Consider the following 72089-nt stretch of genomic DNA (forward strand, 5'->3'; position numbering starts at 1 on the left):
TTCGTTGGTGGACATCGCCCGAAAAGGCTGGCGAACCATCTGCTTATCATTAGACAAGGAGAAAAAGAGACCCTGAGGTCGTGCGTGAAGTGTTTCACTCGAAAAACTTTAGAGATGGATAAAGTAGATGACAAAGTACAGTTGATGACTTTTAAAGCTGGATTGAAGTCTAGGGAGTTCGTGGTCTCACTCGCGAAAAATCCCCCTCAAACGATGGTGGAAATGCTCTTAAAGGGGTAGAAGTATATGAACGCAGAAGATGCCCTGGTAGTAATAGAAGAGGTAGAGAAGCCCAAGGAGAGGGAAATAAAGGAAGACGCCCGAAGAGGATGAAAAAGAGAATGGATAGGTCATCAAAATACTGAAGGGAACAAACGGAAAGATGATAAAAACCCTTGGACGGTAAAATTCACTCCTTTAGTCATGCTTGTTATCAAATTTTGGCACAAATTAAAGATGAGCACTATGTCAAACGGTCTAGGCCATTACACTCGTCACCTAACGTGCGTGACAAGAAAAAATTCCATAAGGATCACAACCATTACACAGAAGATTGCAGAGACCTGGAGGAGTAGATAGAGGACTCATACGAAAAAGGAAGTAGCAGAAATTTGTAAATAAGGAAGACTCCAACAAGTCCAGGGACGGTAACATGGACAAGCACAAAGTCTCTCAGAGGGACGAAGACCACATGTCCCTTCTTCCATAAAGCACAATAGGGGAGATAAAGACAATCACAGGAGGATCGTCCACAGGAGGATCGTCCACAGGAGGATCATTTAGATCTCTCAAGAAGTCATACCAGAGGTAGGTGAACAGCATCCATAGGATAACACCCCTAAAGCAAAGACAGTAGGACAGGGATATCCTGTTCTCGAAAGTGGATGCCAAAAGAGTGAAACAACCCCATGACAATCTGTTGGTTATTATGCTCATGATTGAAGGATTCAATACCAGGAAGATTTTGGTAGACAATGGGAGCTCAGTGGATATCATTTACATTTCTACTTTCCAGCAGTTAAAGGTTGATGCAAAAAGACGTCGTCCATTCGAATCCCCCCTCGTCATTTTTAGCAAAGACAAGGTGTATCCAAAGGAAATAGTAACACTGACAGTCATGGTTGGCTCATACCCCCTCCAGGTAACCAATCAACACAACTTCTTATTAGTGGACTCACCTTCATCCTACAATGTAATCATAGGAAGGCCAATCCTTAATTGTTGGAAAGCGGCCACTTCCACGTATTGCCTAAAAGTGAAGTTCCCAACGGAAAGAGGGATTGGGGAGATAAGGGAAGACCAAGTGTTGGCGCGTGAATGCTACCAAGCAGTGCTGGCTTCAAAGGAGAACCATACATGGATATTTGAAGAGAAGATGCAAGAAATCGTGGAAAAAATGGAAATGGTTGAATTGGTAGAAGGAGATCCTGCAAAGACGACCCAAGTAGGGACGAGCTTGAACCTCCAGACGATCATTAGCTTTCTGAAAGATAACTTGGACATGTTACCTGGAGTCATAAAAATATGCCTGGCATACCAGCTAACATCATTCAACATCGTCGAAACATGGATTCTGAGAAGAAGCCCATCCAACAGAGAAGAAGAGTCTTCGCCCCTGAATGAAACAAAGCATTCATGGACGAGATGGACAAACTACTCACCGCTAAGTTCATCAAGGAAGTCTATTATCCTGAGTGGCTGGCCAATGTCGTCATGGTCAAAAAGGCAAACGGGAAATGAAGAATGTGCATCAACTTCACAAATCTAAATAGCGCCTGCCCGAAGGACAGCTTCCCGCTACCCAGAATCGACCAGCTTGTAGACTCAACAGCTGGATATAAGTTCCTCACCTTTATGAACGCCTTCTTCGGATACAACCAAATACAGATGGCTGAGGAAGATCAAGAGAAGACTACCTTCATCACCGGTCAGGGGCTCTACTGCTATAGGGTCATGCCCTTCGGTTTGAAGAACGCAGGAGCCACATACCAGAGGCTGGTAAACCAGATGTTCAGTAAGCAAATTGGGAGGAACGTGAAAGTGTATGTGGATGACATGCTCGTCAAGAGAAAGGAAGAAGATAATCATTTGAACGATTTTAAGGAGACATTCAACACGCTCAGGCAATACAATACGAAGCTAAACCCGGCTAAATGCTCATTTGCGGTATCCTTTGGGAAATTCCTCGGCTTCATGGTGTCACAAAGAGGAACAGAGGAAAATCCAGAGAAGGTAAGAGCCATCCTCGAGATTTTCTCACCAAAGACAATCAAAGAAGTGCAGTCCCTCATGGGAAGGGTGGCAACCCTCAACAGGTTCGTCTCTAAAGCAACGGACAAGTGCCTCTCTTTCTTGAAGTAGGCTTTCGTCTGGATAGATGAGTGCGAAGTGGCATTCTAAGAGCTAAAGCATTATTTGAGCAATCCTCCACTCTTGAGTCCGTCCAAAGAAAGCAAAGACTTTTTCCTGTACTTAGCAGTGTCCGCGACCACGGTGAGTGCAGCCTTGATAAAAAAAGAATAAAGGGTGCAACGCTTGGTGTGCTACAACAGCCAGACCTTCCAAGGAGTTGAAGCTCGGTACTTGTGAATAGAGAAGATCACCTTCGCCCTGATAGTGGCCTTCAGAAAGCTTCGTCCGTACTTTCAGGCAAACCTGATTATTGTAATGACGGATTAGCCTATTAAGAAAGTGATGAATAAACCCAAGGCTACAAGATGAATGATACAGTTGGCCATAAAAGCCCAAGCACTAGCAGACTTCATAGCAGAATTCACCTCCCCCGAACTCAAAGATAACTCGAAAGAACTAGCTCTTTGGACAATCCATACAGATGAGTCATCCACTCAGAAGAGAGGAGGAGAAGGTGTCGTCATCACCTCCCTTGAGGAGGACACTTTGAAGTACGGAGTTCAGCTTAACTTCCCTGTAACCAACAATGAAGCGGAGTACAAGACTATACTGATAGGGCTGAAGATCGCTCAGGCACTTGGAGCAAAAACTATCTTGCTAAAAAGTGATTCACAGCTCGTCATAAGACAAGTCAATGGAGATTTCGAAGTAAAGGAGTCAAGGATGCAGAGATATCTGAAGTTGAAAAATCAATTACTTAGCAAGTTTGATTGGGTAAAGTTTGCTTAAATCCCACTAGATCAAAATGCAAAAGCTGATGAAGTAGCCAAGAGTGCTCATCAGATGATCAGGTGAAGGTGATTGATTGGAGATTAGAAGAGCAGAAATCTCCCAACATCAAGGAATTCCAAACATTTCCAGTGCACACCCATTCTAGCTGGACAAGTCCAATCCTATCCTATCTCAAGGATGGATGATTATCTTCTAGTCATGACAAAGCCAAAAAAGATCAAGAAACAAGCGGTCAGGTTCACTGTGCTAAATGACGAGCTCTACAAAAGGGGTTTCTCGCAGCCCTACCTGAGATGCGTTGAAGAAGAAGGAGCTAAGTACATTTTAGAAGAGGTTCATAAAGGCATTTGTGGCGACCCCATGAGGGCAAAGTCTCTTGTAAGGAAAATCATAAGAACAAGCTATTTCTGGCCAATGATGCAACAAGACGCAACAGATTTCGTTAAGAAGTGTGATAGTTGCCAAAGGTATAGGAACATCCAACAAGTCCCAGGGGAGAAGATGACGGCCATCACTTCGCTCTGGCCATTTGCACAATGGAGGATTGACATCATGGGACCCTTGCGACAAGGAAAGAAGCAAGTAAAGTTCTTACTCGTCGCTATCAACTACTTTAAAGAGTGTGCAGAGGTAGAAGCACTAGCCACTATCATAGAAGCAAAGGTATGAAATTTTGTGTGGAAAAATATTGTATGCAAGTTTAGGACACCACAAACGATCATCTCGGATAGTGGTCGTCAGTTCGACAGTCAGGGATTCTAGTCATTTTGCTCAAGCCTTGGCATCAGAAACAAATACTCCTCCCCAGGACATCCTCAAGCCAATGGACAGACTGAGGTAACAAATCAAACATTGTTGAAAATCATCAAGGTCCGATTAGTGGGGGCAAAAGGAGCATAGCCTAAGGAGTTACTAAGTGTTTTATGGGCTTATAGAACCACAACAAGAACCCCAACAGGTGAGACATCTTCCAACCTTACATATGGCACATAAACAGTCATCCCCGTCGAAATAGGACTGACCAGCCTTAGGAAAGAGTTCTTCAACGAACACAGCAATGACGACCAATTGAAATTGAACCTAGATTGTTTAGACAAAGTCAGAGACCAAGCTTCTCAAAGAATGGTCAAGTACTAGCAAAAGATGGCTGAATACTACAACTAGAAGGTGAAGCTCAAAAGATTCGACATCAGAGACCTTGTCCTATAAAAAGTGACACCTGCAACAAAGGATTCAGCATAGGGCAAGTTAAGGCCAACATGGGAAGGACCATACAGAGTCGTCTACTACTCTCGACGAGGAAGCTATCACCTAGAAAATTTGGACTGGAACAAATTACCTTGTCCTTAGAACATTAAACATCTAAAGAGGTATTACAAGTAGGAACTGCAGCCTATTTGTAAGCAATCGGTGATGTCTTATGATTTTTAAAGCAGATTAATTAACGTATTATTCAGTTTTATGTATTCTTTCTATCTTTTTCCTCACATTTGAACTAAATTACTGATTGGACCCAAACTATCTAACCAAGTTAAAATGATAAGATTCCTTAAGTGGATGTAAATCGTTTTAACCAGAAAAGAAAAGAAGATAAGATTCCTTAAACGGAAGTACATCGTCCCAACCAAGTTGAAATGATAAGATCCCCAAGTGGATGTAAATCATTTTAACCAAAAATAAAAGGACGATAGGATTCCTTAAACGGATGTACATCATCCTAACCAAGTTAAGACGATAAGATTCTTTAAATGGATGTACATCGTCCCCACCAAGTAAAGGCGATAAGATTCCTTATAAGGATGTACATCGTCCTAGCAAAAGCTAAGACAATAAGATTCCTTAAAATGATGTATATCGTCCTAACAAAAGCTAAGACAATAAGATTCCTTAAATGGATGTAAGTCATCTAACTAAAAACTAAGGTGACAAGGTTTCTAAAACGAATGAAGGACGTCCACTAAGTTAAAACGGAAAAATTCATAAGTGGGCAAAAATTTTTCTAAGTCCCCAAATGGATGAAAAACTTACCCCAACAAAGCAAAGACGACGAAGCACAAGTCATGGCAAAACAAGGGCAAACAAGAAGTGTTCGCAAGCAACATGAACACAAGGCAAAATAAGAGCATATATATATATATATATATATAAAAGAGTTGTAAATTTTTCAAAAGCCCTAAAACAAGCAAGGCACCAAAATATTAAAAAAAATAAAAAAAAATAAAAAAAGAGGAAAAGCAAGTGATAAAACAAAGAAACTAAGCCTCTGGAGCCTCAGTCCCTCCTTTTTCAGGCACTAGAGGATCCTCGCCAGCAGATGCAACAGCTTGGGCAGCTTGTGCAGCCTGCATTGCCTCATCTCCCTCTATCTCATTGTTAATGGCTTCAAAGTCCAGATCCTTTAAGTCTATCTTTGGACCATGCTTTACCAGATATCTTCTCAACAGCACAAATACCTTGAAATACCAACCGAACAAAATGGCGTTATATTCGTTTATGAGTTGAAAGGCATGGACGACCTTGGCCATGGCGCTTTTCACCTTCTGGTTGGCCCCTGCAAATTGCTCGTCCCTCTGCTTCACCAATAGCTTCTCTGCACTCAACTCCTCATAAAGCCTGGATTTTCTCCTTGGACTTGTTGTTGACATCCATCACCCCTATCAAATCTTTCCTCAAACCAGAAGCTTCAACCTCCAGCGCCTCTGCCTTGGAAGTGGCCATCACAACCTTTTCCTCATTCATCAAGTATTGGGAGGTAATGTGGAGGAATGAAAGAAAGTTACCTATACGAGCTTATGAATGTGGCGGCTCACCATCTCATGGGAAGGCACGCCTGAGATTTTCTTTAGTTCCTCGGGCGTCACAACCTCATTAGCCTAAGCCAGAGTCATCCTAGCATCTGCCCAGACACTAGCTCCTACCTTTTCCTTCCCTTTGTCTCTCGTCTTACTTTTCTTTGCATGAGGAGTAATCTCCTTGAGGGAAACACCCGGGGAAGCAACACACCCTTCGTCTAGGTCAGGAGTGGATGGACCTTTTTCGGTCACTTCTTTCTCTTTTTCCTTCTTGACAAACCTCAACCTCTGCTGATCGATACTGGAAAGGGGCTCGTTCTTCTTCGCCTTGATCCGAGCATACAACTTCTGGTTAAAATTTAGTCATCATTTCTACAAAAAGAGAAACAACAGAGAAGTTAAAAAAAAAATGGAGAGAAAAGGAAGAAAGACAATCCACTTTCATCCTAAGATAACTTACTTTTTTCTTCCTAACAAATGGCATAAAGGACGTAGTGAGAAGGCTCCGGTCCCAAACAGTGACGAGCTAAGGTCTCGGGGTCAACTAGCTCATCAAAATCATCAATAGTGCTCGCGTACCTAACAGCTTCCCAAACACGCTTCTCAAAACTATTCTCAAGCTTGGGATGCTCTTTAACTGCAAAACAGAAAAATACACAAGGTCAGAGGGGACAATCAAAGTAAGTAATAATTCTTTTTTTTTTTAAATGCGTCACATAAGAGGCAAACACACCAAGTTTAGGGGTCTCCTACCGACGCAGCATCTTAGGGACATCCTCCCAAAAATTGTCAAAAAGGGTCTCTTAACCATAACCCGACACAAAGAGATATCTAGACTTCCAATAATGGAAGGACGAAGGTAGATCGACGATGAGTCGGGACCTTCTATCCCAAGGCATGAGCTCATAATACCCAATATCTTTGGATTCTTTCAGATGGTGAAGTTAGATAAACTCATTTAATGTTATCATATCCCTGTCAGCTATGATCGTCCAGATTACCATATAACTAATGACGATTCTCCATAAATTTGGCATAAGCTGTCCTGGAGCTATATTCAAGTAATGAAGAAGTTTCATTATAAATGGGTGGACAGGAAACCTAAGGCCACACAAGAATGCGGCCTCATAGAAACAAACCTCACCATGGGCAAAAGCACAAGACTTCTCGTCTTTTTTAGGAAGACAAACCCTGGTCTCCTCAGGAAACTAGAACCTATCCTTGAATCTACTAAAGGTATCTTCCTTTAATGAGCACTCTTTTGTGAAGGTGTGGAATGATTGGGGTGGGGCAGAAATAGAAGGTAGGGAAGACGAGGGTATGAAAGCAGCTGTGTCCGTCTCAGCCCTAGACGTGCCAACACTAGAGGACAGGCCTGTCTCGAAATCGCTTGATCTAACCTCAGAACCCATACTTTCCCTCCTTAAAGCCTCTCACATAGACCCAAACCAATCCAAGGATTGGCGCAACAGTAGGTACAAACTACCCAACATTAGGCCTAAGCCACTATCACCTAAAACAAAATCCCCAACCCGCAGGCAATGGCTACTAAGGGAACCTAAAGATGCACCCAAGCGAGCAAAAAAGAATGCAACAGAGGGGAAAGTGTGTCTAATGTTAGAGTAATCAACCATTAAGCACTAGGAAAGGGGAAAAAATAAAACTCTAAAAGGAAAAAAGAGCACAAAGAAAGGAGCGTACCTAAGAAAAAGAGGAAACTGAGAAATCAAAGGAGTAAGCGCAAAAGGAAAATGAAGAAGTAAGACAAAGAAGACAAGGCGTTTAAAAAGGGTGCCTCGAAAGACATAGGAAAGCTTAAAGGTCTCATTGGAACCAAAACCCCTCAGCTGATCTGGGTGTGACACATGGCATGACACACGCCATGCTGCCACTGAGCAATTAATGCAGAGGGGTGGAACCCCAAGTGCCATAATCGCAAAAAAAAAAAAAAAAAAAAAAAACACTAGGGGCAACTGATAGACCCGACATAATTTCTTCAAGCAACATCCTCATCCAGAATAGGGGCCATTGGACAAAGGAACCATCAGTCTTCGTCCTTAATCATATCTGTCGAATGGAGAAAAAGCCATTAACTCGCAATTAATGGCAAGGCGTTATGCAATAAGTCTCCTTACCGTTGGAGAGACAAAGATTCTCTCATTAACACCTCAAGGAGGTGTTACAGATACCACATTGAAGCCCCTATTAAAACACCTTTAACGGCTGGGAGAAGGAAGCAAGTGTATATATACAATCACCTTGGGACCTAAGGAAGTACTTAGTTCTAACCTAGATACTCTGATACTTTGATATTAAGCCCTCTTTTCTCTCTCAGTTGTCTGACTTTGCCATCGGAGGCTTTGTGGCAGGCACCAAACCGGTGTTCCTTTCTTTATTCATTCTTGCAGGGCTTTGGACAATCTTGGATGGCTCTCCTTTTGGACGATCATTTCAACTAACAATTTCAGCATCATCAACATATATCAAGGCAGACCAATAGGATAGTGGACAGAGTATTCTTTTGATAGAATTATGCTTTCTTGAAAAAACGAATTTGGGACTTGTCATGACATATGATACCATAGAACTAGAATATAAATATTATCTTGAATCACCAAGAAAAAGAGGAAAGGCATCATTTCAATGATGCTAAAATGAACTATGGCATAATTATCAATAAGCTGAAAATTCAATAGAGACCTTTGTTCTTCTAGACTAAAACACACTACAACATTCATATCCGGACTAGACAACCACCTCATCGAATATTTATTATAATCATGTGTCATGATGATACAACCAAACGAAGAAATGAGGCACAAGATAACAACCACACATTTATAAAGTCTTCACCTTTAAAAAAAAATGGTAAATTAAAGTCTTCACCTTATAGACTTACAAGCGTGAAACATGCAAATCTTTCTTGATAGGCCAAAAAAATGTATTGACCTTTTGTGATGAATTAATTGATTAATTACCCAAGTTTATCAATTAATCAAATTAACATGCAAATGTGTCATAGTATAAACAAATCACCAATTAAACTAAGTATGCAGTGGAAAATAAATTGATACAGTGATTTGTTTACGAATGAAGAAAACCAACACGGCAAAAACCCCACCGGGTGATTTTAAGGTCACCACTCCTGAGAATCCATTATTATCAAAACAAATAGTTACAAGTAAAGGAATTTCAGTACCTTATACCGACCTACAGTTGAACCCTTACCCCAATACTCAATTGGACTTGTTCTGTAGTGACATATCTCCTTATAATGCACGGCTTTCAGTATGTGACTAACCAATTGCGTGGATCCCAATATGCGACTTCAATCACCAACTAGAGAAGGTTGTTGGTTGTAAAATTTTTCAGTTCATCACATGATGAAGATCGAGAAGCTCCTTGGTTACAAAACCCTACGGTGCACAAACACGGTAGCTTCTTCATAAGAATGATGAACTAGAGCAAATTCTCTCTCCGGTCACAATTTGCTTAAACAAACTTTACTCAACACTTGTGCAACTTGTTCCACCTTTAATGGCCGTTAAAATAACCCTTTTATATGTTTAGGGTTGTGAGAAAAGAAAGCCTAAACATACAATCACGGATTGGAATCAAAACAGACCTAAAGCTTTGTTTTTCATAAACCTCGATAGATGCCATATCTGTCGAGATGTTGTTGAGCTACAGGCTAGAAAAGCTATTCAAGGTTCAATAGATGGCTAGCTATCGAGCTTTAATGAACAACACTTTCTGCACTTAAATCTTGGACAGACTTGTATGACTTTAACACTTAAACTTAAAACAATATTTCTTAAAGTATTAAACACATCCTAAATCTACCCAATTACAAGTAAAATGCGTTTTGTCAAAGTATTAGCCAATTACATAAAATAGTAACATATGTTCCTAACAAGTGAATCACAGATGTTCTAACATTTCTCACAATATAATATATGTGTGTCCGTTTGGTATTCCATAGTTTTTGGTAACTTATTTACTAAACATAAGACAAAGGATTCATAAAGATTAATCACATCAAATAAATCCAAAACTGATTTCAATAAATTAATTGCCAAAAATTTCTAAAGTATCAATGAAAAAAAAAAGAAAAAAAGTCCATGTGTATAAAATATTAAAAAACACAAATACTAGATACTAGAAGTGTTATCTTATTCCAAAATTCACAAGTGCCTCTCATGCACACAAATTCCCGAAAAATCCCAAAATTTGTTATTCCTCACAATTTGAAACTAGAACGGACATAAAGGGTGCATACTTGACAACTCAGTAAGTAACCAATTTCCTAAGTGGCAAGATCAAGTATAATACAAGATATAATGGAATTTTCAAAATAGTGTGAATTTGAAAATGGGTGATTTCACACCAAACCTCTTCCAAAATTCTTTCTTCCATTTTCCATCTCCCAATTATCACTCTAACCAAATAAGTCTCAAAAAGAGTACTTTATGACCTGTTTGGTAGTATATTTCAAATTACCTTGTAACTCTATGCATATGTATGGATACACTTAAAAATATACAATAAGATGCATAATATAATTCATATATATATATATATATATAATTTAAATATTATTGATAGTCATTTGTATTTTTTTTAACTCTTAAAAATTTTTTGTTAGGATATTATTAGGTATAAAATGTAAATTGTCTATGTTTTTTTTTTAAAAAATTATTGTGAATCACTTTTTTTTTTATTTTTTTTATTTTTTACGATTCATTTATTCTAGACGCTTTGGTTTTTATATTTAATAACTCACTTGGATGAATATTTATAATGTGGTCTCACATTTTATTTTAAAATTAAGATATAAAACTTTTTAAGAATAAATAATTTAGGACACATGACACAAAATTGGAACTCTAATTTGGAATTCTAATTTGAGTTTCTCTTAGTTTCATATATTATTATATATTGATAACAATTTTCAGTGTTTAACTATGATTAAAAAAATGTATTTGGTAAGGATGTTTTCTTAAGTGTGACCCATTGACAAGATCAAACTCTCTCTCACAAGCTTTAACCTTCTTCTTCTTCTTCTTCCTTCTCTCTCTCTCTCTCTCTCTCCCCTTAAATAAAATAGTATTCTTTTACTATACAAACATTCATCGCTTTTTTATTAAAAAAAACACACGCACATACTAAACATTAGATTATGTTTTTTAACATTTTAAAATATGGTACCAAATACATTTTTTAAATTATGAGTATTTTAAATACATATTTTCATAAAACTTTTTAAATCATAGTATATCATTTTGAATATCAAACCACGCTTAACCTTCCAAAAATAAGGGCTTATACTTTATAAGTGCTCGTGCATTCATCGTATCTTGTACTCATTTCATTCTGCTTAGTTAAGTGGCACATTTTCAACGACAACTTTTGTACTAAATCAGGCATGACTTGTTTCCCCTTATATTGTTTTTCAAAGGGTTGCCTTTTCTGCCTGAGGCTGGGAGGGGTGTACCTGTACTCTGGATTCATAACTATGCAACATTTTTTCAAATCAACGTTACAATAAAGGTCCAACATTCAAAAGCATAATCTAAACATGTGCTAGAAATAACTGATTCAATAGTTGAGATATATTGACCAAGACCTTAATAATTGAATGATTGGCCTGTACAGTGTACCTGTACTATCATTTTTAGCTTGCTCCCCAAGCCATTAAAGATGGTTGAAATGTGATAAAATAAGGAAGTTAATGTTGACTAATGACTCCTAGCAAAAAAAGAAAGCAAAAAAAGATGTTGACTGATGACTCCCTAGGTGTGACTAGTCTAACTCTTTTTGGCATAAAGCCTGTTTTTGAAGATTCTCTCGTTATCTAAATTTATTGTAAATTAATAGTTGTTTTTTATTAATAAAGGATAAAGTTTGGTTACACCTCTATTTAATTACTTTTTATTAGATGTGAATTTTAATAAATTTACTATTGAATTACGTTTTCTTCTTATATCTTTTGTGTTCTCAAATTCTCTAAAATATCAAAGATTAATAATTATCTTATCAATTAAATGTTTAAATTTTTAATTTTTGTACATAAAAGTATGCATGAAAAATAAGTTTATGGATCAAATATTGACACGAAATTTGATATATGTGTTAAGAACATAAAAAACATATAATTTAATATTAAATTTTCAAAATATATAGTCATGTTAATTTTTTAGTGAGATATGTAGCCATTGGCTACAACTAGATTTGTAACTAAATTTTGTCCTTAAAAATAATATTTCTCAATACTCGTATTGACTTTTTTCTTTTCCCTTTTAATTATAACATTATGTTTGAAACATGCAAAGAGAGAGGGAAGGAAAGGAAATGAAGGAAATGGTTACATTTTTTCTCTTTGGATGGCATAAGAGGAAGAAAAAGAAAAAGGTATGATCACTCCAATTTCGGCATAATTGAGAGAAGTTAAAATGAAAAAGTGCACCAACAATTTTTTACTTTTATAGTGTGTTTGGTTGGGGTGATAATTAGGGGAATGGAAAATGGCGGAAACTTTGGCTATGTTTATTTCGGGTGTAAATGGAATTAGGAAAATATTTTACACCTTAGTACGTATTTGGGTGCACATGTAAAATAAAGTCAAATTGAAAATAATAAAATTTGACCGTAAAATAAGCCCTTTGACTCGTAAAATGTTTTACGTTACTCATTTACCTTCAAATCATTTTCCAACTTACACACCCAGAGAGAGAGACACACACAGAGAGAGAGAGAGAGAGAGAGAGCTTGAACCTGGGACAATCTCAACGTTGTCGCCGGATCATAGTTACTGCCTGAAGCTCGTCGTCACTGCCATCTAGATCAGAGCCTTGTCATCTCGTTCTCATCACCACCGCTCTGTAGCTTGTCTCTTCCACCTCTCTCGATCTCGTTGCCACCACCCTCTAGATTGACCCACCCATGACCAATATCGTCATCATCTCCAAAGATCGTCGTCACTACCTCTAGATCGACCCCCCTTGACTTGATCTCTATCTCTTTGTCGATCTATCTTTCTCTTTCCCTCAATCTCTCACTTTTCTTCCTCCTTCTCTCAATTTGACTGAGTTTGAGAGTTAATGAATGGTTTTATTTTGATTTTTGTTTCTTTAAGTTTATATATTGAAATTTTCTATTATAAAATTTGTTTGGAAGTTGAGAAACGGCTGAGAAAATGTGAGAAACTAGTAGAAAAATTGCATTTTTAGAATGTTACGAAGCACCTGAAAATATTTTCTAATACAATTTTCAAAATGCAACCAAACACTAGAAAATATTTTCCTTTCCCAAAAATATTTTCACTTGAAAATATTTTATACTTGGAAAATAATTTACATATTGCCAAACATAGCCAAAATGGTATTTTTGGTTGTATAATTGAGAGGAGAAAATGGAAGGGATTTGGGTGAGCCCAGGTGCTTTCTACTCGTGCCCACCAAAAATCTCTCTCTCTCTTTTTCTCCCCCCCCCCCCCCCCCCCCCCCCCAAAAAAAATTTGAGGAGAAAATATGGGGAGGATAGGGGGTTTAATGGGAAATTATCCATCTATGTACTCTCCTTTCCTCTCTCCACACTATTTAATGTTCTTATATATATATATATATATATATATATATATATATACATACAGGGGCATGATAATAAATTTATAGAAACTACATTTTGTATCCTTTATTTTTTATTATCAACCAAATAAAAGAGTTTTCTATCTTCCCAATTAGACACAAATGAGAGAAGACAAAATCTTTTCTATTCTCCAAAATTTTCTATCTCTCTACTTTTTCTTTCCCCTAACCAAATAAAGCATAATTACTCATAAAACTTCATTGTTTCGGTGTTTCCCATGCACTTTAATCCATCTCTTTACTTTTTAGATTATAAAAGTTTTTTTTTTAAAGACTTATTTTTCTCCATATTTATTTTTTTCTTTGCAAAGCAAACAAATAAAAAATAAGCATATTTTTCTATTTCCTTTTCTCCTTCCTTTCCTATTTCAAAATATATGAGAGAAATTTTTCTCAAATATATATATGAGGAAAATATTTTATTTTCGTTTTTTGTATCATGTCCTTCCCATTACTCTTTTATTTTATTTTTATCTCTCCCCGGTTGTAACCAGACACAATGTAAAATAAAAAATAATCAAATAATTGGCCTGCACCTGTACTATCATTTTTTGCTTGCTCCCCAAGCAATATGATAAAATAAGGAAGTAGTTAATGTTGACTTGTGACTCACAAGGTGCGACTAGTCTAAGTCTTTCAAGGATATGGGAGTAAGTTGTTGCCCAATTAACAATTTGTTAATGTAAATATTCAAAGAATTTCAGGTAAAAATTGACTTTCCTTTGCAAGATTACACCTAGTCCAATAAAAAAAAAATCATCAAAAAAAAAAAAAAAAACACCTTTTTCAACATGGGTTCAAAGCTTGGCTAGAGTTAAATAGCACTTCTTCATAAACACTCTCTGATTAAATAATATATATAAATAATCTTATAAATCATCATGAAATAAGGTAGAAGAGATAGATTTGAATTTTTTTGGCATAAAAGCCTATTTTTGAAGATTCTTTCATTATCTAAATTTATTGTAAATTAATAGTTGTTCTATTAAATAGGGACAATTTTTTGCTACAACTCCATTTAATATATTTTTATTGGATGTGAATTTTAAAAAATCCACTATTGGATTATATTTTCTTCTTATAATATTCATACTCACAAAATTTCTAAAATATGAAAGATTAATAGTTATCCCATCAATCAAATATTTAAATTTCAAGTTTTTATACTCTAAAAGTACGCTTAAAAGAAAGTTTATCAATCAAATAGTAAATAACATCTAATTAGCACGAAATTCAATATGCATGTTAAGAAAAAAAAAAAAAAACATGTAATCTAACATTAAATTTTCAATATATATAGCAAAGTTAATTTTTGTAGTGAGAGATGTAGTCAATGGCTACAACTAGGTTTGTAGCTAAATTTTTTCCTTAAAAATGATATTTTTCAATAGTTCGTATTGGTTTTTTTCTTTTCCCTTTTAATTGTAACACTATGTTTGAAACATGTAAAAAGAGAGGGAATGAAAGAAAATGAAGGAAAGGGTTACATTTCTTCCCTGTGGGTGACATAAGAGAAGGAAAAAAAAGGTACAATCCCTCCAATTTTGAGATAAATTAAGAGAAGTTAAAATGAAAAAGTGCACCAACAATTTTTTTACTTTTATAGTGTGTTTGGTTCGGGTGATAATTGGGGTAATGAAAAATGATATTTTTGCGTGTATAATTGAGAGGAGAAAATGGAAGGGATTTTGGTGAGGCCCAGGTGCTTTCTACCCGAGCCCACTAAAATCTCTCCCTACCCACCTTCCCCTCTCCAACTCCAATTTGAGAAGAAAATATGGGAAGGATAGGAGGTTTGCTGAGAACTTATCCATCTACGTACTCTCATCTCCTCACTCGACACTATCTAATGGTGTGTGTGTGTGTGTGTGTTTTTTTTCCCTCATAATCTATATATATATATATATATATATAATAGGAGGGGGGGGGTTAGGTTCAAGTTACACCTGGTGTAACTTGAATCAATGTTACACCACTTAAATATTTTTTAATTGGATGCGAATATTGACAAATCCACCATTAGATTACATTATCTTTATATATTCTCCATACTTGCAAAATTTCAAGGTAATTAAATATTAATAGTTATGTCATCAATCAATTGTTAAAATATTATATATGCATATATAAGGAATATTTTCTTTTCTTTTTTTGTATCATGTCCTTCCCATTACTCTTTTATTTTTATTTTTATCTCTCCTCGGCTATAACCAAACACAACGTAAAATAAAAAGAATTGTCCCTCTCTTTTTCTTCGCATATTTGTCCTTTCCGCTGCTCCTTAGTGGAAAGTCAAGTCACTCAAAATTTCATTTTTAATTTTATGAATGTTGAATTAGTAAATTATTAGTTATAATATTACTTTGATTTTGACTGACTATAGATATCACTTTTATTTCATACCAATCAATTCAAAAATTAATATATATATATATATATATATATATATATATATTCATATTGTATATCAATCACAAAATACATGTATTGATAAATCAACGTATCGTTCCAATCTAGTCAATTTCCTTTCAAGTTCACACCTTACATGGAACATAAATATAATGAAACAAAATTTTTATAATTTTTTTTCATAACTTTAGAGTTACATGTTATGATTAATAAATAAATAAATATATAAATATATATATAATATTTTTCTTTCTATTTCTTTTCCCTTTCCAAACCAAATTAAAAAAAAAAAAAAGAAGCATTTTTCTCTTTTCTTTTCTCATTTCGTTCCTATTTAGTACTTACAAGCATATATGCTTGAAATATTTACTTTTTCTTTTCTTTTCCATATCATATCCTTCCACTTAATATTTTGTTTTCTCTTTCCGTAGTTGTAATTGTAAGGACGCGATTCATGGTGGACCGTAACAGTGTCGGGTTCGCACGTAAAAAGGCCCCTAACAATATCATTTGTAGAGCGTGGGTTTGGAAGGCTAGGCCTTGGTCAACAGGCGGCGGGTTTTCGCGTTGTTCGTACGAGTTTAAGTTTTCCTTCACCCCTGGAGTCTTTCTCCTGGAGGTGGGCTGGGAGGCTCTGGTTTTTGGCCATTTTTCCCAACCCCCTCTATAGATTACTTATTCTTCTTTTTATACTAGTTTGCGTCCACTGTCTTTCGTCCACGCGTAGGGTTAAACTTTCCAAGATTGATACTTGTCCCATCAGTCCATACTCAAAGTCGTTAGGGATGGTTGTAAAAGCCAAAGAATGTGGCTCTGACAGGTTCAGAGCATTAAATGGCAGTAACAGCAGCTTTCCCTGGATATTTTAGATCTTTCTTCCAAGTTTCAGTCCTATACCGTCTTTACCCTTATTTCTTTTTGGGGGGACTTTGGGTCTGCCGAGGACTGAGCTGTCCTCGGCGATATCCAAAGGCTATTTTGTCGAGCTTGGGCCATAGCCCTCTTCGGCTTGGGCCTCTGGATTCTCCCCGGGTAGATGGGCCTGGTCCATAAATCATTTGGGCCCCACAATAGCCCCTCAAAACCCGGCTGTCCAACCTCTTGGTTGGAAAGGGGGGTTTTGGTGATGTCCAACCTCGTCCTACGGCCCAATCAATTTGGCCTATTAATAATGCTGGCAGCTCTTCATCTGTCCAAGAAATGCACCGGTCTATGAGACGGTTTTTTGATTTCGCGCTTGATGCGTTCTTATCATTTGGGTATCCAAAACGCGCTTTTAATGACCACTATTTACGAAACTACTTTAATTCGGCGGTTTGTTTTGATGGGGTGGAGAAACGGAATCGGCATGTTTGTGTTGGCAGATTCCTTTGGAGATCTGAACCTATTAAATGTCTCCCGCTCCACCCTCTGTATAAGAAGGAAGGGAGGGGGTTATTGTTTTTTGTAAAGAATTCCTTTTCATCCTTCTGAGATTTGAAATACTTGGCCTCCCCTAGGGTTCATTTTTCCCACTGGTTCACAAACTAAATCGTGATATACTTTACCTTAACAACGAGTGATGCAGGAGCCAGACCCCTCCCATAAACGCCATGTTCCAATAAAACTCATTATGGCTCGATCGGGACAGGGATGGCGAAGACTCAAAATCAACCTCATCCTTCTTTCAATCAAAATCCGAAGCAGGGACTCGTCACGTCAAACTTTTGGCGTGACCGAGTCGAAGACACCCATTATCAGTACCAACCGCTCTCCTATGAGCATACTTAGTATGGTTCCAGTGTGTTGGGAGTCAGGATTGAGGCAGGGACTAAGTGTCTCTACTTCTTCCTCTCTTCCTTCACTGGTGCTATCCTCTGTCTCCCTTTCTTAGTCTTCCCAGCATCAGTTCCATCCTGGTGCTTTCAATTCTCCCTCTTTTGCTCCTTTTTCTTTCTTTTCATCTCTTCTCTCTTCTTCTCCTCCTTCTTTACTCATGTCCTCCATCTTCTTCATTGATTTCTTCCTTACTATTTACTTCTCCTTCATTTTTTCCCAAAGAAGGTTCTTATCGTAATATGAGCAGTATTGAGGCAGCGATTGGAGAGACTTTGAAGACGAGTTTAAAAGACGCCTGACAGTTTACTTATCTGTACTACGGATGTAATTTGTTGCTTAGGCAATTCATATTTTGTATAGGCTCGTTTGAGCCCCTCTTTGTACGTTGTAATAATTTTTCGTATTTAATAAAAGTTGTTGTTATTTTATTTCGCATGTTTTGTCTCTATGCCTTTTTTTTTTTTTTTTTTTTTTTAATTTATAAACGCTGCTCGGCACAATAATATAGCATCTAAATCAATGAAGACTAAGACCAAAATACTTGATAATAAAAAGATGTCGCCATAACTTTAATAGAAACGCTTGGCACAATAAGGCCGACCAGTGAAAAGTAATACTTACCCCATGCTAGCCGAGGAGTAAAACGAAGGTTTGATGCCGTGTGAGGAATAACCATTTGAAGATATATCACCCTCCAAATGAACAGCCTTCTTATACGACTAAATGCTGGGGCGTTTCACCACCTTCCTTCCAACTTTATTGGTCTTAACCTTTTAGGGTGTTTAAGCCGTGGATGAAGTGACCTGATACTTTTATCAAGTAACCCATCTTACGAAATTCAAACTTTTTCTTATCCAAGTATTTGGTTTCCCCATTGGCTTGGGTCCGAGGACCATGCAAGGCCTTGGTTCTGTCCAAAACTTGTAATTTTTCCCTTTTTGTACTTGGTTTCCCCATAGGCTTGAGTCCGAGGACCACGCAAGGCCTTGGTTCTGTCCAAAACTTGTAATAATTTTTTTTTTTCTTTTTGTACTTGGTTTCCCCATAGGCTTGAGTCCGAGGACCATGCAAGGCCTTAGTTCTGTCCAAAACTTGTAATTTTTTTTTCCTTTTTGTACTTGGTTTCCCCATAGGCTTGAGTCCGAGGACCATGCAAGGCCTTGGTTCTGTCCCTGGGCCCATATGCCGGACGGGCCTGGGCCGCGAATTTACTGGGCCCAGAGATTAAGAGGTATTTCAGTAGTTTTTGATCACGCGATACTTTTTGGCGTCCCAGTGTTCGAGGTGCGCCTTCTCGAGACTTCTTTAGCCTCAGGGTTGCAGACGACGTTGGAAATCGAGCCAGAGACGTTTTGTCTGTAGCGTTCCTTGGGACGCTGCGTGAATTAAATGCCATTGGTTTACTTCTGGGTATAAATAGGATAGAGGATCACTTCACTTGCACATGACCTCTCCTGTTCCCTTCAGAACTGTATTTCTTCCATATCCGCGATCTCTCTTTCTAGTGCCACTGCCTCAAAGCAAGATGTTTGAGGCGTGGATGGGGATGAAAGGTCTCCACACGCTTCAAAGGCACCGAATCCTCAAGGTGATATGGTATGGACAGGGATGGCACAGATTCAAGCCAGCCCTCCGTCTTGACAGGAGGAAGATGGTATTCCTCCTTCTTTTAGTCAAAATCCGAAGCAGGTTCTGGTCATGCCAGATTTTTGGTAGGTCAGAAAAAGGAATTTCCGCCATCAGCGCCGTCTGCCCTGTAGCAGGCAAATTTTTGCGGGGGCTCCCCAACTTCCAGCTCCCTGCACCTTTTCTGTAGATGGTGTTAGCCTGAGGTCAGGTTCCCTGCACCTTTTCTTCACCGGTGCAGGCCCCAAGTTGGGTTCTTTTGCTGCCTGAGTTATGGGCGTGCAAAAGCGTTGAGGAGGAACAAGGTCTCGAGGCAGTAGCCAACTTCTCCTCTGATCTACCTCCTCGGCTTTATCTTCACTCTCTTGTATTTTTCGTTACGTACGTAGTTAGCTTCAATGTAGGCTTTGTTTCAGTTTTTCATTGTATACTGCACTGTTCCTTTGTCTTAATAAAATATGTGTCTATTTCTCTATACATATCTTTCTTCTCCGTAACAACTACTTTATGCATGAATATTAAATATAAGCTTGCCCTTAATGAAATTCCAGGCAGAAAAACGCCTTAACACAGATTCCTACTAGTTTAAACTTACAAATATTATCAAGCATAACAAGGTTAATCATCAATAAATCAAACTCTTGGAACTAACCGGGATAACCGCTGAGCGCTGCGCGATGCATGCTAGAGCGATGTCCGAGAACGATAAACTCTAAGTAATTCGTCCGAGAGGGTAGCCGAGTAGCGAGAGACTTTGGTTGTGCTTTTGGGTAATACGTTGCGTCGTATCGCATCAACCCCTTTGATACTGGGGATCAGAGGGTAGACCGAGGAATCCGCGCAATCAAGGTATTAACCCATCCGTCAACACGGAGTTCTTTACGGATGGATTTTGAGGTTTATGTGCCATTTTTTTTTTTTTTTTTTTTTTTTATAGTTGGTTCCTCATCCAGGTAGTTGGTTTCCCCATAGGCTTGAGTCCGAGGACTATGCAATGCCTTGATTCTGTCCAAAACCTAGTTTTCTTCATCCAGGTAGTTGGTTTCCCCATAGGCTTGAGTCCGTGGACCATACAATGCCCTGGTTCTGTCCAAAATCTAGTTTTCCATCATCCAGGTAGTTGGTTTCCCCATAGGCTTGAGTCCGAGGACTTTGCAATGCCTTGGTTCTGTCCAAAACCTAGTTTTCCTCATCCAGGTAGTTGGTTTCCCCATAGGCTTGAGTCCGAGGACTTTGCAATGCCTTGGTTCTGTCCAAAACCTAGTTTTCCTCATCCAGTAGTTGGTTTCCCCCAGAGGCTTCCCTTTTTAAGCAAGGTTTCTCTCATCTAGGTAGTTGGTTTCCCCATAGGCTTGAGTCCGTGGACCATACAATGCCCTGGTTCTGTCCAAAACCTAGTTTTCCTCATCCAGGTAGTTGGTTTCCCCATAGGCTTGAGTCCGTGGACCATACAATGCCCTGGTTCTGTCCAAAACCTAGTTTTCTTCTCTGTGTGGGATCCTGGCTTTAGGGGAGTTAACTCCTCAACCAAGCCCCTAGAGTTTATCCATACGATTAACGCTATCAAGTGCCTAGTTTGCTCTTTACGGGAGACCTTGGCTTTAAGGGAGTTAGCTCCTCAGCTAAGCCCCTAGTCAAGAAACGTAGCCCCTAGCAGAACTTTATACTAGAACTCTATAACCAACGGTTAGAAATAACGAAGAAACTCTATCGACCCACATCCTATACCAACACACAAACCTTTCCCACAGACGGCGCCAATTGTAAGGACGCGATTCGTGGCGGACCGTAACAGTGTCGGGTTCGCACGTAAAAGGGCCCCTAACAATATCATTTGTAGAGCGTGGGTTTGGAAGGCTAGGCCTTGGTCGACAGGCGGCGGGTTTTCGCGTTGTTCGTACGAGTTTAAGTTTTCCTTCACCCCTGGAGTCTTTCTCCTGGAGGTGGGCTGGGAGGCTCTGGTTTTTGGCCATTTTTCCCAACCCCCTGTATAGATTACTTACTCTTCCTTTTATACTAGTTTGCGTCCACTGTCCTTCGTCCACGCGTAGGGTTAAACTTTCCAAGATTGATACTTGTCCCATCAGTCCATACTCAAAGTCGTTAGGGATGGTTGTAAAAGCCAAAGAATGCGGCTCTGTCAGGTTCAGAGCATTAAATGGCAGTAACAGCAGCTTTTCCTGGATATTTTAGATCTTTCTTCCAAGTTTCAGTCCTATACCGTCTTTACCCTTATTTCTTTTTGGGGGGACTTTGGGTCTGCCGAGGACTGAGCTGTCCTCGGCGGTATCCAAAGGCTATTTTGTCGAGCTTGGGTCATAGCCCTCTTCGGCTTGGGCCTCTGGATTCTCCCCGGGTAGATGGGCCTGGCCCATAAATCATTTGGGCCCCACAGTAACCAATCACAATGTAAAAATAAAAAGAAAATTAAAAAATGTCACTTTCCTTGCCCTCTTATTTGTCATTTCCATTGCTTCTGGCAAAATTTCACTTTTTTTCATTTTTCATTTTTATAATTTTTTGAGTCAGTAAATTATAATTTATATAATATTATTTTCAAATTGACACGATTTTTATTTTACATTTATCAATTCAAAAACGAATCACAAATCATAGCAAATATCACCTCAAAACTTACAAACAAAAAAACACATGTGTTGAATCTATTGATAAATCAACTAACCTTTCCGTTCCAATCAGTCTCCTTACAGGTTCACACCTTTTATGGAACATAAATATAATGAAACAGAAAATTTCATAATTTTTTGGAACGGTTGAATTGGAATGTTGTGATTGATAAAATGAACAAAGCATTTCTTAAATGAGAAATGTCTATTGTATACACTCACACTAAGATTGTGACTTGAAGTTAAATTTTAAACTTGAAAATTGTAACTTCAAATTATGATTTTTGTGCAAAAATGGTAAGTATGTGTACTATGTGTATGAAATAGACATTTCTTTTTCTATAATTAACCTTCCACTAATTATAAGTTCAAAACTTGACAAGTTTAAAAAAAAAAAAAAAAAGATTGGGGAAAATTTATGGACATAATGTGGATGACTTTGAAATGATGGGAAAAAAAATAGTAAATCCAAACAAAAATGATACATAGTGTGCCTTTGGTATAATGAAATTTGCCAACTTATTTTACTATTCAGCTTATTTTTTATATTATTCATGAGTCTCACTGTACTTTTTAGTATTATTTATGGGTCCTACTATATTATTTCAGCTAATTTTTATATTTATCTACAGTACTTTTAGTAAAAAATTTTCAATTTCAGCAAAATAAGCAGATTTCAAACGGATCCATAGTGTGCATTGGGCTTCACCTTAAAAAATTATCTTATTTTACTATTCAACTTATTTTTGCTACTAATCACGGGTCCCACTGCGTTTTTTTGGTATTATTTATAGGTTCTATTGTACTATTCTTTTACCTTTATCTATAGTATTTTCAGCAAAAAAATTTCAACAAAATGAGCAGATTCTAAACAGATGCATTTGGCTCTAGCTTAAAAGATCAGTTTATTTTATTATTTAATTTATTTTTGCTACTATTCATGAGATCCACTGTACTTTTTTTGTACTATTAATAGTAGGTCTCATTGTACTATTTTAGCTAATTTTTACTTTTATTTACCATACTTTTAACAAAATAATTTTAATTTCAAGAAAATAAATAAATATCCGTCAAAACCTTAATTACTCGTAATCGGCCAAATCAAAAGTACGTCAAAAATTACGACACAAAAGGCGAAGTGGAAAGACCAAAAAGACTGTTATTATTATTTTTTTTCAAAAATATTATTATTATATAGCACTGCACTTCCCGGAAAGACACTAAAGGCTAAGCTTTTATTTTGTCTCACACGCTGCCGATTTTGAGGCCGCCTTCCAACACGTTAGTCTTGCTCCGCACGGTATACTTTTTAATTTTTATGCAAAAATGTCCAAGGAAAACAACCTTTTTTATCTTTATTCTCTACGGTCACATTTTTTCTTCTGGCCACTTGTTCCGTTCTGTTCTATATATAAGTTGACGAAACATATTAGGCCATCCAAAGTCTATCAAAAAAATAAAAAGTCTATCAAGTCTTGCACAACCATCTTCACCTGCAGAAACTGAAACACCCCCACAAAAGCAGCACAAAATTATGGAACTTGTTGACTCTTCAAACCACGGTATGTCAATCTTGTTCTCACACTACTACTCTTCACTCATGTACTCGGGTACTGATTTTCTCATGAAACCAGTTTTCCTACGTGGGTTTTCTGGTTCTTTTCACCTGGTATTGTTATTTGTGTTGTTTATCTCATGGGTGTGCAACAAATTCAAGGTGCCCCATAGTGAAGGTTCAAATGAAAGGTTTAATAACAGCAAGAGCTTGTGCTATAAACTGCCTCAAATTTGTTGTTTGGGTGTTTCTGTGTTTAGTATAGTGTTGTGCTTATTGAGTTACTTTTATTGGTATAGAAATGGTTGGTCCGATGAAGGGCTAGTGACCCTTTTGGATTTAGCGCTTAGAACACTTGCTTGGGGTACACTTTGTGTTTACCTGCGAACCCAGTTGTTTAATTCAGGTGAGTCAAAGTACCCTTTTTTATTGAGAGTTTGGTGGGGTTTCTATCTCTGCATTTCTTGTTATTGCCTTGTCATTGATGTTCTTCTTTATAAAAAACATGTTAGTTTACCACTTCAAAATTTAGTATCCGATATTGTCTCTGTTGTCTCGGGTTTGTTTTTCTGTTATGTGGGGTTTTTTGGGAAGAATGAGGGTGAAGATACCCTTCTTGAAGAACCTCTATTGAATGGGGATTCTAGAAATGAAGCTGAGTCAAATAAGTCCAAGGGGAATGAAAATGTAACCCCTTATTTGAATGCTGGATTTTTCAGCACTCTTACTTTTTCTTGGATGGGTCCTTTAATTACAATTGGCAATAAGAAGACGTTAGACCTTGAGGATGTTCCTCAACTTGGTCCTAGTGATAGTGTATTTGGGGCCTTTCCAAATTTTAAAAATAAGCTTGAGGCAGAGTGTGGTACAAGTAATGGGTTGACCACACTGAAGCTTACAAAGGCGTTAATCTTCTCGGCGTGGAAAGAGGTTCTCTTGACAGCCTTCCTTGTGATTATGAACACATTGGCTTCCTATGTTGGGCCATATTTTATTGATACTTTTGTTCAATACCTCAATGGGCGACGGAGCTACAAAAATGAGGGCTATGTTCTGGTTTCAGTGTTCTTTGCTGCAAAACTTGTGGAATGCCTCTCACAGAGGCACTGGTTCTTTAGGGTGCAGCAAGTTGGAATTAGAGTCCGATCAGTATTAATTATAATGATCTATAATAAAGGTCTAACCCTTTCATGCCAGTCAAAGCAGGGCCACACTAGTGGGGAGATCATCAATTTCATGACTGTTGATGCTGACAGAATTGGTGATTTCAGTTGGTATATGCACGAGACGTGGATGGTTCTTGTTCAAATTGTTATTGCATTGTTAATTTTGTATAGAAATGTTGGGCTTGCTTCAATTGCAGCTTTGGTTGCAACGGTATTTGTGATGTTGGCCAATGTTCCTTTGGGCAAATTACAAGAGAAGTTTCAGGACAAGATAATGGAATCAAAAGACAAAAGGATGAAGGCAACATCTGAGATTTTAAGGAACATGAGGATTCTAAAGCTTCAGGGATGGGAGATGAAGTTTCTAACTAAAATCATGGAGCTCAGGAAGACTGAGGCAGGGTGGCTGAAGAAGTATGTTTACACTTCGGCAATGACCTCTTTTGTCTTCTGGGGTGCCCCCACATTTGTGTCTGTGGTCACTTTTGGTGCTTGCATGTTGATGGGGATCCCACTTGAGTCAGGGAAGATATTATCTGCACTTGCGACATTTAGGATTCTTCAGGAGCCCATCTATAGTCTTCCTGATACAATCTCAATGGTAGCTCAAACTAAAGTGTCCCTTGATCGAATTGCATCCTTCCTTCGCCTTGATGACTTGCAGCCTGATGTGATAGAGAGGCTTCCAAGAGGTAGTTCCGATACAGCAGTAGAGATTATTGACGGGAAATTCTCTTGGGATTTATCATCCTCAAATCCAACATTAAAAGACATAAATTTGAAACTTCAACATGGCATGAGGGTTGCTGTTTGTGGGACTGTTGGCTCAGGCAAGTCAAGTTTGCTTTCCTGTATTCTGGGAGAAGTACCCAAGATATCTGGGACTGTTAAGTTGTGTGGAACAAAGGCCTTTGTTGCTCAGTCACCTTGGATACAAAGTGGCAAGATTGAAGAGAACATATTGTTTGGTATGGAGATGGAAAGAGAAAAGTACGAGACGGTCCTTGAAGCATGTTGCTTGAAGAAAGACCTAGAAATTCTCCCATTTGGTGATCAAACAGTCATAGGTGAGAGGGGAATCAATTTGAGTGGTGGGCAGAAGCAAAGGATCCAAATTGCACGTGCTTTGTACCAAGATGCTGATATCTATCTGTTTGATGATCCTTTTAGTGCTGTGGATGCTCATACAGGATCCCACCTATTTAAGGTAATTTATTTTCCTAATCTAATGCTGTTACATTGTGTTAAATGAGTTTTCTTTATCGTTAATATGTACATATTGTTGTTTTTGTTTTATAATATTAATTAGTTACACTAGCATCTAATGGGTTTTGAACCCACGACCTACTCTCCACCCATTTCAATGCGAGAAATGTCATTTAGGTTAGAGCTTATTGACTATTTTGTACATAAATTTGTTTATTTGCACATTTGAAGATGGTTTTTTGTGTGTGATTTGCTGTACTTCAAAATCCATGCAGTAGCATTGCACTTTGTTTGTTTTGTTTTCTATATTTGTTGCATAACTTCTTTTAAATTGTATGTACTTCTATATGGCAGGAATGTTTACTTGGTCTTTTGAGGTCAAAAACAGTTGTTTATGTTACTCATCAAGTGGAGTTCTTACCTGCTGCTGATCTTATATTGGTGAGCTATTCAAATTTAGTTTTTTTTTTTTTTTTTCCTCAGCCTTTCATCTATCTGTGAACTTAACTTAGAACTTGTTGTTAGGTCATGAAAGACGGTAGGATTACTCAAGCTGGAAAGTACAGTGATATTCTCAATTCAGGAACTGATTTTATGGAACTTGTGGGAGCGCATGAGAAAGCTTTGTCAGCACTTGATTCCACTGAGGCGGGGTCAGTTTCTGAAAGTACAAGCGAGGAAGCCGGAAATATGGCTAGTACTAATGGGGTTGTGCAGAAACAAGAAGATAAAGATGTTCAAAATGGTAAAGCAGATGATGTAGTTGGGTCAAAGGGACAGATTATCCAAGAAGAAGAGAGAGAGAAAGGTAAAGTTGGGCTATCAGTCTATTGGAAATATATTACTATGGCATATGGCGGAGCTCTTGTGCCAATTATATTGCTGGCACAAGTTCTCTTTCAGACCCTTCAAATTGGAAGCAATTATTGGATGGCCTGGGCAACTCCTATCTCACAGGACGTGAAACCTGCAGTCAGTAGCTCCACCCTAATTATTGTCTATGTTTCTTTGGCCATTGGAAGTTCTTTTTGCATCCTTGTGAGATCCATGCTTCTTGGAACAGCTGGGTACAAGACTGCCAGTCAACTCTTCAGTAAGATGCACTACTGCATTTTCCGTGCACCCATGTCATTTTTTGATGCCACTCCAAGTGGACGAATCATAAGCAGAGTAAGTGGAAAAATGCGTTTGATGGTTCTTTAATGGGTGCTTCTGGCTTAGTTTGCCGGTTTTTTTTTTTTTTTTTTTAATATATAGCTTTGTTCTTCATTTTAAGTAATTCTTTCTTCTTCTTTTTCTTCTTATCTCTCTCTCTATCTTTCTCTCTCTCTCTCACACACACACACAGACATTTGTACATTGAAACATAAATATTCTTTCCGATAGATATAATAGGTTTAAAAATATTTATTAAATAAACTGTAAGTTTCCTTGCAGGCTTCTACAGACCAAAGTACAGTGGATTTGAGGATGCAATATATGGTTGCATCATTTGCCTTTAGAATGATCCAGCTCCTTGGAATTATTGCAGTAATGTCTCAGGTTGCATGGCAAGTTTTCATTGTTTTTATCCCTGTGATTGCAACCTGTATCTGGTATCAGGTATACCATCTTATTTCGTCAGAATATTGTCTTAAGAATTACAGAAAAATAGCTTGATCACATGACATCTCATTGAGTTTCTTGATTAATGAATACTTGTTGAACAATGTGTTTCCTTAAGATAGATGTTTTCCAAGTCGCTAGATTGTTGTGTATTTTTTCGTGCCCTTTTACACTACAATTTTCAGAATTTTTTGGCATTAGAACTATGGAAGATCTACTAATTATAATCCTCAACCAAACCCAACTCCCATTGTAATATTACAGTGTATTATTGTCATTTTCTTTGGTGGAGAGAGTTGTTCACACAAACTTGTTATCATGCAGCAATATTACATACCTTCTGCAAGGGAACTATCTAGATTAGTTGGAGTGTGCAAAGCTCCAGTGATACAACATTTTGCTGAAACATTATCGGGGGCATCAACCATCAGGAGCTTTGATGAAGAGTCAAGATTTAAGGACAAAAATATGAAACTCGCAGATGCAAATTCTCGGCCAAGGTTCAATATAGCTGGTGCAATGGAGTGGTTGTGCTTCCGCTTGGATGTATTATCTGCAATCACATTTGTCTTCTCCTTGGTTTTCTTAGTCTCTATACCAGAGGGAGTCATTGATCCCGGTTAGTATTTACCATCTAGTGTCTACTAACAGTCCTCGTTCTTGATTGAATCTGTAAAGGAACTCAAACCATACTTTTCTAATTGTATTTCTTTTTTATTTCTTTGCTTCCCTTTCTCCTAAAGGCATTGCGGGCTTAGCTGTGACATATGGACTTAATCTAAACATGTTGCTAGCCTGGGTAATATGGAATCTTTGCCAAATGGAGAACAAAATTATATCAGTAGAGAGAATTTTTCAATACAGTAGTATCCCAAGTGAGCCGCCACTTGTGATAGAAGAAAGTCAGCCAGATCATTTTTGGCCATCACATGGAGAAGTTGATATTCGTGATCTCCAAGTCAGTTCTTAGTTTTTTATCACCAAATAAAATCATATTATGCATATGGTTTGTTCGTGGCTTTGATTTTTTTTTATTTTTTATAATATGTATATTAATTAATGCTAATGGTGCAATTTAGGTACGGTATGCCCCGCACATGCCACTTGTACTACGTGGCCTCACATGTACTTTCACTGGAGGACTGAAAACCGGTATTGTAGGGAGAACTGGTAGTGGTAAATCAACTCTCATACAAGCACTTTTCCGGATTGTTGAACCTGCTGCTGGTCAGATAATGATAGATGGCATCAATATCTCCTTGATTGGACTACATGATTTGCGATCAAGACTAAGCATTATCCCTCAGGATCCAACCATGTTTGAAGGGACTGTAAGAAGCAATCTGGATCCACTTGAAGAGTACACAGATGAACAAATTTGGGAGGTAGGTTGGTTTCTGTTTTGGTAATTGAATGAATTCTATCTTTATTACATTTTCCTCATAATTCAGGCATGCGCTACTTTCAGGATTTGTAGTCAATAGATGGGATTTGCTAATGCTATTTATATCAGTTTTGGTTATAATTTTTCCCCTTAAATTGTTTTAGGCTTTGGAAAAGTGTCAACTTGGAGATGAAGTTAGAAAGAAAGAAGGAAAACTGGATTCTACAGGTTTGCCTTTGCAACTGCTTATGTCAAATATTTAGAGCTATGTTATGGAAATATATTGCTTATATTCTTATAAATGATGCAGTTAGTGAGAATGGAGAAAATTGGAGTGTGGGTCAGCGGCAGCTGGTCTGCCTTGGCCGTGTGCTGCTTAAGAAAAGTAAGGTATTGGTGCTTGATGAAGCTACTGCATCTGTTGATACTGCTACAGATAATCTGATTCAGCAGACTCTCAGGCAACATTTTTCCAACTGTACTGTCATTACAATTGCACATCGGATAACTTCTGTTCTTGATAGTGACATGGTTTTGCTACTAAGTAATGGTTAGTATGACCAAATGTTTTTATTTTACTATCATTTCTGCTCGTATAGTTCTTTCATAATTAGAATGATTTAATTGTAATTCTCTGGTGCGGTGGCTTAAATTTATACAGGATTCCTTGAATTCTCAATAAAGACTTTGGAATCCCCTAGATTAGAGACAATAAACTGGCTGAACTTCTATTGATATAATATGATTGTTGTTTTGCAGATTACTTGCTGATTTAAATGCTTCCAAAAGCTTATTTTCCTAGCAAAAACATTTCTAAACAAATTCTAAATGATGCACACCAAAACAGGACTCTAATTTGACTAGAAAAGCCTTCAAATTACCTAAGATGAAGGAAATAAAACCCAACTCGTAAAACTTCGAAAATTACATGAAAATATCAAATGTATTAACAAATGATAAAAATAGACCTTATGTTTTGTCTTACATTATATGGCTTAGAAACTCTTCAATCTTTGTGCAGGGCTTATTGAGGAATATGATTCTCCAACAAGATTGCTTGAAAACAAATCATCATCTTTCGCTCAACTTGTAGCAGAGTACACTGTGAGGGCAAATTCGAGTTTTGGAAAGTAAAGTGGCCCATGCTTATTTGTGCTCAATTTGACTCTGGCAAGTTTGTTGACGATGACGAAAATTCAGTGATTCTATGATCTTTTATGAACTGTGAGAAGGATGTCAGTGAGATTTTGCAAACCTGGCTAGTGGTTGGTTTGTGTTTTTTGGGATACATTTAGTACATTTCGGATAGCAGATGATAATAATGGTTATTGATAAGATTATTTTGTTGTGACTTTTAGGCTTGAAATGAAATCTGTGTTTTTGGCATATTTTACGTCTGCCAACAAAGATTTGTTCAGCTTGTTAGAATTTAAGAGCATTTATCTTTTATTTTTACTGGCCACAGAAAAATGAAAATAGTAAATGAGACTTCTAAGTGTTAGTCTCAAGCTCTTCTTTAAATGATGTGATTATTTTCTAACAAATTATAGTTAATACAATATATTAGAATTTCTAAATTAAGTTATCTATATTTGTTATTTGAAAGTGTTTTAAATTTTATTATGTTTTTATTTTTATTTTTTATTCTTTTTTATTTAAGAAAATTTAATGTGTTTTGCATACAATTTTATATAAAACGAAATATTTTGTAAATAATATAATATATGGTTGAAATTTGTTTCTACTACTTATAAATGATTTATCCTTGGTACACTTTAAATGGCTTAAAGGAGACGTAGATATAAATAAATTCATTATTTATATTAGAAAAAACAATAATATGAAGAAAAAACAATATGGTTTACTCTAATATTTTGTAACTCCACAGTCAAGCTTCTCTTATACATTAAATATGAAAATTTAATCATAGTATTGGGCTATTTTAGGAAATAATATGAAAGATGTTCCTCAGTACAAAATTTAGGTACAGACATACAATTTTTTAGATATAATAATACCTTATGCTCTTTAATGGAATTTAAACACATTGTTTTATTGGAAAATAAAGAACATGCAATATTATCCTTTATAAAGATAAATAAATTCAAAATAACTATATTTTTAATAAATATAAATTGAAAACATCATTTTAGTCCATACACTTTAAGGTTACAATCAATTTAATTCTTACATTTTAAAAACAGTCAATTTAGTCCTTCTTATTTTCAACTTACACTCAATTTAATACTCACTACCACAAAAAGTTTACGTAACAAACAGTTTATTTAGTTGACATACCTAATATTAAAATATTAAATGAAATGCTGATATGTCTGCTGTCACATTAGTGTTGATATGTTTAGATATCAAAAAAGCCACATCAGCCTTTTTTTTTTTTATAGAAACCAAGTTGGTTTTTTTTTTTTTTTTTTTCTTGCTAACCAAACAAAATTCCATTAAAATTCCTTTCTTGAGAATCAAACACTAATCTAGTCCAAAAATTGTAGATCAACACAGATCACATTATATCAAACCATCAATTTGGCTTTCAATCACAAAAAAGCTTATGATATCAGTCAAGAAAGATAAAATAACTCCATAAATTTCAACCAAAATCCCCAAACCCAGATTCACCACAACCCAATCGCCCAAGACCACAGATCCACCACGGTGTTTGATCCTTGGCCACAGATTGACCGTGACTCCTCTAACCTGGATCTCCTCGTCTCAAGCTCAACCCATAATATTCAAGCCTTGCATTGCTGCCGCCTTATCTTGTGTCAACTTTTTGCAAATGTAATCAGCAAGAGTACGACCATCTTCCAATTGCCTTCTGACGAAGATTAAAGGTTGTTGATCGGAAGGGATGACTTTTTTTTCTTGGATCTTGGCCCTCATATTTTTGACCGAATCAGAGCTTTCCACCTCCAGAGAGATGGTCATGCCGGTTGTTGATACCTATTTTCGTGACACATTTCATACAAGCCCGATTCAACCAAGCTCGACTTCATCGTGGGCTCAATTCATGTATTATATTATATTTTATTCTTTTAAGTATGGCTCAAGCCCATGTGACTTATGGGGAAAATTGAGGATGTGTGGTTTGGAGGGTATGGGTCGGTTTCTTTTGGACCTTTTGCATGAGCCCAGCTTATGTGTGTTACCAAGTGGGTAAGGGACACTGGTAGCAACTCAGGCTCACGGAATAGGTCTTGTACCCAAAATTTTCACCCCAAAATAGCTTTTATGCTCTAGGTGACTGTGGCCTAAAGTTTCTGCCCTAACCCACTTTTACCTTTAAAACATAGTTGACTCTCATTGGCCAACTCCATTTGCTAGGCCTCACTTAGGTGAGCCTCCCAATGGTCTGAAATGTCTGACCAAAGGCAACCAATTAGAGCAAACCTCCTTTATTTCCAAAATTATGTAAAAAGCTTACCAAACTCTTCCCTAAACAAAAGCAACCTAAGCCAAAACACCAAATTAGTATCATAGGGGATAAAAGCCTCTTCCACTACTCAAAAACCAATCAAGAGCAACACCCCAAACTCTATATAAAACTCTCTTTTCAGCTTATAAAAAAAGCAGCCACGTTTTATCCACAGACCTGAAACTTCAGAGCAAAACTCAATTCATCCAGTCAACAATCTCATAATTCCAGAGCTTGGGTGTGGAAATATAGGTACAGGAAAACCTTCCCTCTCTTCCTCACGACCTCCCTCAATTTCCTTTTCTGGGTGATTGTGGGTCGAAGTTTCAAACCTGTTGAACCACATTTTCCCCATAGAGCTGAAACTTGAGAGCAAAAACCCATGGAGCCAGGAAACATTCTCACAATTTTGAACCTTAAGGGTGGAAATATGGGTACAAGGGAACCTTCCCTCTCTTCCTCACAACCTCTCTCATTTTCCTCTTCTGGGTGATTGCGGGTCGAAGTTTCAAACCTGTTATGTTCTTATACTTTTTCTATACTTTTGTTAGTAACATTTTGATTCTCTCTTGTCAAAGAACCATTAGCCTTTTGTTCATCATACATTTGGAATTTTGGACTTAATTCTCCACAAATAAACACTTCTAAAGAACCCAAGGGGAGATTTGGACCGTTCTCACTTTTTCGACCCTTGTCGCAACAACGTCCTCAACACCGGTTAAGGTATTCACAAAGATTTGCTTAACAGAAAAGGGATGGATCTAAGATGAGTGGTTGGTGGATTTGTGTAAGATTTTGGGTTTAGTTTGAATTTGGGATATGGGTTCTTTGGCTATGAATAAAAGATTAAAAGATTAAATGATTAATGAGAGAGAGAGAGAGAGAGAGAGAGAGAGAGAGAGAGAGAGAGAGAGAGATGAAAGCTAAAAGATGAGATAAACGAAAAAAAATAAGAAAAAGGGATTCCGAGTTCATACGTTTTTTAAATGATATTGTGAGTTTCTAAAAGAAAAAGGAAAAAGCGAAAACTAAAGATAATGAAAAAATATATAATTATATACATATTTAAAAGGTATCATGGCTTTATTTGCCATTTAAATGTTGATGTGGCCACATCTGTCACTAAAATTTAAATATGTCAGCATCTCATTTAATATTTTATTATTAGGTAAGCCAATTGTGTAAACAATTTGTCATGTAAGCATTTTTCACTAATGAGTTAATAGTACGGACCAAATTGTGTGTAAGTTGAAAATAACAAAGACCAAATTGAATGCTACTAAAATGTAAGGACTAAATTGACTGTGATTCCAAAATGTAGATATTAAAATGATGTTTTCCCCTAAATATAATTAGAGAGTAAAATATAAGAGCAGTGTTTATTACACACTGTGTATTACACACATCGTACACATATTTCATTTAATATATATTGTAAGGACTAGTTTTGAAACCTAGGCACACCAAGAATAGTGGAAGCTGACCCAACAAGCCCAAAACAATAAAATTGTTAGACAATAGATCTTACAAGCAAACTACTAAATTAAGTAAGTGGAGGCCTTAGATTGGGTTCAAGATAATAGGATTAAACAAACAAATTGACAAAAAATCACTTCTCAGTCCGGTATGAGTATAAAATGTTCTCATATTGATCAAGTTTTTTTTGTCTACAAAGTGTTCTTCTCTCTTTCCTTTCTCTCTTTTCAAGATTGCATGCCAATTTTTTATAAATATTGTTTCCTTATATAGTCCCTTCCCAATACATCTCAACCTTCCACCTGTTCAATTTCTAAGAAATCTCTTAGATGTTTGTCCCATTAAGGTCCTCCTGGAGGTAATAGAAAGAGTTGTGAGCTAGGAAGACACTGTTTAGGTGTTATTTCTCCATAAATGCGGCTAGTTCAATTGGTGCAGTACATTTAATGTAGTGGTGGCAATAACATTTCTAGATATTTCTCCTTTCCGTTGCTACTACGGCTTTGCTACTTCACCTGAACCTTATCTTTCCGGAAGGATTGACTTCCTAAAACACTCTTGAGATGCCTTTGTTCCTCAGGAACCTTGGTTACTATGTTAGTTTCCTCTTTTCTCCTCTACCTTCTAGCATATCTTTGTATGGACCTTTTAACCATCCTCTGCACATGGTCCATAACTAAAAAAATGTGCTCGGATTACCTGCCCCCCCCCCCCCCACATACACACACACATTATGTTCTTTAATTAAATTTAAACACGTGGTTGTATTGGTCAACACACATATTATGTTTTTTAATTAAATTTAAACACGTGGATGTATTGGTCAATAAAGTACATGTTATCTCTTGCAAAGAAAAAATAAACTGAAAATAACTGTGCTTAAAAAATATTACTAGTCACAGTCGTAACTATTTTGTAATTATAGTATAATATATAATTTGTTCTCTAAAAGTTGTTCAAAATAATTTGTTCTCCTTGAAAATTAAACAATTTCTAAAAGTATTTCATCTTTCTTTCTTTACCAATATATCCTTTTTTTTTGCTGAATAATCTCTACCAATGTATTATTCTATTATTTTGGGTGTATTTGATTGATATCATTTCTTTATAAGGTGGTTCATATTCTTTGAAATTACATTATAGTGCGCTTTTTTTTTTTTTTTGGGTGCAACTAAACTTTTTAAGTTATAAATCATTCAACTTACTCATTTTCCCAAATGATATTATTATGATAGTAAAAAATCATAACAAAATTGCAGTTAATATTACTCAAATAATTAATAGATACATTCAAATGCATAGACATTTTTTTTTTATAATTTTTTTTTATATAAATTCAAATTCTTACTTCCCAAATAGTTAAGTATTAACTCAAACAAAAATTAAACCAAAACTTTCCATAAAAAAAAAAAAAATCAAACCAAAACTATGTGAGGGAGAGAGACTACTTGTGATGGAAAACTAAAAAAATACAACACTAAAATGTAGTAACTCTAAATAGAGTTTAAAAAAATATAATAATTTATCAACCTAAAGTGGAGTTGCAAAAAAGAATAAAAAATCAAGAGATAGAGAGAGAATAACAAATTCATAGAAAATAAAATGAGAATGAAAAAAAAGAATAAAAAAGATATAGAAATAAATACCAAATTATTCAAGTCATACTATATAATAGAATAACATTATATTCGTATGTACTACCTTTATAATGCAATATGATAACATCTATGAAATCAAAGAAAAGAAAAATGATAGCAACTTAAAAATACAAAACAAAATCACATCAACCTAAAGTAGAGTTTTAAAGAATACAAAAATTCATCAATCTAAAGTAGTGATATAAGAAAAATAAAAATAAAAAATACATCCAAAAGGAAGAAAAAAATTGAGAGAAATAACATTTTATGTGTGGGAAAACTATGCATAGGAGAGAGAATTGGAAATTTAAAGTAAGTTGATATGAATAAGAAGAGTAAAAAATAAAGAAAAATAAAGGGATAAAGGAAGAATGATAATGTAGTTAGTAATAGAGATATGAAAGGTAAAAGGGAGGGGAAAAAGTTTAAAAAGTATAACAATAAGTTGAGATATTAATATGAAGAAAAATAGTTAAGAGAGAGAGAGAGAGAGAGAGTTGGAAGTAGATAAATGAGGTGTAAATGACCCAAAATATAACTAACTTTTACCCATTAGAGTCCAAAGAAAAAGGTCGGGGGGGGGGGGGCTAGGGGCATATAATATAATACATGTATTTATAAAAGGAGGGCGTCCAATATTTTATAAGGGTTACATACAACTAGACACACAATTGTAACTCACGATTATATATATATATATATATGGTTAGGTTCAAGTCACACCTTGTGTAACTTTAAATAATGTTACATCACTCTATATTTTTTAATTAGATATGAATTTTGATAAATTTATCTTTGGATTACATTATTTTTGTATATTTTCCATGCTTACGAAATTTAAAGATGATCAAAGATCAATAACCATGTCATCAATTAATTATTTAAATATAAGTTTTGTATTTTTAATTCTTTTTATCTGTTTATTAATTTTCCAACTTATTGTTATACATTTACTAACTTTTTGCCTCCCGGTCCTTTTTACCTTTTCATCTTCCCACTATTATCTACCTTAATATTACTTTTCCTCTATCTCTTTATCATCATTTATTTTTGACTTTTCCTATTCCCCTCTTCTTACTATAAATTTATAGTTCTCTTTTCCATTCTATTAATAGTTTTTGCACACAGAAAATATTATTACTCTCTCTCTCTCTCTCTCTAACATTTTCCACACACAAAAGGTTATTTCTCTCTCACATTTTTTTTTTTATACTTTTCTTTTACCTCTACTTTAGGTTGATGAATTTTTGTAATATTTGGATTTCTATTTTGGGTTTATGTGATTAAGTTTTGTATTTTTAGGTTGTTATCTTTTTTATTTTCTTTGATTTCATATATATTACCATATTGCATTATAAAGATAAGATAGTATATGAGAATATAATGTTATTTTATTACATAACATGACTTGCATAATTTGGTGTTAATTACTATATTTTTTATTTTTACTTATTATTTATTCTCATATTATTTTCTATAAATTCTTATTATTCTCTCTCACATTCTCTCTTGAAAAGTGTTTATTCTCTTTCTCTTGACTTTTTATTCTTTCTTATAGCTCAACTTTGTATTGATGAATCATTGTGATTTTTAAAACTCTAGTTTGGTTTCATACATTTTGTTGTTGTATTTTTTAGCTCTCTATCACAAGTTGTCTCTCTCTACAATAAAATTTAGAGAATAAATTATACATGAGTTTTGATTATCATGATAATCTCTTTTAAGAGAATGAATCATTTATTTAAATAAAAATTATACATACACACACACACACACACACACACACACATATATATATATATATATATATTTATTTATTTTGCTTAAATGCATAATCAACCTTATGCAATTCATTTAAAAGTAATAACGTTAATACAAATGAATAACTACCCTAAGGATTAGAATTGTATATTCATATTATTTATGTTTAGAGAGACTTTCACTTAAATTTAACCACATCAGAGTGGACTAAAATGTGACTTAACAAAAGCATATCAACAATAAATGCTATGCTTGATTTTAAACATTACGAGTTTGAGATATATTATATATATATATATATAATAAATTTGGATTTAGATTAGATGATTTCAACCCAAGCATGTACATGTAAGTGCACAAAAATAAATCAAAGTGGACCAAAATGAACTAAAGTGATCCAAATAGACTGAATTGGACCAAAGTGAACTGAATGGCCCGAATAGAACTGAAGTAGATCAAAGTGGATAGAATGGACCGAATAGGACCAAATAGAATTTTATTGGACAGAACGGACTACGTAGGAGTTGATAGGAGACCGAAGAGGACATAATGGACCGAATAGAACCAATGTGGACCGAATAAAAATTTTGAATATTTATCCTTTTTATTGCATTTTTAGGGCTCATAATTCTAATTTCTAATGTCTATTTTATTATTTTATTTGTATTTTTTTTTTAACTCAAAACTAAAGAGTTTAGTCCAAATATAATAAAATTTCATAATTTACTGCCCTAGAATTATGGAAAAAAATGAATTTTTGAGCTAAACTTGAAAGAAAAACCTACAAAAAGAATTAATTTGAGGCCCAATTAGTCTAAATTGGACTGAAGGGGGACTAAGATTAACCGAGTGGACTAAATTGAACAGAAAAATTAGACCGAATGGACCGAAGTAAACTTAAGTGGACTGAATAGAGATTGTTTAACTTTTATGGAGAACAAATTATCTTCAAAAAAATTTTAGAAAATAAATTATACATTATATTACAATAAAAAAAATAATATATTGATTCTCATGCATGGCGTGTATCTGTGACTAGTTATCATATTTGTGAATAATGAAATTGTGTTTTTGAAAACATAATTTTACGAGTTAACTATCAATGCAGAATGCTATTTAAGAGATAACTGAAATGGGGTTTAAAAAAAACACGATTTCGACCGCACCGTATGTGTAACTAACAATGCTATTTACCAATTTTAGAGTTGGCCAAAGAAAAAGTCAAGTGGCCGGGGGGCGTTCTATAGTCTCCAGTTATGTCCAGTACAGCGATACAAATGAAAAGGTTTTGAGTCTTTTCCGGAACTCCAGGTTGATTTTTCTGTCTTTGCGTTTGTTTTTCTCTTTCATTTTATATCAATAAAAAAAAATTTCCTTTTGACCATAGAAAGAAAAAGAAAAGCTTTTTTTTTTCCCTCCTCATTTTTTGCCATTTCCTAAGCTTCTTTATCAAACACGATCAGACATGCATTTGAGTCGCTCTCCAACAACGTAGGAGTCTTTTGTCGCCACTTTTTACGATGAAAACCGGCTTTATTTTCGCTCTATGTTTCAGACTCTCATTTTGGACTATAGTTTTATAAATATGATGAAATCTTTAAACTTTAACATAGATAGATATTGAATCCATCTAACACCCACAAAAGCTCCACCAAAACTGGAACTTGTTCAATTCTCAAAGCACGGTATGTCAATCTTGTTCTTACACAACTACTCTTTAATCATGTACTCAGGTACTGATTTTCTCATGAAACCAGTTTTACTACGTGGGTTTTCTGGTTCTTTACACCTGCTTTTGTTATTTGTGTTGTTTATCAAGTTGGTATGCAATAAATTCAAAGTGGGTCATAGTGAAGGTCCAAAGGAAAGGTTTAAGAACATCAGGTGTTTGTACTATAAACAGGCTCAAATTTGTTGTTTGGGTGTTTCTGTGTTTAGTCTAGTGTTGTGCTTGTTGAATTACTTTTATTGGGATAGAAATGGTTGGTCTGATGAAGGGCTAGTGACCCTTTTGGATTTAGCGCTCAGAACACTCGCTTGGGGTGCACTTTGTGTTTATTTGCGTACCCAATTGTTTAATTCAGGTGAATCGAAGAACCCTTTTCTACTGAAAGTTTGGTCGGGTTTCTTCCTTAGCATTTCTTGTTATTGTCTTGTTATAGATATTGTTCTTTATAGAGAACATGTTCGTTTACCAGTTCAAAATTTAGTTTCCGATGTCGTGTCTGTCATTTTGGGTTTGTTTTTCTGTTATGTGGGTTTTAGTGGGAAGGAGGGTGAAGATACCCTTCTTGAAGAACCTCTTTTAAATGGGGATTCTAATACCAGTAATGAAGTTGAGTCAAATAAGTCGAAGGGGAGTGAAAATGTAACCCCTTATTTGAATGCTGGATTTTTCAGCATTCTTACTTTTTCTTGGATGGGTCCTTTAATTGCAATTGGCAATAAGAAGACATTAGACCTTGAGGATGTCCCTCAACTTGGTCCTAGTGATAGTGTATTTGGGGCCTTTCCAACATTTAAAAATAAGCTTGAGGCAGAGTGTGGTACAAGTAATGGAGTGACCACACTGAAGCTGGCAAAGTCACTAATCTACTCAGCATGGAAAGAGATTCTTTTAGCTGGCCTAAACGTGCTGACATTCTCACTGGCTTCCTATGTTGGACCATATCTTATTGAAACTTTTGTTCAATACCTCAATGGGCGGAGACAGTACAAGAATGAGGGCTATGTTCTGGTTTTAGTGTTTTTTGCTGCAAAACTTCTGGAATGCATCTCGCAGAGGCACTGGTTCTTTAGGGTGGCACAGGTTGAAATTAGGGTTCGATCAGTATTGATTACATTGATTTATAATAAAGGTCTTACCCTTTCATGCCAGTCAAAGCAGGGCCACACTAGTGGGGAGATCATCAATTTCATGACTGTTGATGCTGACAGAGTTTCTGATTTCAGTTGGTATATACATGAAACTTGGATGATTCTTGTTCAAGTTGTTATTGCGATGTTACTTTTGTATAAAAACCTTGGGCTTGCTTCAATTGCGGCTTTGGTTGCAACCATACTTGTTATGTTGGCTAATGTTCCTTTGGGAAGATTATAAGAAAAGTTTCAGGACAAGTTAATGGAATCAAAGGACAAAAGGATGAAGGCAACATCTGAGATTTTAAGGAACATGAGGATTCTCAAGCTTCAAGGATGGGAAATGAAGTTTCTATCAAAAATCATGGAGCTCAGGGGAACAGAGGCGGGGTGGTTGAAGAAGTTTCTTTACACTTCGGCATTTACCTCTTTTGTCTTCTGGGGTGCTCCTACATTTGTGTCCGTGGTCACTTTTGGTTCTTGTGTGTTGATGGGGATTCCACTTGAGTCGGGGAAGATCTTATCTGCACTTGCAACGTTTAGGATTCTTCAGGAGCCCATCTATAGTCTTCCTGATACAATCTCAATGATAGCTCAAACGAAAGTGTCCCTTGATCGAATTGTGTCCTTCCTTTGTCTTGATGACTTGCAGTCTGATGTGATAGAGAGGCTTCCAAGAGGTAGTTCTGATACAGCAATAGAGATTATTGACGGGAATTTTTGTTGGAATTCATCTTCGTCAAGTGCAACATTAAAAGATATAAATTTTAAAGTGCAACAAGGCATGAGGGTTGCTGTTTGTGGGACTGTTGGCTCAGGCAAGTCAAGTTTGCTTTCCTGTATCCTGGGAGAAGTACCTAAGATATCTGGGACTGTTAAGTTATGTGGGACAAAGGCATATGTTGCTCAGTCACCTTGGATACAGAGTGGCAAGATTGAAGAGAACATATTGTTTGGCATGGAGAAGGAAAGAGAAAAGTATGAGAAGGTCCTTGAAGCGTGTTCCTTGAAGAAGGACTTACAAATTCTCCCATTTGGTGATCAAACAGTAATCGGTGAGAGAGGAATCAATTTGAGCGGTGGGCAGAAGCAAAGGATCCAAATTGCGCGTGCTTTGTACCAAGATGCTGATATCTATTTGTGTGATGATCCGTTTAGTGCAGTGGATGCTCATACAGGATCCCACCTGTTTAAGGTAATTTATTTTTCCTAATCTAATTCTATTATATTCAGTGTTAAATGATTTTCTACATTATTATGTATATATGGATGTCTTTTATTTTATTTTATTTTTCATTTATAAGTTACACAAGAACCTAGTGGATTTTGAACCAACGACCTTACCCTCCTGCTGTTTTAACGTTAGAAGGAATTCCCATTTGAGCAGGACCTCAGTGACTGTTTTGTGCATTAATTTATTGATTTACACACTTGAAGATTGGTTCTTGTGTGTGAGTTGAGGTACTTTAAAATCTATGCAATAGCATTTCCCTACGTTTGTTTTGTATTCTGCGGTGGTTGCCTAAGTTCTTTTAAATTATATGCACTTCTATATGGCAGGAATGTTTGCTGGGACTTTTGGATTCAAAAACAATTGTTTATGTTACTCATCAAGTGGAGTTCTTACCTGCTGCTGATCTTATCTTGGTGAGCTATTCAAATTTAGTTTCCTTCCAGCCTTTAATTTATGAACTTTACTTGGATGGAATGTTCCCCTCTTTTCTTTCTGGGAGTTAACTTATAAGTTGTTGTTAGGTGATGAAAGATGGTAGGATTACTCAATCTGGAAAGTATAATGATATTCTCAATTCAGGAACTGATTTTATGGAACTCGTGGGAGCACATAAGGAAGCTTTTTCAGGACTTGATTTCACCATGGCTGGGTCGGTTTCTGGAAGTATGAGCAAGGAAGGTGGAAATCTGGACAGTACTAATTGGGTTGTGGAAAAACAAGAAGATAAAGATGTTCAAAATTGTAAAGAAGATGATGTAGTCAGTTCAAAAGGACAGATTATCCAAGAAGAAGAGAGGGAGAAAGGTGGAGTTGGGTTTTCAGTCTATTGGAAATTTATTACTATGGCATATGGAGGAAGTCTTGTGCCAATTATATTGCTGGCACAAGTTCTCTTTCAGACCCTTCAAATTGGTAGCAATTATTGGATGGCTTGGGCAACTTCTGTCTCCGAGGATGTGAAACCTTCAGTTGATAGCTCTACCCTAATGATTGTTTATGTTGCTTTGGCCATTGGAAGTTCTTTTTGTGTCCTTGTGAGATCCATGCTTCTTAGAACAGCTGGATACACTACTGCCAATCAACTCTTCAGCAAGATGCACTTCTGCATTTTCCGTGCCCCCATGTCATTTTTTGATGCCACTCCAAGTGGACGAATCCTAAGCAGAGTAAGTGGAAAAATGCTCGTGATTCTTCTTTGTTGGGTTCTTCACGCTTTGTTTCCAATATTTTGTATATCTTTGTTCTTAAGCTCATGTAATGCTACCGCTTCTTCTTATCCTCTCTCTCTCTCTCCGACACACACACACACAGACATTAACATTTTTTCAGATAAATATAATAGCTTTTAATATTTTGACTAAATTAACAGTATGTTTCCTTGTAGGCTTCTACTGACCAAAGTGCAGTGGATTTGTCTATTCTAAATCAAATGGGGTCAGTTGCCTTCTCAATTATCCAGCTTCTTGGAATTATTGCTGTAATGTCTCAGGTTGCATGGCAGGTTTTCATCATTTTTATCCCAGTTATTGCAACCTGTATCTGGTATCAGGTATACCTTTCTCAAAATATTGTCTTATGAATTCTGCAGAAAAATGGCCTAATCACATATCTCAGACGATATAAATGACATTACCATGTTATCATGTTACAATATTTAATTTAATATTTTTTTTCTTCATTTTGTGCTTTTTATATGATATAAGCTTTTGTAGATTAAATGTAATAACTGTATGCAGACACTTGCTGTCATTTTTATATAAAATTTCTCAAAGTTGTTAGATAAATAATAACTTGTTGAAGAATGTGTTTTGTTAAGATAGATGTTGCCAAGTTGCTAGATTGTAGTGTATTTTGCTGTGCCCATTTTACACTTTAATTTTTAGAATTTTTTTGTTAGAACCATGGAAAGACTACTAATTATAAGCATCCATCAAGCCCAACTCCTGTTGTAATATTACAGCGTATTGTTGTCATTTTTTCTTTTGAAGAGATTTGTTCCAACAAACTTGTAATCATGCAGCAATATTACATACCTTCTGCACGAGAACTATCAAGATTAGTTGGAGTGTGCAAGGCTCCAGTGATACAACATTTTACTGAAACAATTTCAGGCGCAACAACCATCAGGAGCTTTGATGAAGAATCAAGATTTAGGGACACAAATATGAAACTGGCAGATGCAAATTCTCGGCCAAGATTCAATATTGCTGGTGCAATGGAGTGGTTGTGCTTCCGCTTGGATATGTTATCTTCCATAACATTTGCGTTCTCCTTGGTCTTTTTGATCTCTATACCAGAGGGAGTCATTGATCCAGGTTAGTAATTCCCATCTAGTGTCTTACTAACAGTCTGTTTGTAACTGTTTTTAAGGTAATGATGTGATTGTGGGAGTGTGATTACCTTTCACAGGCGTTGATGGCCTTTCTTACGACCCTTTTTCTTGGGATTTGGCTCCATGTTCAAAAGGATGTGGTTCATAATTGACTCAATAGAGTGGAATGGAATAGAATAGAATACATTTAGGAAAATGGAAAGGAATGGAAAAGAAAGTAAAGAAATGAAATTAAGTAATTTTGTTTAGAAGTTCTAAAATAAAGGAATAGAAGGTAAGTAACTTTATTTGAGAATAATATAGAGAAAAATGAATGGAATCATTTAATCACAATATTACTAATAGACCCTTGTTTCAAAATAAGGGCTGAATTTTTTATAGTTCTAGTGAAAATTTCATTAAACCCCATTCCATTCCCTTTGATTTCTCTCAATTTTGGGGGAATGTAAAATTGAGGTTTTGAGGTAATAGAGAGGAATGAGTGTTCCCTTCTATCCATTTCATTCCCTCCCACTAAAACTTCTAAACAATGGAATGGACTTTCCATTCTCCATTAAAGCTCCCAAACAAGAGAAATGAAGGAAAATTCTAAAATTGTTCTTTTCATTTCTTTCCATTCCATTATTTTCGCTCATTCCAAACAACCTGTAAGACTACTGAATTATACTACATCAATTATCGAAAAAGATGTAAAATAACAAGTAAATTGATGGAAAGCAGCAAGTTGCAATTGAACTAAGGATTTGAGAGAACTACCAAATAACAAGTTTTCTGCAAGGCTAAGGGATTCAAAAATCTACCAGGCTACAAAGCTACCAATCTACCACTAGAATTATGAGAAATAGTAAACTACTGTTACACAAGATTTGAAGGATTTTATTCAACTATGAACTACAAATTTTCCATGAGTCTAATAATGCATCATAAATGACAGAGTAATGATTACAAGCAGACTGCTTACTTGCATTAACGCCTTACACTAATTTCCAAACTAAAAATATAGGAAATAAGATAACAAGTGAGACATGTCTTCAATGAGTGAGTCATGCCCTTTCTTCATGAAAATCCCTCCTTTTATAGAGAAAAAGTTGTAGTTATTTCCAGCCAATAACTACCCAACAAAGCAAGGGAGTAGTTTATTCACTTCTTAGTGACTACCTTTCTTTTTCTCCATGTCTTCTACTTGAGTGACAAGTGGCTTCAAGTCTTCTATGTAATTAATTGATGCGGGGAACCAAGATTTTATGTTTTAATTTGCAATTGATATTGTTTTTTAATTTGAATTTTGAATTTGGTTATTAATGTTGAGGGTTTTTAGGGATTTAAATTAGATGTTTTTCATATTGGTGTAATCCTCAAAACCCTATTTAACTAGTAGATTGTATTTATCATAACAGAAAGATTGACAAAACTCAAGACATAACTTGGCAGTAACATGGGCTGCAGAGTTACACTCTCTTTTGACCCAATAGAAAGAACAACAGGAAAAAGACTCAGTAAAACATAAAGTTACTCAAACAATAGTTTCTAATTGTTTTTTTTTCTTTGCTTTCCTTTTCCCTGAAGGCATCGCGGGCTTATCTGTGACATATGGACTTACTCTAAACATGTTGCAAAGGAGGGTAATATGGTTTCTTTGCCAAATGGAGAACAAAATTATATCAGTAGAAAGAATGTTTCAATACACTTGTATCCCAAGCGAGCCAGCTCTCGTGATAGAAGAAACTCAACCAGATCATTCTTGGCCATTGCATGGAAAAGTTGATTTTCATGATCTTCAAGTTAGTTCTTGGCTATTTATCACCAAATAAAATCATACTATGTATAGGTTCATTTATGACCATGTTTTTTTGAGATGTATATCAACTAATCGTGCAATGTAGGTACGGTATGCCCCACACATGCCACTTGTATTACGTGGCCTCACATGTACTTTCCCTGGAGAAATGAAAACTGGCATTGTAGGGCGAACAGGTAGTGGTAAATCAACTCTCATACAAACGCTTTTCCGGATTGTTAAACCTGCTGCGGGTCAGATAATAATAGATGGCATCAACATCTCCGTGCTTGGACTACATGATTTGCGATCTAGACTAAGCATTATCCCTCAGGATCCAACTATGTTTGAAGGGACTGTAAGAAGCAATCTGGATCCACTTGAAGAGTACACAGATGAACAAATTTGGGAGGTAGATTTGTTTCTTATTTGGTAATTGAAAGAATTCTCTTTTTATTACATTTTCCTCATAAATCAGGCATGCACTACTATTCGGATTTGTTGTCAATAGATGGGACCTGCTAATGTAATTTAAATAAGTTTTAGTTATAATTTTTCCCCTTAAATTGTTTTAGGCTCTGGAGAAGTGTCAACTTGGAGATGAAGTTAGAAAGAAAGAGGGAAAATTGGATTCTACAGGTTCGTCTTTTGCAGCTTCTTATGTAAAATATTTTAGAGTTACATTGTGGAAACATATTGCTTATATTCTTATGGACAATGCAGTCAGTGAGAATGGAGAAAATTGGAGTGTGGGTCAGAGGCAGCTGGTCTGCCTTGGCCGTGTGCTGCTTAAAAAAAGTAAGGTATTGGTGCTTGATGAAGCTACTGCATCGGTTGATACAGCTACAGATAATCTAATTCAGCAGACCCTCAGGCAACATTTTTCCAACTGTACAGTCATTACCATTGCACATCGGATAACTTCCGTTCTTGATAGTGACATGGTTCTGCTACTAAATAATGGTTGGTATGACCATACAATTTTAAATTACTCCTATAGCCTTTGCCTATTTAGTTCTTTCATGGTTAGAATGATTTCATTGTAATCCTATGGTGAAATAGAAAGGAATATGTGAAAGGGTTAGATATCATTCTAGAAACCAAATCCTTCAAAACTATAAAGGATTCCTTGAATTCACAAGAAAGACTGGAATCCACCAAAATAGAGACAATAAACTAACTGAACTTTTATTGATAAAATATGATTTTAATTGTCGTTTTATAGATTACCGCATTGAAAGCTTCCAAAAACTTATTTTCCTAGTAAAAACATTTTTATAGAAATTCTAAATCATGCATTTCATGATAGGGCTCTAATTTAACTAGAAGAACCTTAAAAATTATCTAAAATCAAGGAAATAAAACCCAACTAATATGACTTTCAAAATTACATAAAATTTTCAAAAAATTAAGAAATGATAAAAATGGACTCTATATTTTGTCTTAGAAGCTCTTCTTAATCTTTGTGTAGGGCTTATTGAGGAACATGATTCTCCAACAAGATTGCTTGAAAACAAATCATCTTCTTTTGCTCAACTTGTAGCAGAGTACACTGTGAGGGCAAATTCGAGCTTTGGGAAGTAAAGTTGTTGAGATTATTTGTGATTTGTTTGACTCTGGCAACTTTGTTGACAATGACTAAAATTAAGTGTTTTTGTAGTCCTGTTTGAACTGTGAGAAGGATATCAGTGGGATTTAGGTGACCTAGCTAGTTAGTGATTACTTTAGTACATTTCAGATAGGAGATTGTAATAATGGTTTTTGACAAGAGTAACTAAGTTGTAACTTTTATGCTTGAAATGGCACTATATGTGTTTTTGGCATATTCTATCAACAAAGATTTGTCCAGCTCGTTAGGCTTAAGAGAATATATCTTTTATTTCTATTCCTTCCCTTAGTATTTATCTTGTTGAATTTGTTAAAGTAATCTCAGTTAAGGTATCATCGAACCCACTGAAGTGAGTTTTATCTCCTGGGATAGAAATATTGGTTAACAATCAATAACTCAAGGAAGTGAGACTTAGGAACCAGACTAATTGGCCTTGTTGAGTCTTTACACTCTGTTTTGATACGCATACACTCAAAATTTGGTGAAAAAAGCAACACCAAATGAGATTTAAAGGCATTAATCCTTCGCCTCACCTCAATAAGAAAAATGTAATTTTATCAAAATTCTAAAAACATTAGGTTGGAAATGTGACATAACTATCAATGAAGCAGCTCCTCTTTCAATATAGAACTCTACTCCTAAAGCATCACCGAAGAGGATCAAGTGGACTAAAGTGGACCTAACTAAAATAGACTAAATGGACCAAACTATAGCAAATGGGACCGAAGTGGACTAGATGGACTAAACTGGACAAAAAATGGAAAGAATGGACCGACATGGACCAAATGGAGCAAAGTGGACCTAATGGACCTAATATACCGATGTAGACCAAAATAAACCGAATGGATTGAAATAGACTGGATGGACCGGAATGCTACATTGATGTGGTTTAACATGAGCATAGCAACAATAAATACTATGCTTAAACTTTTAGATATTATGTAGATTCCATATTTTGATGGCATATCATACACATAAGACTTGAAGATTTTTTTGCATATGCAACAATTCCTAACAAGGTGTAACTTGTATCGTGAAAACTTGAAGGTGATGTAGCAATTTTTTTTTTTATAGAGATTTTCAACTTATGGTGTCCATTCCTAATGATAGCTCTTTATCATCAGACCACGATACCAATAATTTTTTGGTGTAGGCAGGGCACAAATCTCTTATTCAACCATTAGAGATTTTACCAGTTTAGCTAGCTGAAACTCACTTGTGATGCAGCAACTTGGTGGAACAATATACAATATTTTAGAATGCGAAGAGTTAAGCCTAGAATTTCCTTTTGCCTAGAATCAATGGATTGATGATTAATTTTTTCTTTCCTAGTGATTATAGCGAAACGTTATTTTATACAAGCACTTAACATATGCAAGAAAATTTATATAAAAGAAGTAATAATAAAGAATTGGACTCCCAATTATCCCAAAAAAAAAGATTCAATTATAAGCGTTGGGAAATATGAAGCTCAAAAGTCATAGAACAGAGTGAGCCTTGGATGGGTAAAGCAATAATTTTCAAATCATAAGCATGGATGGACTGAAGATTTTAAGTTAGAGGGGCTGAAGATAAGTTAAAAAAAAAAAAAAAAAAAAAAAAAAAAAAAAAAAAAAATCCCTCTTTATAGGCATCCATATAATATTAACAAATTATAAAGACACAAAATCGTTATTTCTTAATACATTAAGATGCAATTGTCTACCAACAAAGACAAAAAAACAAATTTTTTTTTACTACTAGGCTAGTTAGGATTTTATATTTTTGGAAGTTAGAGTATTCACAATAGTGGTGCTAAAAAATTTAGCTTTTAGCACCTAAAAAAACTATTTTATCTATTTTTTTTCCACCTCATTTAAAATAATATAAACAACTCATTAAAATAAGAGAGAGAATTTGAGTTTTTTATTGTATTTTATTTTTTAACAACTTGCTATAGTCAATTAGTATTTATACCAGTTTACTATAATTGCAAAAAATTTAGTTTTAACTTCTCTAATAACACATGTTTTTTTGGTTCTTTGGTGATAAAATAGTTTCTTTTTTGTACTAAAATACAACTACCATTGTGAATGCTTTTATCCTCCAAGAACAATCCAAGTTTCATGCATAAACCAACTGAAAATATCTATCCTCTGAGCATCAACAGCCATTAGATTGATGATCTCTCCATTGGTGTGGCCCCGTTTTGACTAGCATGAAAGGGTCATCTCTTTCATTATAGATCATTGTGACCAATACTGACTGGATCCTAATTCCAATCTGCTGTTGTCACACCCCAAACCCAAAAGGGTCCAAAACATGAGAAATACATCCCAAGGGTATCTGTAGATTTTTCCTTTTTGGCAAATCAAACTATAGGAGATCTTTATTTACTTTTATTTTCCATAGGATAAGAATCTATAACTATACTAAAATCTCCACATTACAAGTCAGAGCTCTATAACACATTTACTAACAATAACTAAAAATCATGTGCCTCCACATAATACATGAATATATCACAAAACTTTGATTAAATTACACAGAGTCACAATCTTATCAAGAATAAGGGCCTTAACATCAAGTCTAGGCCTACCACGCCAAAGGCTAACAAACCTCAAGCGACCCACCTCCAATAGAATTAATTAAGGTCAAGGTGAACATAGTAAGATTGAGTCACCAACCATTTACAACAGAAGTCTCCAAATTTAACATAGTACTTTAATCATCACCAAAGAATTAAGCTCCATACCCAAGGTATAACTAATAAATCTGAAAAACTGTTAGAGGGTGGGATGAGCTAACGCCCAGTAAATAGCATAATTAATGGGGTGGTAGAAATGCAAGTTTCATCTTCAATAATAATAATATAACAAGAATGATTAAATAATGAAATACAAAGTTTCTCAAAGTAAATATCTTGAAACTATATACTAGAATCAATAAGCACCAACAATATAATTTCCAAAGCCATAATATCTAACATAAGGTAAATTATCACAAATATACCACATTACCACATAGACCAGTTAGGGGATCCACCCATTCACAACTGGCATGATATTGTCCTCTCTGGTATGCAGACTCTTGGCCCCCATGGACAACAGCCTCACCTATACCCTCAAGGTTTTTCTCTCCCCCCATGCATAGCAGAGAGAGCGCGTCAAATAGGACCTCTCTTGCATGTGCTCTCTTGGTCTCATGGATAGCAGCCTCACCCACACACAATTAAGGAACCTCTTCCCCCTACGGGCAGTAGGGATAAATGCGTCATCCAAAGTGAAAGGGCACTGACCTTGATTTGATTCTGTTGTCACAAAGATTACGGAAGCCAAATCGGGTGATCACCGAGAAATCACACATGGCATGGTGTTAAAACCACAAAAAACTCACAGGTTACATTACTTTGAAACACATAATTTATATCCAGGTAGTTTCAAAAAAAAAAAAAAAAAACCTTAAATAATCTAATTTCTACGAAGTTTGTAAGGTTTTCAACTTCATTTTTGTCAAAAGATTTCTATCAATTTTATCACATAACAAGACAAAATAAGCATCTTTAAATTTTCTAATATACCATAAAATCTATGATTTCCTTATCAAAGATTAAATAAAAGATGCTCATTTTTTCATATCAACAATTCATGTATTTCTCCAAATGCAATACCAAATATGATGCATTTTAATATATATATATATATATATATATATTAAGGTTACGACACAATAGTTTTTAGGAAAATATAGTTTCCAAAAGTGTGTCTAATCCAAAAACAACATTTATGCAACATAGTTATTTTTCAAAAATCCCATTAAAAAGCTACTTACCTTGCAACCCACAAAAAGCCTAATTCTCCAAGCTCCAAAGGAGATTAGTTAGAACCTCAATAATATCAAGCAAACCTAACACAATAAGCATAAAGCTTAAAATTGTATCTAGCTACAATTTAGGAATTGCCAAATAAGCACTTAATTAGGCAAGCCTAGTATTTAACCTCATCAATAATAATATATTCCACTTCCAAAGTTTCTCAATAAATTGATTCACAAGGCATAAACTCCAATTTATAAAGTTAACCCATTTAATATCATCTCCAACATCATGACTAGCTTCCATAAAATTTACACTACATCATTAAGAGATCCATGAAAGCAAAATCAAAATATCCCCCAAGACAAGAAATTTAGAACTTCAACTAATTCCAAATAAACCCAATGACAATGGAAAAATTAGATTTATCAACCATCACATGTTATAACTCAAAACCTCCAAATTTTCCACCATACATAAACCTTAGGTAGTCATCATTAGCACAAACCATAAACCCACTCATCAAATCATTCCACCAATACAAAACCCATACATATAAACACATAAATATTACTTCCAATGCTCATAAATCACATGAGTATCATTATTAAATCTTAGATAAAAATAACCTCAAGTAAAAGCATTTAAACCCACCAAAAAGACTAGAAACTTTTACCTTAAATAAAAGATAAAGATGCTTAGAGGTTCCTAAGGATTTTCAGGTGACATTGCTAGAAAAGTGATTGTGGAGATGGTGGTATGGATGTACTGGTGGGAAAGGATGAGCAAGTGATAGAGAGGAGTGTATGAGAGAAAAGAAGAGAAAGAAAAGAAAATTAGAAGAGAGGGATGGCCGGATATGAGAGGGTGAGGTAGATTGAAATAAGTGGTGGGTAGTGGGGTTAGGTGGGGCACGTGGGAACCCAAAAAAAATTTGATTGAAGAGGAAATATTATGCATGACGGAGCTATCTGGACGGAGGTGGCACGGATAGACGTGGCATGTACAGACCGAACGGCCACGTGGCATCCTGCCCATTATTATGTGGTCTCCAAGGAACCTTAAATGGAAAATACTTGCGACACACGATTAGCCCTAGTTTGTAGAATCCCAACATGAGTAGAATTCTAGAATATACACGCATTAATGAGTATCTTCTCCATAAGGAAAAGACTTGTTCCGCAAGTAAAGAAGTCTGGCCCTACGCGACTATAAAAACCCAAAGACCCTCAAGAAAAAGGTACGCACAATTTCTCTAAAGCTATTACTCTCTAGCATTGTTGGAGCTCTCTTCTGACTTAACCTTCGGAGGGTCTTTGGCCGGTACCACACCGGTATTCTTTGTAAGGTCTTTTTCTGTGTTGGGCAGGTCTGGTATCGAGCGTGTTGGAACTGTGTGGTTCACTGGTGATTTTTTCGGCATCATCACTGATCTTACACTTTTTTTTTTTTTTGACTTACCGGGACGTTACAGCTGCACCCTAAAGGATTTGTGCTTCTTTGTGAGGCATTCCACAAGTTTTGCAATAGAAAAGATTGAAACCAGAACATAGCCTTCATTTTGGCTAAACTCCCGTTGTCCATTGAGGTATTGAACAAAAGTGTAGATCAGATATGGTCCAACATATGAAGCCACTGTGTTCATAATCTCCAAAAAGGCTGTCAAAAGAATCTCTTTCCATACAGAGGAGATTAATGCCTTTTAGGGGCGGAGCTAGGATTTTTTGTTTGGGAGGGCCAAATTTCGGTACTAATATAGTAGCAATGAGTCAAGATAAATCATCACACACATACGTAAATACACATACATATATTTAAACATTAATATTTTGATACTAGAATTGGTCATAATTCATAAAATATACATATTGTATATAAAATTAACAAATTCACATATGTATCTTCACAAGATAATTTTTAGGAGAAGTTATCATCTTTTAAGATTTAATGAGTATACAAAAGCTGTCTAATTTGATATTGAACATGTAAAAAATCGAATTTGAGAAAACAAAAACTACATTGTTTCTATAATTATTAGATCGATTGACAAACTCTATTGGTTTTTATGTGTATCATTGACTAACTCAAACATTTGGAGGGGCCAAATTCTATTTTTGTAGCTAAATATTTAAAAATTTTAATTCTTACACATAATATAAAAGAATTTTTTAAAAATTGGGGGGGCCCCAAGCATTGCTATAGCCCCGCCCCTGATGCCTTTGCTAGCTTCGTTGTGGCGGCTCTATTAATTGCTCCAAACTCAGCCTCAAGCTTATTTCTAAAAGTTGCAAAGGCCCCAACTACACCATCACCAAGAGCAAGTTAAGGAACATCCTCAAGGTCTAATGTCTCCTTATTGCCAAGAGAAATTAAAGGAGCCATCCAAGAGAAAGTAGGAATACTGAAAAAACCAGCATTTCAATAAGGGGTTATAGTTTCACCACCCTTAAGACTTATTTGTGGTGGGGGGATAAACACGTTGGGAATCTTCCTTGAGTAATTAATATAACATATAGAGACACACTTTAACTCAAAAGGCTTAAACCCAATAGATATGCGCTCAATTATGTTATATTAACCATTTATTCTTCTCATCTTTATTCAATGTGGGACACGTGTAACCCAACAATTTGACTCTACTTCATTACTTGCATTAGAATCAACAATCCAAAGAGGTTCATTTAGGGAACCTATACCCTCATTTTTCCCAACAAGCCCAACATAACAGAAGAACAAACCCATGACAACAGAGACACCATCGGAACCAAAATAGTGAACAGGTAAATTGACATGTTTCCTATAAAGAACAACATCCATAACAAGGCCATAACAAGAAGTAAAGAGATACAAACCCCACCAAGCAAGTGTTTTAAGAGCTAAATCCAAAAGCGTCACTAACTCTTCAATAGACCAACCATTTCTATACCAAAAGTAATTTTATAAACATAAGACAAGACTAAACACAGAAACACCCAGACAACAAATACAGTCTGTTTAAGGTACAAACACCTTGTTTTCTTAAGCTTTTGGCTTGGACCATCACTATTAACCACCTTGAATTTCTTGCACAACCATGAGATAAACATGACAAGTAACAAAACCAAATGTAATGAAGCAGAAAGCCCACGTACGAAAACAGGTTTTAGAAGAAAATCAGTACCTGGGTACATGAATGAGGAGTAGTAATGTGAGAACAAGGTTGTCGTACCACTCTTTGAGAATTCAACAAATTGCATTGTGGAGCTTTTGTGGGGTTTTCTGCCAGAAAAGATGGACATGCAAGACTCTGATAGACTCTATGTCAGAATGAAAGATTTTCTCGTACATATATAACTGAGTGGCCGGCAAGTCTCGTAGGTCTAAGAGTGCCACGAATGTGCAGCAACGTGAGACAAACAAAGGGTGGTGTATTTTGACTAAGGCGTGCACTCTCAGGTGGATTTACTGATGTCTGCTTCTTTTCAGTTCTTTATTAGCCAACCCAACTGGTATCAGAGTATACTATCAATTACTGAACTTTCAATTCTACCAAAGCTTTTGTGTCATTCTTGATTCTTGGACACTAGGACATGCGTAGAAACTAGAAGCATTTGGACAAATTTTTTCTCCCTTATTATTTATGACATGACCATTGACCAATACACTAGGTATTTACTAGAAATGACTTGTTTAGAAGATTTGAAAGTGTTCATATGAGAACTAATACTTATTTCCAATAGATTATTTGTATAATGTTTATAATATATATATATATATATATATATATATATGATTTTTGATAACTTTTATGTATGTGTTACAAAAGGTTAAAAGTTAGTTTTTTTTTATAAAAAAAAAAAAAAATTGAAATAAAAAAACAAAAGGAATAACTTTTTTTTTAATTAACTCACAAATGCACACTTAATGGTTATGTGATTAAAATATAAGTGTATGAAAAAAAAAAAAAAAAATGCTCCCCTTGTGTATGTTTGGAAATGAATAGGAAATGAGATAAGAAAGTTAAAAGAAAAATATATTTTTCTATCCTTTCTTTTTGGTATGTGAAGCAGCGAAGGAAAGTAAAATTGAAAAAAAAAATTAATGCTATTTTTCTTTTTATAACTTTTAGGCCCTGATAAAATAGAGAAAGTGATGAAAGTTTATGGGCAAAAATGTAATTTATAGGCTATTTAAAGTAAAAAAAAAAAAAAAAAAAAAAAAAAAAAAAAAAAAAAAAAAAAAAAAAAAAAAAAAAAAAAAAAAAAAAAACTAGACCCGAGCTAATTATTTTCCTTAACCTTAATTCTCAATTTTCTCTTTTCTAATATGAACCAATCAGAGGAAACAAAAACTTTTCCTTCCTATTTCTTTCTCTTCCTTTCTCTTTTACTGGTTCCAAAAACAACCTTAACTTATAAAATAGTATGTATTTGTCAATTTATGAAGCACTTAAGTTATAATCCTTTAGACATCCATGAAACAACTTTTAGAAATGCTAAAAGGTATTTGCCAATAATTTTTATTATCAATACATATATTTCTACCAACCGCGTCAAAGGATTTTTAAGAAAAATGCCGAAAAACTTATAACTTTGAATTAAAAAAAAAAAAAAAGAAAAAAGAAAAAAGAAAAGAAGGTAAAATTCAAAAATCATCCCTTAGATTTGGGCTAATACCAAGAACTACTAAAACTTTTTTAAAAATATCCAATTTGCTCCAGAAACAATCCTTAACACTGTTTGAAAGTTTTATACTTTTCTAAGTCTTCAACTTCCTTCTAACAAGTTGTCTACGTAGTCAATGGTGAACAAATTGGAACTAGAGATGGAGAAGGAAGCAAGAGTAGAGGAATTTTTAACTAGTTTCAAGCGACTTTTGTGCTTAGGGAACAAATTGGATATTTTAAAAAGTTTTGGTAGGACTTGACACTAACCCAAAATCTCAGGGATAATTTTTGTATTTTATCCCCAAAAATTAAAGTTTTGAATTTGAGTAATGCGTTCAAAGTATTGCATGCTTTTGTGTTGGCATGCCTACTTGTCAAGATTGATCTATCAAAATTTTAGGCTTTCAAATAATATATTATATCTAATATCTAATAAAACATATTAAGCTAAAAACCTTGTAACTCAATGGTATTAGAATCAATATATTACTAAAAGCTGAAGCGTAGCATTTAATGTTACTACGCTTCCATTGAGCCACGTCAACAGCCATGTCATTATCAATTTTTTTCTAATTTTTTATACAATTTTTTAACATTTAAAGTGAATTAAAAACTCTATTATATTACAATCAAAATATCATATTTAATTTATCTTATTTTTAATTATTCTTATTTATTATTAAATTTTCAATTCCATTTTAACTTTTCATATCCCCACTACTCTCAAAATTAATATTATTCTATCTTTTTATCTTCCTTTATTTTTTACTCTTCTTATTCCTATCCTCATGTTATAAAATTGTCATTCTTCCTCTTATTCCATGCATAATTTCTATTTTTCCACACACAAAAGCCCCCCCTCTCTCTCTCTCTCTCTCAATCTCTCTCTCTCTCTATATATATATATATATTCCTTCAATTTTTGGTATATATATATATATATATATATATATTTTTTTTTTAAATTTTAGTGTAACAGGTTGACCATCAAAACATACTGATGCAGTATTGAAAGCTCCACCAAATGCATCGCAGAAATCAGTTTTAGACTACTAGAAGTCAGTTAGTTTGCTAAAATTGGAATTGACAGGTAATCCAGCTTGATACGATTTAGTTTTATATTTTATGTTGTTATCTTTTTTATTCTCATTGGTTGTTAAATGTTATATTATTGCATTATAAAGATAGTATATAAAAATATAATATTATTTTATTACATAGCATAACTAAAATAATATGGTGTTTATTGCTATACATTTCATTTTTATTATTTTATTCTCATCTTATTTTATTCAACATTTAAATTTAGCAACATCCTCCATATCATAATTATTTATATTTTGTCTCATTTTTTTAAAAATTAAACGTATAATATTTTATTCAATAAATAAAAATTGTTCTTATAAAGTCTTCCCATGAAATGTTACAATGCATCAATGGAAAAATGAAATACAAAACAAATATCAATTTAGAAACACTCAATTTTATAAAAATAAAAAAAAGAATAAACAATTTTCTTATAAAGTATTCCCATAAAACGTTACAATGCATTAATAGAAAAAGAGAATACAAAACACATGCTATTTTAGAAACACTAAATTTTATAATAATAATAATAATAATAATATCAAACCAAACATATCATAAAATAATAAACTAATAGTTATGGATGTACTAACTTCATGGCAGCAAAATGGAGTAAAATAAAAATAAAAATAAACATTACAATATGCATATTTAGTACATTAGAATTATCACCAAATTTGGGAAAACAATAGGATGTTAACAAAGAGGGAGAGAAATAGATTAGTAAAAGAAATCAAACGTCAATTAATTAAATAAATAAATTAGTAACCGTTAATTGGAAAACAAAGAGACCGACGGCTAAAGGAGTAAAAAATTAATTAAAGATGACCCTACGTATGTTATTATAAACTTTACAATGCAAATAAATAAATCGTTAAATTCACTTAATTAAATCATATAATCAACAATTAAATAAAATCATACAAAATTTAAACTTGAAACTAATCAAACTCTAATCTAGAAAATCATATTTATTATCAAAACTAAAAGGAAAACGTTCTTCAGTAATAATAGAAATATATAAGAAATAAAGATGAAAATTTTCAAAATCTTTTTTTTTGACATTTCATTTAACATTATTTATAAATAATAAAATATATAAAAAAGTCCTTAAATGCTTATATTCTTCACACACCATGACTTTTAAAATCTAATGAAAGGTTCGAAGAATTTAACTCTCATTTAATGCCTCTATTATGAAAATCAACAGCCAATAAAATATGATAATAGTAAGAAACGTTATAAATGAGAACATGAAAAAATTAATTAGCCACTATTATTATGGAATAGATGTCTTTTTTTTATGCATCTAAGAAAATGAAATGTATAGGGTTTACTTATTAAGGTATATGTAAAGATTCACGTTAAAAAAATATGTAAAAGTTTTTTGGAAAAAAAAAAGTAGATGTAAGGTTTTTATTAACTTAAAAGACAATGAAAAACCAATTTTTAATTACTACAACTGTGCTACTCTATAAATCACACACAACACTATATTCAATATCCTAAACAACATAGTTAGGCCCTTTTGGATATACACCACCATATTCAACTTATAAATTACAACCCAAATCAATCATACAATTACACAATCAAAGCATGAACATGTAACATGTATTACCTTCTGAATTATTGCTTGGAATTTTCACAATTATTGAAAGAGAATCTCCAAATTTAATTTTTAGAAAACATCAAGACAAGGTGAATTTTATTCTTTTTAACTTCCATAGAAAAAAAAAATATTACGCACATTATTTCAACCCTTATGGAAAAGAAGGTTTACATGTAGCATGCAAAACGTGTTTAATTGACTTAGAGATGTAAAAATTAGTCAACCAACTATGGTAGAATTAAGGTTTCAAATTTTAAATAAAACAATTCTACAATAATAAAAAATTATTTTGTGATAAATATGATTATGAAATGCATTACTTTTCATTAAATTAGTTCAAATTACAATAATAATAATAATAATAATGAGATCACCATAAAAAATAATCACGCGCAACGCGCGGGTCTGTGACTAGTTGAGATTAATTGCCAATTCAATTTTTTTTCTTCTTTGTCCTATAATCTCTTTTCTAATATGAAGGGTAGATAAAGAGGTTTCTTCCTCTTTTATTGTATTGGTAAATGTTTTATCTTTTTCAATATTGAACGTGTTAGTTATGACATGATCCATATTCTTTTAAATCTGGTGGTTGTGTTATTTTTTTTTTTCCTTCATTACTTTCGTATTTTTGTTTCCAACTTCACTTTCAATCACCATTAGAAACTGAAAAAATTGTTTCATATTAATAATGTATTAAAAGATCTTCATATTCAAGATAACTAATTCTTATATATATAGTTAATTATTTCATTTCTTTTCTTAACAAAAATATTTTGGGTCTTTATAGAGATGCCTTCAATAGTTTAAGGTTTCTTTAACATTTTCATATTTCAGTATATTTGCAGTTGACTTCTTGTTGAAGGTCATTATATCTTATGATTCATATAATTAATAGAGGGACTTTGTTATCACCATGACTGTTCATTCCATCAAGTGTAATTTTACTAACTAAATTTTTCAAATTTTTTTAGTCTTTTTTATTATTATTGTTATTAAAAATCAAAATCAAAGCTTTTTTAGTCTTTTTATTATTATTATTATTAAAAATCAAAATCAAATTTATTATTAAAAATCAAAATCAAAATCAAATTTTTCTTAGTCTTTTATTATTATTTAAAAAAAAAAAAAAACAACTATCGTTACCAAATTGTTTTATATTATTATTTCAAACTCAAATTATAAAGATAGTTGAACACTTGAACTTTTCACATTCGGTGATCTCCATTAAAGGGATAACTGCCTTTTTATAGGTTTAAGAGAAAACAATGATGACAAAAAGGCTAGTTGTTGTTGTTGTTGTTGTTTATTTATTTATTTTTTTTTTTCTGCCAAAATCGATAGTTCTTTCTAGCTGACCGACTTTAATAAAATATCTCTACTCTCACAAATTTTAATAAAATAACTTCATTATTGTGAGCTAGTATTAATTGTTACTTTGCCTTCAAAACATCGGTTTAACTTTTTCCTTTCATCATTCTATGTTTAGTTTGTATCAAACAAGTGGAATATATATAGTATATATATACCGCTCCTTTTTTTTTTTTTTTTTTTTATTTTATTTTATTTTATTTTATTTGAGATAAAATTCTACTCTAATTTGAAACTTATGATATACCACTCTTTTCTATGTATGTTTATGAAACTTTCTTTTAAAAACTTGAACTTTAACTTTTATTCCCTACACTTCACTTCTCTCAAGCACTTATATACTTATATACCATTGGATGCTGCTGAATTGTCTCTCAAGGTTTTCAACATTAAATGGTGATTGTATATGGTCATTAATGGTGATTTGAGAACTAGTTATGCCTTGGTTCCAGCTGTAAGGGCTGGATTTGTCATCACACTTGAATTGTGATCACCACGCGAAGAGGTGCACAGATATACTCTAGTATATACCATTGGATGCTGTTGAATTGTCTCTCAAGGTTTTCAACATTAAATGGTGATTGTATATGGTCATTAATGGTGATTTGAGAACTAGTTATGCCTTGGTTCCAGCTGTAGGGGCGGGATTTGTCAAATTTCAGCCTTTGCATCAACCTCTATCATGGACTCATGTGGGCTCATAGATGCTCCAATTCGAAGCCCAGTTGTGTAGCCTCCCATGGGAATTATATCAGATTAGTCTCGTGTCTTCTTCAAGGCCGAGGGTACCACATAGCATGAAAATTTAAGACTGATCAATTTCATTATATGAATATCCCATCAAATTAGACATCCAAGACAAGTAAGTCATCTAATTCAGTTTGGTTTCTTTTATTTCCCCTAAATTCCTAATGAAGATAATTTACGATGAGAACAGCCAATAGTTAATTTATTATTTTTTTTATAAAAATATTTTATGAAAAAAAAAGTAATTAATTTTTTGACAATTTTTATATTTTTCATAAAAATTTGTATCAAAATTTTCTTTTAATTGTCTATTAACAAACAACCTAAAAATACCCATTAACCAAACTCATTTACAATTTTTTTATTATCTGAAATTAGAATCATATTCTATCATAATTTAACCATTTACAATTTAACCATTAGTGTGTTGTACTTGTATACTTTACTAGAATAAATTAAGACTTTCTTATATCCTTTAGAACAAAGTTTAATTACAAAATTAGTTATAACCTAAAATTATAATCTTACTCAATTTCATTAACATTACTACCTATTTCAAAAATTTAACCATTAGATTGCATGTTCTTTATACTCTTAATACATGTGTCAAATTTTGTGCCAATTGGATATTATTTACCATATGATCTATAAGATTATATTTTATGCATAATTTTAAGCTACAAAAACTTGTAATTTTAACAATATATTGATGACATAGCTATTGATCTTTAATTTTTTAGAAACTTAATTTGTAAGTATGAAGGATATAAAAAGAAAATGTAATCCAATAGTTGATTTGTCAAAATTCACCTCCAAGAAAAATATATTGTGTAAGGTTGCTCTCTTAAATTACAACTAATTTTGTCCTAGTCTTTAATCTTTTTTTTTTTTTTTTTTTTTGTTTTTGTTTTTGTTTTTTTTTGTTTTTGTTTTTGTTTTTTTTTGTTTTTTGGGGCTAATCAAGACAAGATCCTCAACACCGTGCTAATCAGAATAAGATTTTCATCAACCAAGATTTTTTTATTTTTTTTTATTTTATCGAGTTGGTGCATAACTTTCTAAGCAATCAATCAAACTTCAAACAAGAAAATTTGGCTCAAACCACCAAAAATTCTACGTTCACATATGATAGACCCGACATAATTCCTTCAGGCAACATCCTCGTCTAGAAGAGGGGCCATTGGACGAGGGAACTATCAGTCTTCATCCTTAACCGTATCTGTCGGACGGAGAAAAAGCCATTAACTCTCAATTAATGGCAAAGCATTACACAACAGCAATAAGTCTCCTTACCCTTGGAGAGATGAAGATCATTTCATTAACACCTCACGGAGGTGTTATAGATACCACATTTAAGCCCCCATTAAAACACCTCCAACGACTAGGAGAAGGAAGCAAGTGTATATATACAAGCACCTCAGGACCTAATGAGGTACTTAGTTCTAACCCAGAACTTTGATACTTTGATATTGAGCCCTCTTTTCTCTCTCAACTGTTTGACTTTACTATCGGAGGTCTTGTGGCAGGCACCACGTCGGTGTTCCTTTCTTCATTCATACTTGCAGGGCTTTGGCCGATCTTGGATGGCTCTCTTTTTGGACGATCATTTCAACTGACGATTTCAGCATCATCAATTTGGCGCCATCTGTGCGAACGACATTTTCGTACCTAGGTCTGAGAGCGTAGTTCCATTCAATTCACAAGTTCAGATGGAATCCAACAATCCCCAAGATCCTGAAACATTAGCTTTGCAAATCCAGACACTCACAGCCAGCATAGAGGAGCTTACTAGACAGAACCAGGAGATGAGGCTGCGATTGTAGCAAGAGGACAACCGTTCTAAGACCAATCGAGATGACGATGGAAATAGCCAAAGAAAGGATGATTGCCGATGACCAATCACTCTAGAAGGAGCGAGCTCAGACCTTCTCTGGGAAATGAGAAAGGAGATGGACTAGCTGAGGAGTGCAATCAAAGCAAAAACAAACTGGAGCCTAGATCGGATGGTCAGGAGGAAAGATTCACCCTTCACCACGGCAGTCCTGAAATGCCCAATGCCCTCAAAGTTTCATCTACCACAGCTTGAGCCGTTTGACTGGTTGAAAGATCCTTTGGATCATCTCAACACCTTCAAGACGACTTTGGGTCTTCAGCAGCCCCTTGACGAGATATTGTGCCATTCTTTCCCCACTACTCTTAAAGGAGCAGCGAGGGAGTGGTTCACTAAGTTACCAACGTCGTCCATCGACAACTTCAAGCAACTGGGCAACTCCTTCTTATGCCACTTCGTCAGTGGACAATGCTCGAAAAGGTCGGCAGACCATCTGCTTACCATTAAACAAGTCAAAAAAGAGACCCTAAGGTCGTACATGAAACGTTTCACTCAAGAAACTTTAGAGGTGGATGAAGCAGATGACAAAGTACAGTGGAAGACCTTTAAAGCTGGATTGAAGTCTAGGGAGTTCGTGGTCTCACTTGTAAAGAATCTCCTCGAACAATGGCAGAAATGCTCTTAAAGGCGCAGAAGTATATGAATGTAGAAGATGCCCTAGTAGTAATAAAAGAGGTAAAGAAGCCTAAGGAGAGGAAAGAAAGGAAGACGCCCGGAAAGGATGAAAAAGAGAACGGACAGATTGTCAGAATACTGAAAGGAACAGACGAAAAGATGATAAAACCCCTTGGACGGTAAAATTCACTCCTTTAGTCATGCCTGTTGATCAAATTTTGGCGCGGATTAAAGATGAGCACTACCTTAAATGGCCTAGGCCATTACACTCGTCACCTAATGTGCGTTACAAGAAGAAATACTGCTGCTTCCACAAGGATCACAATCACTACACAGAAGATTGCAGAGACCTAAAGAAGTAGATAGAGGAGGTCATATGAAAAGGGAAGTTGCAGAAATTTGTAAAGAAGGGAGACTCCAATAGGTCCAGGGATGGTAACAAGGACAAGCACGAAGTCTCTTAGGGGGACGAAGACCACATGTCCTTTCGTCCACCGAGCATGATAGGGGAGATAAATATGATCACAGGAGGACCATTCACAAGAGGATTGTTCAGATCTTTCAAGAAGTCATACCAGATGTAGGTGAACAACATCCATAGTATACCACCCCTAAAGTAGAGACAGTCGGATAGGGATATTTTGTTCTCGGAAAAAGATGCTAGAGGAGTGAAACAACCCCATGATGACCCGTTGGTTATTATGCTCATGATTGAAGGATTCAATACTATGAGGATTTTGGTAGACAATGGGAGCTCAGTGGATATCATTTATCTTTCTACTTTCTAGTAGTTAAAGGTCAACCCGAAAAGACTTCGTCCATTCAAATCCCTCATCATCAGTTTTAGTGGAGATAAGGCGTACCCAAGGGGGATAGTAACACTAATGGTCACGGCTGGCTCATACCCCCTCTAGGCAACCAATTGACAGAACTTCTTGGTAGTGGACTCACCTTTGTCCTACAATGTAATCATAGGAAGACCCATCCTCAAGCGTTGGAAAGTGGCCACTTCCACGTATTGCCTAAAAGTGAAGTTCCCAAATGAAAGAGGGATTGGGGAGATAAGGGGAGACCAAGTGTTGGCGTGAGAATGCTACTAGGCAGTGTTGGCTTCAAAGGAAAACAATACATGGATAATTGAAGAGAAGATGCAAGAAATCATGGAAAAACTGGAAACGATTGAAATGGTGGAAGGAAATCCTACAAAGACGACCTAGGTAGGGACGAGCTTGAACCTCCAAACGAGGAAAGAAATCATTAGTTTTTTGAAAGATAACCTGGATGTGTTTGCTTGGAGTCATGAAGATATGCATGGCATACCGGCTAACATCATTCAACACTGCCTAAATGTGGATCTAGAGAAGAAGCTCATCCAACAGAGAAGAACAGTCTTCGCCCTTGAATGAAACAAAGCAGTCATGGACGAGGTGGACGAGGTGGACAAGCTGCTCACTGCTAACTTCATCAGGGAAGTCTGTTATCTTAAGTGGCTAGCCAATGTCGTCATGGTCAAAAAGGCGAACAAGAAATGGAGAATGTGCATCGACTTCACATATCTGAATAGCGCCTACCCAAAGGACAGCTTCTCCTTACCCAAAATCGACCAGCTTGTAGACTCAACAGCTGGACATAAGCTCCTCACCTTTATGGACGCCTTCTTCGGGTACAACCAAATACAGTTGGCTGAGGAAGATTAAGAGAAGACTGCCTTCATCACCAGTCAGGGGCTCTATAGCTATAGGGTTATGCCCTTCGGTTTGAAGAGCATAGGAGCCATATACCAGAGGCTGGTAAACCATGGTAAACTAGATGTTCAGCAAGCAAATTAGGAGGAATGTGGAAGTGTATGTAGATGACATGCTCGTCAAGAGCAAGGAAGAGGAGAATCATTTGGACGAACTTAAGGAGACGTTCAACATGCTCAAACACTACAATATGAAGCTAAACCCGGCTAAATGCGCCTTTGGGTATCCTCTGGGAAATTCCTCTATTTCATGGTGTCACAGAGAGGAATAGAGACAAATATAGAGAAGGTGAAAGCCATCCTCAAGATTTCCTCCCCAAAGATGATCAAAGAAGTGTAGTCCCTCACAGGAAGGGTGGCAACCCTTAACAGGTTCGTCTCCAAAGCAACGGACAAGTGCCTCCTTTTCTTTAAAACCTTGAAGCAGGCTTTCATCTGGACAAACAAGTGCGAAGTGGCATTCTAGGAGCTAAAGGGTTACCTGAGCAATCCTCCACACTTGAGTCTATCCAAAGAAGGTGAAGACCTGTTCCTGTACTTAGTAGTGTCCACGACCGCGGTGAGCGCAGCCTTGATCAGGGAAGAACAAAGGGTGCAACGCTCGGTGTACTACATCAGCCAGGCTTTCCAAGGAGCTGAAACCTAGTACCCGCGAATAGAGAAGATCAACTCCACCCTAATAGTGGCCTCTAGAAAGCTTCATTCATACTTTCAAGCGAACCCGATCATAGTAATGACGGATTAACCCATTAAGAAAGCGATGAATAAACCCGAGGCTACAGGATGAACGATACAGTGGGCCATTGAGCTTAGTCAGTTCGATATAGAGTATTGACCCAAAACGGCCATAAAAGCCCCAACGTCGGCAAACTTCATAGTAGAGTTCACCTTCCCGAACTCGAAGATAGCCTAGAAGAACTAACTCTCTGGACGATCTATACGGACGGGTCATCCACTTAGAAGAGAGGAGGAGCAGGCATTGTCATCCACAATTAAAAGCTCGAAATTGTATTAAAAACACAAGAGCTGTTTAGACCCCCAAATCAAATTTACGGCTCAATAGATTTTACACTAACTTAATTCTAAGTGCGGAATAGTGTAAATGAGAGCGGGTAAACAAACAAGCTACTCTAACACATATTCATATAAACACAGCAATAAAATGAAATGTAAAAGAGTAGGGAAGAAGAATGCAAACACAAATAACACATCGATGTGTTATCGAAGAGGAAACCGAAGAACTCGGCGAAAAACCTCTCCACCACCCTCCAAGCGGTAATCGATCCACTAGAAAATCAATTGGGATACATGGGTTAGCAAGAGACCTTCCAAGCTCCTACTCTAACAAGGCTTCTCGGAACCATGTCTTGTCTAACTCTCTAGATCCCACAACAAGCTCCATGTTGCATCTGTCATCCTTGGCTTCTTCCAATGCTTCCCAGCAGCACCAAACAATCACTTGATACTTTGAAAGGGTGTGTTAAGTGTTTGGGCTATAAACCTCTCAATGGTATGGAAATAGAGAGGTAGGAGTTGAGGAAATCCATAAGCTTATGTGTAGAGATATATGGGTATGATAATCTTTAACTCTTAAGGTGTTTGGCTAGGGTTTTCTCTCAGAAGCACTCCTTAACATTTGTGGGTAATGTGGATATATATAATGTGGGTACAGAAAGTGTGTATCAGGTAGTACAGTCTAGCAGAACAGAATGTCTCACAGGTGTCCCGCGGGAAGGCCTTACCTGCATGATACTCGCGAAACACAACTGTCTCCATCTGTACTGACTCTTCGCATTTCAATCATGTGCAAGGCACATGCTTCACTTCGCGGGATGCTTAGTTGCGAGCTACCAGTGAGAAATCTTCTGGCTTCAATTGCTTGAGTCTTCACACTTTCTCTCTATCACATAACCCTTACAATCAAATCCCACAATAAATACAGGGTACAAAAGATTGAATAAAATTACAGTCAAATTTGGTACGGAATAAAAGCCAACAGAATACATATTTGTAAATCACGAAGACTCAAGCAATTGAAGCCAGAAGATTTCTCGCGGGTAACTTGCTACTAAGCATCCTGCGAAGTGAAGCATGTGCCTTGCACATGACTAGAATGCGAAGAATCAGTATAGATGGAGATAGCTATGGTTCGCGAGTATCTCGTGGGTAAGGCCTTCTCGCGAGACACACACGTTACCCACAAATATTAAGGAGTTCTTCTAAGAGAAAACCCTAGCCAAACACCTTGAGAGTTAGAAATTATCATACCCATATATCTCTACACATAAGCTTGTGGATTTTCTCAACTCCTACCTCTCCATTTCCATACCATTGAGAGGTTCATAGCCCAAACACTTAACACATCCTTTCAGAGTGTCAAGTGATCGTTTGGTGTTGCTGGGAAGCATTGGAAGAAGCCAAGGATGGCAGATGCAACATGGAGCTTGTTGCGGGATTTGGAGGGCTAGACAAGACACGGTTCCGAGAAGCCTTGTTGGAGTAAGAGCTTGGAGGGCTTAGGTACAGCAGGTAGATTAGGCTTGGAGGATCTTTTGCTAACCCATGTATCCCAATTAATTGTCTAGTGGATCGATTACTGTTTGGAGGGCGGCGGAGAGATTTTTCACTAAGGTCTTCAATTTCCTCTTTGATAACACATCAGCGTGTTATCTGTGTTTGCATTCTTCTTCCATACTCTTTTACATTTCATTTTACTGTTGTGATTATTTGAATATGTGTTAGAGTTGCTTGTTTGTTTATCCGCTCGCATTTACACTATTTCGCACTTAGAATTAAATTAGTGTAAAATCTATCGAGCCATAACTTTTATTTGGGGACTAAACAGCTCTTATATTTTTTAACACATTTTCGAGCTTTCAATTGGTATCAGAGCTCGAAATTGTGTTATTGATCTTACTTTTCCTGTTATGTTTTTTATTGTGTTCAAAATTCAAAAACCCATAAAAATTGAAAAATCTTCAAAAAGTTTGATTGTTTATGTTGTGTATATCACATGTGAGTTTGGCTTAGTACCTTCGTACTAATGGCGTAGTGCATTTACAAGCCTAGCTTGTTATGTATGCACATTTATCTGTGTGGGAGAAATCTTGAAATCTATGTGTGATTGTTGTAAATAGATCTTCAAGCTTGTCATGAATGATTGATCAATAGTCTTGATGGCCTTGATACTTGCATAGACTTGTGCCTATATCTCTTCTCACTTTATTTTTATTTTTTTTGCTATAGAGATCTCCAAATGCAAATCTCCAAATGAAAAGAGATAATGAGCTGCAAAAGCCTGTCGCACATATTAGCATTTGACTAGAAAAAAGGGAAAGCGACTTTTGTATTAAAATGTATGGTGCTCAAAAAGCCAAAGACTAACTCTACATGTTGGCATATCAAAAATTTCAAGCACCGATCTCAAAAAGAGATGTATAATCCAAAAAGGATCAATTGTTATGATTTATGCAAAAGCCAAATGAAAAGCTTCTAAGTTTTGTAATCATTCTCTTGTGGGAGGTCATATATGTTCATTTTTATAATTGAGATTGACCACTTGATTTCGTACCAGTTGTGTATGACTTGATTGAATTGATCATTGAAACTTCACTCTGATCTATGGACTATTCCACATTTGATACTCACACACAATACACAAGACTTTTTTCAGATAATACTTATCTCATTTGTGTGATTGTACATGTTCAAATGTGATGTGTATGCTTAAATACTTGCTGATCAAATACAAAAAGATTTTTGAGTGTTTTATATGTTTTTGAAAGTGATTTTATACTTTCATGCTTTTAGTTTTTGTTCAAAATGCTTTTTTTTTTTTTTTTTTTTTGTGTTTTTCTTCAAAAACTAGTTCAGAGGTCTTTTCGCGAGAAGCTCGTGATTGAGAGCTTCCCGCGAAATGTGCTTAAGGGAAATTAAAAGGTCACATTTTCATATAGAAAGTCTCACTATTGCCTCGCGAGTATTTTGCAACTAAACTCTTTTCGCGAAATGTTTTTTTAGGCAAAAACTGGAAATTTCTAAATTTCATACAGAAGCTATCGCGACTGGTTCGTGACTAAGAGCTTCTTGCGAAAGCTTCAGTATGTCTTGCGACTTTCTTGCGATTGTCTCGCTACTATTTAACCCTCGAAAAATGTGTGTTTTCAGTTTTTATGTAGCAGATGTGATAGGTTTTCAAACACTCTCATTTCCCTCGCTAAGCCTCTCTCGAACCCCCTTTCAACCCAAAATCATTTTTCACTCAAACCCCATCATTTTCAAGTAGAAATATTTGCAAAATCACTTCAAGGTATGTTTTCCTAAACATTGTCTTCATTTGTGTCTTAGATTTTGCAGAAATTTAAGTTAGGGTTCAAAAATTGGGGATTTTTGAAATTTGGGTTGGAGTTCTTAGTTTTTGTGAAAATTTTTCAAAATCTTTGTATGGGCTGAGTCCCATTTGTTGTTTGTGTCTCTGTGTTGGCCCCTTGTGGCAATCTTCATTATGTTCATACATTTTTTCATCATTTGTATACTTTGTTGCATGTTAGGTGTTTGACAAAATGTCCTAGTGACATTCTTGTATTGAATTGGACTCAACTGAGTTCCAATGCTTGGTTGTTTTTTTTTTTTTTTTTTTTTTTTTTTTTTTTTTTTTTTTTGTCTTGATTGTTCATGTTGATTATGTTTTGGTCAGTGTTTGTGTGTTTTACACACTATGTCCTTTTTGTGCCTCAATGCCATGCCATGCACACTCTAGGCTCACCTCATGCATCTCATGTTGCATCCCCATGCATCACATGCTGCACACACATGCATCAGCACATGCTCAACACAGACACACACATGCATAGTGATTCACTTTATGCATTTTGCTGTTGTTTACATGGTTGAACACTTATAGCATGCTGTTTTGTGTCTGTTTACTCTGTTTTAGGTTGTTTTACCTTTGTTTTGAACTAACTTGAATCTAATCGAGTTTTGTGTACTATGTTTGTGTTTTTGCACTTTGTTCCTTTCTATTTATGTGCTCTCCTATGCAGATGTCTCCGTTTAAAAGCTCAGCTGTGAAAGGAGACTGCAACAAAGGGAAAGAGCCGGTAATTGATGTTGATGAACCTTCACCAAAGTCAAAGAGAACTCGCTTTTCAATAGGAGTGTATGACCTTGATTTGTTCAGTTCTTATGCTGCATTCCAGAACTACACGAGCCAGTTTCGAGATGCTCCATTACTGGTTGAAAGGGCCGTTGATCAACACTCTTTCCTAGATACGAATATTCCAATATGGTTTGCCACCAAAGATTGGAATTTTCTTCTCTCAAATCTTGAGGATGCATACGAAAACTTAGTGAAAGAATTCTATACAAATGCCATTGTTGAAGGAGAGGAAATCAAATGTTGGGTGAGAGGAAAGCGGTTCTCAGTCACACCCGTCTACTTGGCCGAAATTCTATACATCAACAGGCCAATATTACCTATCCCACCAGTATATGATGAACTAAATCTGGATGAGGAGATTCTTTCGGAAGCTTTAGGAGCTAATTTGGAATTCTCCTCCAATGGGAAGTCAATAAGTGTGGCATCTCTTTCTCCTGAATTAAGGTTGCTCACGATGATCATTTTTAGCAACCTTTACCCTTTGTCCAGCACCGGTTACGTGAATCTTCGTCGAGCATTATTCTTGCATGATCTGATCTCTGACGTAGAGATTGATGTGTGCTCTGATATTTTCCACATTGTGGTAAAAACGGTTGACCAGACTGCTTCAAGGAATTATATTCCTTTCTGTCCACTTATCTCAAGGATTTTAAAGCGCAAAGGTGTACATCCTTCGAAAGATGAGTGCCCTTATCCAAGGCCAAGTCCAATTAATATTTGCACTCTCCATGCAAGCATGAGTCACACTAGAAGAATACCAAGTAAGAAAGTCATGCTACTTAGGGAAGCTCAAGTTCTACATCTAATGTTTATGATGAACAGCTAGACAACATCATGGCTACTCTCCAAGAGATTACTACCAAGATATCCGGACTAGCTACCATCATGCACTCCCAACACATTCGTTTCGACACTAAGTTCACATCTCTTTAGACTCAACTGGATCAAATTTAGAGGAAGCTAGAGGAACATGATACCTAGTTATTCCATGACTAAAAGGGGGAGATGGTGTCATTGTTAGGGGGAGTGTAGTGATAGGGGGAGTGCAGTGAAAGAGGGAGGAGAAGATAGTAACTACTGTTTGGTTTACTTGTGTTTATTTTTAGCTTATATAACTGCTGGTTTATGTTTATGCTTTTACTGCGTTTGCTTAAACCTTCAGTACACTTTGGTTTTAATTTCAGTTTGTTTGTGACTATCTCAATGCTTTGTAGCATTTTTTTGTGCTTTTAAGATATTGCCAATATGTCTTGAGTACTTTACACTTATGCCCTAGTAGGATCCTATTCCTAGATGTATATACTTCACGTATTTTGCATTGGTCGTGTGTTGGACATACAAGTGATCAGAAGTGACTGCTCTTTGTTTGCATGTTCGGATGAACACTTACTTGCTAAATGTTCATTGTAGTCATTCTTTAATGACTGAACTTGTTTGATCAAGTTTTTGTTTACATGATATCTAATGTTTACATACTTGATCGCACTATGCTTGCTCATGTTCATACCTTATATTCAACTTGTCATATGCTTAATAAAAATTTTGTTTGTGTACGAGTGTTTCAGGTTACAGATATAAATGTGCAAGTGCTTCATAGTTTCTAGATTTGGTGTGAGTGAGTTTTGCCATTGTTCCCAAACTCACTTTTAAGTCTAGAGTCTATTTTAGGGGTTTTGTCACGGAATAGCCAAAGGGGGAGATTGTAAAGTTATGATTTACAAATATGTATTCTGTTGGTTTTTATTCTGTGCCAAATTTGATTGTAATTTTATTCAATCTTTTGTACCTTGTATTTATTGTGGGATTTAATTGTAAGGGTTGTGTGATAGAGAGAGAGAGAGAGTGTGTGTGAAGACTCAAGCAATTGAAGCCAGAAGATTTCTCGAGGGTAGCTTACGACTAAGCATCCCGCGAAGTGAAGCATGTGCCTTGCACATGGCTGGAATGCGAAGAGTCAGTACAGATGAAGACAGTTGTGTTTCGCGAGTATCTCGTAGGTAAGCCTTCCTGCGAGACACTTGCGAGACATTCTGTTCTGCCAGACTATACTACCTAATACACATTTTCTGTACCCACACTATATATACCCACATTATTCACAAATGTTAAGGAGTGCTTCTGAGAGAAAACCCTAGCCAAACATCTTGAGAGTTAGAGATTATCATACTCATATATCTCTACACATAAGCTTGTGGATTTTCTTAACTCCTACCTCTCCATTTCCATACCATTGAAAGGTTCATAGCCTAAACACTTAACACACCCTTTCAGAGTGTCAAGTGATCATTTGGTGCTGCTCGAAAGCATTGGAAGAAGCCAAGGATGGTAGATGCAACA

At 35.4% G+C, this 72089-nt stretch overlaps 1 protein-coding gene and 1 pseudogene across 2 annotated transcripts; both read left to right on the plus strand.

Moving 5' to 3' along the window:
- The first annotated feature begins 23486 nt into the window (after window positions 1-23486).
- On the plus strand, window positions 23487-30385 carry LOC115954909 (ABC transporter C family member 3-like). The gene is made up of 10 exons (XM_031072910.1): window positions 23487-25990; window positions 26344-26430; window positions 26515-27159; window positions 27427-27591; window positions 27919-28213; window positions 28338-28552; window positions 28674-28979; window positions 29143-29206; window positions 29289-29528; window positions 30000-30385. Exons 1-10 carry the CDS (start codon window positions 23597-23599, stop codon window positions 30110-30112), a joined length of 4524 nt encoding a protein of 1507 aa, XP_030928770.1. The 5' UTR covers window positions 23487-23596; the 3' UTR covers window positions 30113-30385.
- An 8605-nt stretch (window positions 30386-38990) lies between these two features.
- Window positions 38991-47347, plus strand: LOC115954911 (annotated as a pseudogene). Its single transcript, XR_004083970.1, has 10 exons — window positions 38991-41336; window positions 41702-41788; window positions 41897-42541; window positions 42760-42924; window positions 43396-43690; window positions 45274-45488; window positions 45591-45896; window positions 46060-46123; window positions 46208-46447; window positions 46956-47347. The product of XR_004083970.1 is annotated as an ABC transporter C family member 3-like (transcript).
- The last annotated feature ends 24742 nt before the right edge of the window (window positions 47348-72089 follow it).

This window comes from Quercus lobata, chromosome 8 (genome assembly GCF_001633185.2).
Source record: "Quercus lobata isolate SW786 chromosome 8, ValleyOak3.0 Primary Assembly, whole genome shotgun sequence".
Taxonomy (NCBI): domain Eukaryota; kingdom Viridiplantae; phylum Streptophyta; class Magnoliopsida; order Fagales; family Fagaceae; genus Quercus; species Quercus lobata.

What these genes read in the sequence shown, in the direction of transcription:
- LOC115954909 (XM_031072910.1), top strand. Translation starts at nt 23,597, where the DNA reads ATGGAACTTGTTGACTCTTCAAACCACGGTATGTCAATCTTGTTCTCA. An exon ending in CTGCTGCTGATCTTATATTG is followed by an intron (nt 26,431 to 26,514) that starts GTGAGCTATTCA and finishes ACTTGTTGTTAG; the next exon opens with GTCATGAAAGACGGTAGGAT. An exon ending in CAGATGAACAAATTTGGGAG is followed by an intron (nt 28,980 to 29,142) that starts GTAGGTTGGTTT and finishes AAATTGTTTTAG; the next exon opens with GCTTTGGAAAAGTGTCAACT.